The 52,809-nt window shown below is 32.2% G+C and overlaps 3 protein-coding genes across 11 annotated transcripts; all 3 read right to left on the bottom strand.

Moving 5' to 3' along the window:
- Nucleotides 1–8,667: 8,667 nt before the first annotated feature.
- On the bottom strand, nt 8,668–20,277 carry LOC129305267 (stem-specific protein TSJT1-like). 3 transcript variants are annotated; one of them, XM_054945280.1, is made up of 5 exons: nt 19,732–20,277; nt 10,723–11,048; nt 9,770–10,010; nt 9,058–9,178; nt 8,668–8,945 (listed from the first exon to the last, which is right to left on the bottom strand). In XM_054945280.1, exons 2-5 carry the CDS (start codon nt 10,920–10,922, stop codon nt 8,743–8,745), a joined length of 765 nt encoding a protein of 254 aa, XP_054801255.1. In that variant the 5' UTR covers nt 10,923–11,048; nt 19,732–20,277; the 3' UTR covers nt 8,668–8,742. The 3 variants fall into 3 exon arrangements, with proteins under 3 accessions (XP_054801255.1, XP_054801256.1, XP_054801257.1); XM_054945281.1 differs by having other exon boundaries at nt 20,034–20,277; XM_054945282.1 differs by lacking the exon at nt 19,732–20,277 and adding an exon at nt 11,336–14,004.
- Nucleotides 20,278–26,036: 5,759 nt separating this feature from the next.
- Nucleotides 26,037–31,773, bottom strand: LOC129305847 (uncharacterized). Of its 7 annotated transcripts, none has more exons than XM_054945994.1 (5): nt 31,119–31,764; nt 29,200–30,160; nt 28,568–29,092; nt 27,145–27,606; nt 26,037–26,431 (listed from the first exon to the last, which is right to left on the bottom strand). In XM_054945994.1, the coding sequence occupies exons 1-5, from the start codon at nt 31,592–31,594 to the stop codon at nt 26,117–26,119; spliced, it is 2,739 nt and encodes a 912-aa protein (XP_054801969.1). In that variant the 5' UTR covers nt 31,595–31,764; the 3' UTR covers nt 26,037–26,116. The 7 variants fall into 7 exon arrangements, with proteins under 7 accessions (XP_054801969.1, XP_054801970.1, XP_054801971.1 ...); XM_054945995.1 differs by having other exon boundaries at nt 26,037–26,428; nt 31,119–31,763; XM_054945996.1 differs by having other exon boundaries at nt 26,288–26,446; nt 31,119–31,767.
- Nucleotides 31,774–33,530: 1,757 nt separating this feature from the next.
- On the bottom strand, nt 33,531–43,017 carry LOC129307162 (allantoinase). Its single transcript, XM_054948045.1, has 15 exons — nt 42,807–43,017; nt 42,434–42,527; nt 41,371–41,491; nt 40,017–40,090; nt 39,840–39,916; nt 39,512–39,548; nt 39,359–39,444; nt 38,574–38,633; nt 38,162–38,307; nt 37,546–37,672; nt 36,849–37,004; nt 36,643–36,753; nt 35,714–35,824; nt 34,812–34,910; nt 33,531–33,926 (listed from the first exon to the last, which is right to left on the bottom strand). The coding sequence occupies exons 1-15, from the start codon at nt 42,915–42,917 to the stop codon at nt 33,798–33,800; spliced, it is 1,539 nt and encodes a 512-aa protein (XP_054804020.1). The 5' UTR covers nt 42,918–43,017; the 3' UTR covers nt 33,531–33,797.
- Between the last annotated feature and the right edge of the window lie 9,792 nt (nt 43,018–52,809).

Here is a 52,809-nt window from a genome sequence, read left to right as displayed (position 1 = left end):
ATGTTTGAATATATGTTTTAATGGTTATTACTTGCTGAATTCAAACTCTTATGGATTCTTGCTTGATATTTCTAATCATTCATTTTCATTAGTCTTGATGAGAAGGTGATTGTTAAATTTAATTGTTTAAGTGTTAGAGTAAGGTTTTAGCAAGGCAAGAATTCAATGTCATTTGTTTATCAACATTTGACAATTGTTTAAGAATTATGTGTCTCAGTCTAAGCCACATTTATTTAGTAATTAGGCCTTTATTTTGTCAATTGAGTCATATGGGGACTAAGCTCATGGAATTAAGGAGGTCTATGATGGCGAAATAGATTCAAATCTTGAAGAACTCACTCATTTACTTGTTTGAGTTAATTTTCTTCCATTTATTTTCACTTAAAATTTAGAAAACTAAAAATAGTTTCCTTTTGATATTTTTTTTATTAACCAACCTTGATTTTAAGTTGTCAAGATGATTTATGATTGAACTCATTTGCTGAACCTTTGCTCTCATGGATTTGATAACTTAAGGTGCACTCAACTACATTTTAATTTTTTTAAAAAAGCTTGATATGACTCAAGGCTTTTCAATGTTTATTAATTGATATGAAATTACATAGGATAGATGAACCTTGATTGTTGAGTAATTGTACTCATTCCTTTCTTTTAATATTTTATAAGCTCTAACATGGCTACAGATAAGGAAAAGCTTTGAAGGAGGCTTAGGAATTTTATGGTCCTACTATCTAGCCTCCCCAAACTTAAATCATTTTGAGTAATTTATAAGACATTGCCAATTAGAAATGCATTTTGAGCAATACTTGCACTATAAGGCTATTTATGAATTATTGATTGAATTTTAGGCCCTTATAATAGTGATATGTATATTTGTTTATTTCTATTAAGATCAAAATACTAGTACAAGTATATGAGTGATTCATATTATTCATTATGCATGAATATTGATTATATGAAAATGCAGAGCTCCCCTTTTTGTTTTGATATTAAGGGGTTGATGTAATGTCCGCCTTGACATTACTAGGACAATACTTACACAATCATTGTGATAACTCAAATTAAATAAATCTTTAGAGAAGTTACCAGCTCAAAAGTTTAAAGATAATTAGTTAAAATATTGAGATTCCAAGAAAACCTTTTTTAATATATTATTTGAGCTCAAACTATGGTTAAAAATTAGTTAAAGAGCAAATATGGAAGCATTGGAAACAAACTACAATAAAATCTTGCTTAAACGTCATTTTCAGTAAATATTGGTCTGTCCGTCGCGGTAAGGCCCACGCTTGCCGTGGCGGATGGCATAAAGGGACAAGTCTCTCGATAGCCCAATGCGCCGTGGTGTGCAACAACCATGTGCTGCGACGCACACTGCTGTCATGACATCTCTCTAAACTTCTGGAGCGGCCATTCGCCATCCAACATTCGATTGAGCGGTCAAGTATCCCACACGAAACTCTTTAAGCCATCTAGCTAATGGCGCCGGTTTTACCCCCAAACATCATCCATTTAAAAGATGAATACCTGAACCCAACATAGTTTATTTTCACAATAAAACACATACTATGGTATCCAACTCACAATACACAATGTCAATAGCCTCAGAGACAACTTGACCACCACCTCAATGGACCATACACCATATAACAATTCATTCACATTACATAATTAAACAATCACGCTCAAAATGACCACCAAATCCCCATTAGACAAAAACATAATAGGTTGGACAAAATTCAACATATCAATCAATTAATCATTTTGACACTCAAAATACTTAATATATATATATATATATATATATTACTTGTAAACAACTTGGCCAAGTATACGATTATGTGGTGCAAATTTTGCACGTGCACTGCAATGCATTGACTCACCCACTGCAATGCATGGTACAGAAAAGCCTCATGAAATTTTAAACTTCCTTCCGTGCCATGGCCCATTTGAACCTTGACCTAGCCCTTTTTTAAGGCTATCTAAGGATCCAAAAACTATATTAATCTCCATAAATCTCGCTAAATAACAATTTATCTAAATTGACCAAGTTATCCTTAAAAACACTGATAATTACTAATGAAGAAACTTAGAATGTTACAGTTGAGATATGATTGTTATGTTGTGCATAGCTTGTCCTAAGTTCATTAAGTATGGTCTAAGTGTAAATTGTAGCTTTGGCACACATGTTTGAGTTTTGGACATTCTTGTGTTATAAAAAGTGTGAAAAATTAAGAAAATATATTTGGGTGTCTAACTTTCTTATGTAAAATTATTTGGGAGTAAAACCTATGCCACAGCTAGGTTATGAAAAGAGTTTTTTATAAACACCTAAATCACCTCGATCAAATGTTAGATGAAGAAATAAGGCATGTTGGTAGTTGCCCTTAGGTGCTGTCATGTGTCATCAAATTCTTTACAGTGCGTTATGGCACAGAGAAGAACAAGCCATAGTGCATTCCTTTATTTTTCACTCCTTGAATGTTTTTTGACTAGTATTGAGTCTTTTAGACTACCAAATGGTATCCTATACTTATGTAATCATTTGTTCTGAAGTTTTGACTTAATGGAGTCACTTGTGACTGGTTTTATTAAAGCTCAAACTCAAGATCCTATTTTTTGAAAGAAACACTTGTTGGCTTCGAATTACTTTTAAATAATTAATCATGATTAGATAATCCTTTTAGACTGATTCCATTGATTGCTATGTTGAGTTATTTTGGAGTTTTATTAGTAAGGGTGACCTTACATAAGCTGTGGAGGAAATGTGACCTTTAAACTCAGAGCAATTGAGTGAGGAAGATTGTTATTTAGATGTGCCTTAAATCTCAAGAGACTGTGCCATATATAAGGATATTTTAGCATATGAGTTCCGGAAGTTATAAGGCCAATAGACTTAGACTAACATTATAAATAGAATTTTAAATAGGAAAGAATTTAGTAACAAACAACTAACAACTCACTTAAACATTTCATTACCCAGATTATGTTTTATTTTATACTTAGAATTTAGTTCTTATTTCAATTCCTTGTAGTTTTATAACTTAATTTCAATAATCAAACTACATTTTTCCAATTATCTTTGCATTTTTGCACTTGAGTAAATTGAGGTAGAGAACCTGGGGGTTTTTTGTTCACATTTGAGACTCCATGTCTCTAGTACACCTGGTACTAGTTCAAAAACTACGAACAATATGCTTCTCTGCAAATGTTATATTGGTGCCACATCGAAGGTAATGCCAAATAGATTGTTATTGTTTCCTTAAAAATATGGGCCATGAGATAGTATGTATAATGCCCTTAACACACTTTCCAAAGTGTAAAACAAAGGTTACTTCTACATTTTAAATTGTTTAAAAATGTGATTTGGAGGGTTTGGATATGATGGATTGGAAATCATTGAAAAAGAAAAATTAGAAAAAGAAAAGTTCTCATCAGTGTACAGGAAAAAGGGTTAAAAAAAAGGTCCATGCAAGTCTAATGAGGCAATGAAAAACGTCATATAACACAACTAAGTCCAAGGTGGAGGAGCTAGGCCACATGGAGCATGGCCCAATCAGTGAAAACGGCATGCCTGAAGGAGCCCAAGTCCATTTAGCAACAAGTCCATAAGTATTCAATAGTAGAGCCGGTAATTTGATGGACCAACCCAAACCCGCCTGAAAAATTTAGGTCTGAGCCCAAAAAAATAATAATTTTTATTATTTAGGCCTATTCGGGCAGCTCGAATAGGCTCGAGAAAATTTCAGCCAAGCTCGATCGGGTTTTGGCTTGGCTCGAATACCCAAATAAAAAAATAAATTTTTAAAAATATATATAATATAATAAATATTAATTATTTTTAAAGTTTTATATCATTTTATTCTAAAATACCATATATTTGTGTGTATTACTATAGTTATTTTAAAAAAATAAAAATAAAAATATTTTCTTATTTTTATCATTTTTAATCAAATGAAATATCTCAAAATAATAATTAAAATATATTTTAATATTTATTTTTATATTTTAAGACTCAATTTTTTTCAAAATAAAAGTTGAGCCATATGCACCATTTTCTTGGCCAAAAAATTATATTTTATATTTTTTATAAAATAAAATAATTAATTCTAAATTAAAAATAATTTTAAAAATAAAATTTGGGCATGTATGAATTCCTGACTCTACTACTAAACAAACATAATAAATAAAATAATATTTTTAAATAATTATTTAATTATCATCTATGCCAGACTTGGTTAAAAACTAAAAATAAACTAAAGTAAATACCTTTGTATATACTATATAGGGTTTAAATAATATAAAAAATTAAAAAAAAATTTTAAAAAATAGTGTTTTACTCATAATTAAATGATTTTTCATATAACATAATGATGGCTATTTTTTTCATATTCTTAAAAATAAAAAGTACAGTTTATTCAATAGTTATTAAAAAATTAAGCTAATCAGGGCAATGATTTTAAATTAGTGGTTTAACCGTAGTTGAATTGAGATTAACTTAATCATAATTAAAATAATATAATTTAATTAAAATTTATAAATATTTTTATATAACCATGATAAGGGTAATATTTAAACAAATAAGACATTAATTTATAAATAAAGAAAATATTCATGAATAAATTGCATATAATACAAAAAAATAATAATGGAACTATTTAAGTACTTAACTAAAAGTTAATAAGTTATTATTTTTTTATTCCTTTCAAGTTAAAATAATATTTCATGCTTAATAAAATTATTTAAAAATTAAAATTGATTAAAAAATAAATAAAAAATATTTTTTAAAAAAATTTTGGGTATTCGGGCTGGCCCAAATAAGCCCGAAGCTTGAAGATGTTATGGCTGGACTTGGATATATGAGCTTTTTAAAATGAGTAAAAATCTTTAAAGCCCGATTTGAATAAACCTAGCCCGAATTGAGCAAGGCTAAATTAGCCCAACCATCCAAATTATCGGCTCTATTCAATAGGACCCAAGTCCATGTATTCAATGCACCTGATATGCAAATTTTGACCTTTTCCTTTATTTTTCTATTTTGTCTAGATGTTTACTCCCACCTTCAATCTATACCATAACAATAATATCAGCAATCTTTAAAAAAAAAACTATAATCAACCTTTTATGCAAGATAATTACATCTGCTCTTTGACTAAATTCATCAACATCTTATAACTTAGGGATTTAGTTAAATACAAAATGTTAACAACATTTTCATAGCTAATTTCGCAAGCTAATTAACACATTCAATGTATCTTAGTTTGCAGAGAATGTATACTTCTTTGCAAATACTATGTTGGTGCCACATCAAAGATGATAACACCCCAACACAAGCTAATTAACACATTCAAATAGACTGTCATTAGCTTCCATAAAAATATGGTGTATGAGATTGTGTGTAAGACGCTACAACACATTTTCCAAAGTGTGAAATGTATAGGCTACTTCTACGTTTCAATTGTTTAGGAATGTGATTCACAGGACTTGGATGCCTTTCCAAAATAATAATAATAATAAAGCAAGAACCAAACAAATTGTCATTAGCTTCCTTAAAAATATGGTTCATGAGATACTACTAAAAAAAACACTTTTTATACTGTTTAAAAAGAAATTGATGTAAAAAGTAAGTAGTATATTTTCAGAAATAATTAAACTTGAGATGACACTTTTTACATTGATTCTATGTATAACTAATGTAAAAAAAAACTTACTATACTAATTAAACAAATAATCAATGTCAAAAGTTTGAAATTTTTTAAAATATATATATAAAATAAAAATGTGTTCTACATCAGGTGGCTTGCTACCTGGTGTAGAAAGTCATACATGTGTGTGTATAAAATAAAAAAATGTGTTCTACATTGGGTGGCTTGTTACCCGTGTAGAAAATTATACTTTTTTTGAAAAAATTAAAAAATATTATCCACAGTACACATCTAACTAGTGTGAAAAATGTCTTTATATTTTTTTAAAAAATATAAATTTCTACATCTGGGAGGGTCAACTTGGTGTAGAAAGTGTCTAAACAATTTTTTTTTAAATGTTTCTACACTAGGTGGGAGGTCTACCCATTGTAGAAAGTGTTGTAATTTTTTTTTAATGAAAAAGCACTTTCTACACTAGTATATAATGTTTTTAGATTTTTAAAAAAATATTGACATTTTACATAGGTTCTATTGATAACCAATATAGAAAATTCTTTCCACACTAGTTGTCATATGAATTGTTTAGAAAGTCTAATATTATTTTAAAAATACAAAAAATAAATTGACGGACTTTTTAAACGGGTTATTTTAAATGACCAATGTGGACTATTTTTCAAATTCTTAAAAAAGAGAAATTTAAAAAAATTAATGATTTCTACACCTCGTATTTAACATAACAAGTGTAAAAAGTTCAAAATAAATTTCTAAAATGATATTTTAAAAAATTAAGGGCTAAATTGTCATTTTACCTATAATAAAATATAATATGCTTATTATTTAATAATATATTATTTGACATAAATATTCATATATTATGTTTTAATAATATAATATATATTTAATTTTTATATAATAACTGCAAGTATATTTCAATTTAATTGACAAAGAAGGAAAGTTTAAGACTTAAAATATAAAAAATCATAAATTTAAGTTTTGACCTTGATATAAAAGTAACAATTATGTAACATAATAGCGGGTGGTAATGGGACAATGACATGGCATGAGGTGGTTGGACCTCTATATTGATTATGGAACTAGTATAAAAATATTTCTGCATCACAATTGCTTACAAATGTTATTTAGGGAGTTGGGCATTTTCTAAGGGTGGGAATAAGCTAGGCATCTAATAAGGACCTATAATTTAGTTTAGTTCAAGCCTAACCTAATCTACTTACTAAATAAGTTCAAGTCAGGTTCAAGCTTTAAATTTGGCTTATTTAATTAAATAGGTTAAGCTTATTTTTTCAAGATCTAGCTTACAGATCCAACAGGCCGACTTATTTACATATATATATATATATATATTATGTTTATATATATTATGTAATATATCTCACAAACATATTAGTTTCACCATTTATTTTTTATTTCTAATTATATTTTCAATAATATTAGACTTATATATTAGTTTTAATGTTATTACTTTATTGTTATATTGTATTATAGTTAGTAAGTTCTTTCAATTATTATATATTGTATTTAATAAATCATGTTATATATTATATACTATAATATTTTTTAAAGTATATTTAAAATATTTAAAACTAAAATGTGAACCTGTTTAAACTATTTTTTTTAAGTAGGCTTTTAAACAGGCTTTCAAGATAGGCCACGCTTTAGATAAGCTCAAGCTTGAATCATGAAAAAAACCTTACACAAATTTTAGGTCATGCTTAGGCCTTTGATTTAATATACAAATTCAAATTTATTTGACTAAAGTTTAGTTTGGTCTAGTTTATTTTCATCTCTAATATCTCTTATAAAAAAAATATCAAACAAACTGTTATTTGCTTCCTTAAAAATATGATCCATTTTTTTTTTTATTTTTAAAAAAACATGGCCCATGTCCCCATAAAATAATGTGTGTAACGCTCCCGACACACTTTCCAAAGCTTGAGATACATAGGTTACCAAACAGACTGTCATTTGCTTTCTTGAGAATATAGTTCATGAGATAGTGCGTGTAACGTCCCCTACACGCTTCCATTCTATTTATAAATTATTTTTATTAATTTTATTAATATTAATATAATAAAAATATAAAAAATAAAAATAATAAAATTTTAAACATAATCATCAAGTAAAAAGTAATAAATAAATAAATAATATAATATTTTTGTAATCTCTCTTTTTTACTTTTTAATAATAGTTAAAACATTTTGTTTAAAATAAAATATTACTATTAATTTAATAATTTATAAATTAAATCACTTTATTTATCTTTTTAGAATGAGTTCGATAAAGTAAATTGGAGGGAGTATAATTTAGGGGTTTGGACTTCTCTTTAAAAAAAGGCAGCACCAAGTAGACTGTTATTTTCTTTTTCAAAAACATGATCCCTGAGATGGCGTGTGTAACACTCCGGCACACTTTCTGAAGTGTGAAATGCACACGTTATTTGCTTGTCAATTGTTTAGAAACATGACTTGAAGGGTTTGGACACCTACCCCTTCCAAAATAAACGACAATACCAAACGGATTAACAATACCAAACGACATTACGATTTTCTCTAGTATTTAATACTTTTCATAATGGCTCGTCTTTTCAATTTTAATTTTTTTTAAAGATCATTAGCTTCTATAGATTATATTAGCTTCTACATAAAATAAAAGACATTTTAATTTCTTGATATTCCAAAACAGCAGAATTTTATTTTTTTTACAGATTTTCAAAGAAAAATATGTGTACTTTTTATACCATTTAATATTCATATCTTATAAAAAAAGATAAGAAACCTCCTATAAAATCCTTTGAAATGACAAAAGGAAAGTGATAAAAATAAATAAGGATGAACATCATATGACATGGAATTAAAGTTCCACCATAATATTTTCCTCCTCTCACTTTAAAGGATCCCGATTTGGATTCTGATATGATCTTATAAGGCTATCCCTCCTCCTTCTCATGAGATATTCAAACAGCCCCACAACACAAGCATGGCCATCATAACATAACAATAAGTTCTTTTGTGATTATTGGTTACAAACAGCACAAGTTTGTATTGGTTTATGCTTTGGAAACATTAATTAAACAATTAATTTATTGTCCTCCATTGACCGTTGCAGTATCAGCCCAATTGGATGCACTTCCAGTGCGAGGAATGCTGGGAATCCTTGAGAATAAATCCACCTGGAAATACACACTTGAGATGTTTCCCTTGTCATCTTCATGAGCCATGGCTCGAACCTTGTGAAGTGGGTGATCGAAACTTGTCAATCCACTTCCATTCATGAACATACACCCTGCAGTCATACATTCCAATACTCAACCACTAAACACAATGTGATGGACGAGTCACTGGTTTATAAATTGAATTTTTTAAAAGGGAAAGATTAAGAGTTTCAAACTAATTACCAGGAGGAAAAGGTGAAGAAGATTTTCCACAGCCGTGTCTTATGATGTTAGGGTCATCTGAGCAGACCAAAGATCCATCCTTTGCCATTCCCCATTCAAATTCCACATTTCCTTCTCGATCCTAGCATTGCCACCAACTTTATATGTTAAAACAGAACGCAAAAAATCTGACAGAAGGAAGATTTCTCAACTCCATAAAAAATAAGGTTGAAAGTACATTTTTAGTACTCTTTTTTTATATAATATTTTGATTTAATCTTTTAATTTTATAAAGTATTTTTTTAATCTTCCAATCTTTATACTATTTTAAATGATGATTTTTTTACTAATCATCACCATTTTAAAAAGTTAAACTTACCCTATTAACATTTGAGAATGTTTTGACTTTTAAAAGTTCAATATTGATATTCTTTTATTAATAAAATTAATAGTGTAAGTAGATGACTCAAAATACATTTTATAAAATTAAAGGTTTAAAATGAAACTTCCTATAAGGTTAAAGCATTTAAGGTATGCTTTAGTAAAAAAAAAAAAAATAAATAATAAGACACATCAAGCTTATCACAGAATTCATGCAAACTTTGAGTGAAATCCACTTTCAACTTATTCATATACCAATCCATGTTAGCTTAATCTACACACACAAAGCTTTGATTAGCTAGTTTTGGCAGACAAGGAAAAGGAAACCAGTTTTTGATATATGAGAACTCACTCTGGCTGCAAAAAGAGTGTTGGTTCTGTTATCAAAGATGATGAATGCGAATTTGCCATCAAGGTCTTTGACAACTTGATCAGGAGGATAAGGAGCTCGATCTCTCAGAACTTTGTAAGCTTCAACCACGATCATGGCTTCCGTGGCTTGCCTAGGCAGGCCATAGTAGTGCCTAAGATCAGCAACGTTCGCTAGAGTCCCTACAAATATGCAGAAGATATCGTCCATAACAAAAATGGACCTATCACATGCATACACATCAAAATAAGCAAATGAAAACACTAGGTTCAAACTGATGGATGAATATGACATACAGTAGCTCAGTTTAAAAACTCAAATAATTCATATTCTCGTTTTGGTTCGCAACATGTTTTTTTTATAAGCCTATAGCCTAGTTTAGTTTTCACCGCGCTTTCTGTGAAAAGGCCTAATGGGCAAAACCAAGTTTAGAACTTTAACCGTTTTTCTTGAACAAGGTCCATCATACAACACATACAAGAGAAGTGAGCAAACTTACAGGCACCTTGAGTGCACTGGATTTTCTTTTTCATTAGACAGAACCATAAAATTTCCCATAATTAGATAAATATTTTTCTTGCACAGATCCATTTCACAATAGTGCATACACAACATAAACAAGTGAGCAAAATTACAGACACCAGGAATGCATTGGATTTGTTCTTCATAAAACACGGCCATAAGATTCCAATGCTTAAGGGAAGATCTTTAAGCAATTGCCCTTTGCTAATCCATTTCACAGACCGTAAATACACATAATAAACACGAGTGGCAAAAGAACAGACACCTGACGTGCATTGGGCTTCTTATTGACAAACAGACCTAAAATTTCCATGCTTAAAGATTAAGAACTTCAAGCACTTTTTTGTCCAAATCTATTTCACAGAAAGTGAATAGAATAAAGATAAATGAGAAGTGAGCAAAATTACAGACACCTGGGGTGCATTGGATTTTCTTCTTGATGAGACAGAACCATGAAATTCCCATGCGGCAGGTTGTAAAGAGCAGAATCCGACCGCATCGACAGAAAAATCTCTAAGATTTCTCGTGGGGACTTAGAATTTTCCGACCCCGTGGAGGGAAGACCCAGCTCCACTGGAGGTTTTCCTGTGGCTTTTTCAAACACAGCCAACATCTTTTGGCGAGAAGTTCCTTCAACAAAAACTTGCAAAAACTTGAGGGCATGAAGGCCGTGAGCTTTTTTTCCACAAGAAATGTCAAGAAAAATTCAGAAGGCCGTAGACGAGTGGCAATGGAGAACCTGCATGTGGCAGCGAGAGGAAGGTGACAAGCGATTTGGAAGTGATACGTGTAATTGTTATGTGAAAAGAGCAGGGCGTTACATGCAAGGACGGTGCCAAAAGTTTTAAATCCTATTGTATTTATATAATGCTACATGGTACATGTCCATATACATATAACAAATCGTCAAAAAAAAAAAAAGGTTACTTCAAATTTATATCCCAGTTTTTAAATACAACTTTTTAGTTTTTCAGAATAAATTATATATTCATACAATTAAGGAAAAATTTTCAAGAAAGACCTCACCAGATTTCATTTTGTTGAGAAGGAATGGGATAGATTAAAAATTGAGGTCCTTCGGTGGCATTAATTTGAAGTTTCAAATTGACCAAAATGCCCTCACCAAATCCTCTCCCATCTCTCTGCCAGATTCCAATGCCCATCATGATATCCATCAACTTTTAGACCATCGACAACACTTCTTCCTCTCCTTATAGGACCATTCCTAGTGTTGGCCTCTTCAAAACCGCTCTTTGGCCTCTCTCTCCATATTCTATCATCATCGATTCCCACTCTCTTTGATAGATGACAAGATTCGTGTTTGCACTATCATAGTTCTATGCTATGATTTTCAAACTAACCCTCTTGCGTGTCGTTCGACATGGCTGAGAAGAGGAAGTTCATTGCTTCAAGCCTCGATGATGTAGATATAGCTATGAACTACCTTGAGTGTCAATTCCCAATTCTTGGTGCTAGTTTGATTTTGGGTTCAAACTAACTTTCTCTTTCTAATTGATATTGGGTTATGTATTTGCCTATTGTGATTATCTATTTCTTGCATGGAAATTGATATACTTGTTTACAAATCTTGATTGAAACTCTTGTTATACTTGCTTATCTATTAAGAAGCTTGAGGATTGTTATACCGACTTACAACTATATACATGTTACTTGACTCACTCCCATAGAAGTTGTGAGTGTACTATGCTTAAGATTGATGCCTTTATGCTGGTGGAATTATTGATCAATTTCAATTTCATCATTCACTTTTTTTTTTTGCCAATATTTCTTTTCTGCTATTTCCATCCTAGCTTTGTTATGGATTTTTGTCTTATGGTTTTGTGGACATTTCAACATAGTAAAGGCTTTTAAGCTTTTGATTTATCTATTAATTTGAAGACCGTTCATAAAGACTCTTTGATTTTGTCAACTATTTCTTATTTTTTATCTACCTTGTTTTCTCTTTATAGCTTATAACTATGAATGATGCTATTCAATTATTTCTTATTCAAGGATGAGATAGATTGACAAGAAAAGTTGCTTGGAAAAATTTTTCCTTAGGGGTTCTATTTTCCTTTCCCCTAAGAATGAAGGCTCTTTGAAATATATTTGCTTTTTTTAATAACAATTTAGTCCTTATTGTATGATAGAAACTTGTAATATTTTTTTTAATACATTGTTCTATTAAGTTTAATTTTCAAACTCATGTATGTGATGATAATGTGCTTTCCTTGTTGAAATACTGATGTTTCAAAGTTCATGATGTTGCTCCAATCTTTCCTTTAAAAGTGAAAGTTCTGTTTAAATGTTTTAAAGTCACCCTGATAAGACATTGGCATGTGTTCCAATGTACTTTTCTAATCAAACATTAAAATGGCAAATTACATCAAACATGCTCTTTAAAGTAAATTTTTAGTAGAAAATTTGTAATGTTTCAAACACATTTGGCATGAAAGACTTGAAGAAGATAGACGCATTGCAAATTTGAGAGAATTAAGAGGCAAGGACAAAGTGGTAAAAGAAGATGATATTGTTGGAGAAGAAGGTAGCATTGCAGGAGAAGAAGGCTAGGATGACTAGATTAGGAGAATTGTTAGGATGGGTCTTTTGGAAAATGTTCATGTTTATGAGCTTGTTTCCATTTGTAAAGCATATATAATTATGTGTATTGTAGGGTCACCCTTACTAATCTACCATTAACTTCAAAATTAAGGTAATCATGGGACTAACTTGATTGAATTACCAAATTTGTAAAATTTATATAAATGGGATTCCAAATTTTTAAAACATAACATGTTAAAAAAATCATTTCATAAAAAAAATTCAGAGGAAAACATGCATACGAAAGCATGGATATCATACAAGGTAATATAATATCAAATTGGGATCAAAAAAGCAAAAGTAGTGATTCTGCCATAATACATTGCAACATAAAATTTTATACTGTGGTATAAAATGCAAAAGCCCATAATTGTTGTCATGGCAGTTTTTTTGATCAAATTTTTGACATGCCTTAAATTTTCATCCGACGTCCGATTGAGGTGATGTGTTTACAAAAAGCTTTCTCTAAACTTTAACTAATAGCACTAGTTTTACATCAAATCATTTCTCAATCAAAAGTTGGATGCAAAAATGCAAACTTATATATTTATACTTTTAAAACATAATTAGGGTGTTCAAAATCACAACCAAGTGCCATAAGCTCACAACCACCCCTAGACCATACTCAATAAACTTAACAAGGCTTGTGCAACACATCACAATACTCCAATAACATGTACAACACATTTTCAACGCTCAACTCCTAATTTCATAAAACACAAGGGGAAGAAAATTCTTGTTCAAATCATTCATATTCACTAATAACAACTTAAAATATACTTTATATTACTTGGGCAAATATTTTAACCCTATATAAGGTTTTATAACTACAATTCACTAACTCAAGGCACAAAATACACAAATTGTACACAATAATAATGCAAGTACCTTAAAACAATCATATGATTCATAGTTGGCAAATTAACAACAATAATACACATAAACAACACAATGAGGCGTACAAGTAAGATTTACTCTACAATCCTAAGCCTTAGCACGTTTTTCCAATTTGAATCCAATGAGCTAGGCCTTAAAAATATTAAAAAATGAGAGGTGAGTATAATAACTCAATAACCAAGTTCCATGCAATCTATATAGTTGCATATCAATTAAAAATAAATGCAATTAGAAATAGAACACATATTTTTCACATATACAACAAACATAGCCATGGTCACAACAATGACAACCATATAACTGGCATTAAACACATGTCATCATGCATTTACCAATTATGCACAATATGAGGTTGCAAAACTAACAACCATACACTCCTAATATTTGTCGGACCATAATAATAATAATTATGTGGTCGAATTTAAATGTATGATCAATGCTAATCTTATACCCTCCTGTTACTTCTACTATAAAACCAGCGACTATTAAGTGGCTACATCTGTAACAAGGACTAACCCATTCTTCTACTGTGAGAAGCTATTGGGCCAGGGTTAACTCACTCAATTGTGTATTGCAATTTTCCTTAATACTAACAGCCCTAGGATATCGTACCCCTAAGCTAGCCTTCTCATAAAATGGTGGAGACTAGTTAGGTTCAAGCACCTTATAAAACAAGTAGAACGGTCCCAAATCAACTATGGAATAAAGGCTATCTCCTGATTTCAATGGTCGATACTAGGGTAAGCTTTCAATTCTAACGGTATGCTACCAATACCATGTGAGTTTACCAATCTACTCCTCTCCCTAAGCGAATTGTAGCCAATGATCATGCTATGCATAACTTACACATATTATGCAATCTAATCAACAATTCATCTTATATGAATTCACAAATCCTCACTCACATACTCATCATATTCTACATGTCAATTACCACATTTTCATTAATTTTTACAATGACATACCATTAGACATAATCATTAATCTCATATATGCATCATTTATAAGGTTTTTCATTTTTCCAAACTAATTTCACATATGTAGAACATTCATATTATTTACAACCATTCAACACAACTTTCAAAAATGCCAAACTTGAGTCAGAGAGTTCAAAATATTAATCATGTTTTCAAAACAACAATTTCAATTAATAAGTAATTAATATCTAACTATACAAAATAGATTTTGCCCGGTTACTTCAAATTTTTAAGAAGTCAAATGCTTACCCTTAATAAAAGCTCTTTAAAAGCTATACTAAAGCTTGGATGGTATACAAGATGATTAATCTACAATTAATCATACCAATCATTATTCATATCATCATAAACACTCTTCTAACTTTTATGAATCAATACTTTAGTTACCCAAAATTCTAATCTCTTATACTTAAGCATAACCATTAGGTTTATTAACTCCCATTAACTCTATTTAGCTTCCATTATCTTAAATAACCACTAATATAACACCCAACAATATAAAATCACACTTTAAAGGTCTAGAGTTCATTCAAAATAGATGACCCAAGCTTACAAGTTTGAAAAAATTTTAAATTATTTGTAGCATACTTAAACAACTCTCATTAGTCCTATTTTGACCAATGGGTTCAAACCCATAGTCTTAAATCTAAAAATCACCATCTCCCTACTTTAAATCTCACTTCCAAAACGTATAGAGGGAAGAAGAGATAAGGAAGGCATACCTAGGTGAAACCAAGCTTCAAACACCTCTAAAATGCCCAAAAGTTGATGCCTTAGTAGAGAAAATACTTAGTTAACCATCCCCTTACTGTTTTTGGTCTTACTCTCTGTTTTTTGAATTGACTTTGCATTAAAAAAAACTAGTTTATGAAGTTATGTTATAGCATAACGCACAATAGGTTAAAAATCTAATATCTCTATACAATTTAAGTCCGAGTGACCCAATTCACTTCCAAACCCAATCTAAAAGCTAAAGCTAAGGCCAATAGTAGTCTCTAACTATCCTCAAACCTAATTATACTTAACATTACATAATTACCCTATATTAGATTAATACATTATGGGAAATATTTTCTTTAGGATGTTACATGTATACACATTTAAGGGTATAGAATTCCACTTTTTGTAACTCTTATTTGTCTACATATTCAATTTCTTGCTTCAAGTGTTATTTTGCTTATAAGTAAATATTTGTTGGTGTTCAATTATTTTGCTACATGGTATTGGAAATTGTGCCCTAAGGCCAATCATTATACAATAAAAATTATTATTTAATGAATTTCTCTTTTGTTATTATATTAATTGCATGTTCACTATGATAATTGTATCCTTAAACAAATTATAGTGATTGTCTTAAATATCCCTGATCGGTCATCTATGAAGAATCATAGATGAAACAAGACTGGTGTGACTTTAATTAATTATAGAGATATAAATCAAAGTCGTAGGCACTTGAAAGGGTATAAAGTATTGGACTAACCCACTATGAGAAAACTGCGTGGTAAAAGTTATAAGTTTATCTCACATGTAACTATATTACTAAGCCCTTTGACTGAGATCATCATAGATTCTTACATGATAACAACTAAACTTTGACCTAGTCAAAAGTCACCTTTGACGAGTGATTATAAAGGCTATAATTGAGTTTAGTGATATTCATACAGAGGATTATGAGTTGTCAAGATGAAATTTATCCCTCATGTTAATTGAGATATATTACTGGGCCCCTCGATAAGTAAGACTGAAAAAATGTATAGACATAATAAAGTGAAAAAGGCTTTTTTATTATTATGTCAGTCCACTCAGAGATCGAGAAAGTAATGGCTAGGTAAAAGAGAATGATAATTTCATGTCTCACACTTGACCAAAATATCATGTGATAAAAGAGATGTGACATAGTTACATGAAAGATTACATTAGATCATCGATCCCTATATAAATTAAGTAGTTGCAATGTCTTACTAGAGGCCACTTGCTTGTAGGCTAATAGCCAACTTCATATGGGTTTACAGGGTCGCACATAAAAACAGCTCAACTCGAGCTATAATGTTTAAGTTCACTAAATCTGAAATATATGTAAATTCAATGAATGTAATATAGGATAAATGAATTACACACACACACACATTTAAATATTTATTTAATAAATATTTATATTTATATTTATATGAAATATAAAATTTAAAATCTAATTTATATATATATATATATTCGTGTGTGTGTGTATGATATATGAAATTAAATATAGTGTATATATATATATATACTTAAAATATGTGTGTGTGTGTGTGTATTCATGTATATATATAATATAATATGTATATGTGATATATATATATATATATTATTCTATTGTGTTAATTTTAAATTTAATTTTATATGATAGATTAAATTTAATAACTAACATGATATTGAAGAATATTATGTCATTTTATAATTTAAATTTATAAGATAAATTTAAATTAGATATGATATCATGGATTAAATTTATGAGATAAATTTAATTAACTTTTCATGGGTGCTTTAAGTAAAAGGTGAAAACCCTAATCTGTATACTATATATAGAGATGTGCTTTATGAAAGTAATAAGAGTTAGAAAAGTTCAGACAGTAAAACACTTTGAGGGCCATGAAACACCCTAGTAAAAAAGAAACTGATGTTCAAATACGAATGGACATTGAAAGCACTAACATGCTATTCAAGTTAGGAAACTATTCATGTGAATACCAGTAAAGGGAGCATATCTACATTATCAACTCGTGAGATCCAAATTCTTGAAGAGAATCCACTTCAAGAGCTCAAATTAAAAGGTAATTCTTCTATCCATTTAATTTAAACGAGTTCGTTCGGTGCACATGGGGATAGGGACTAAAAATTTAATCTTCTGCTGTGCCACCCTATCCAACATATGGAATGTAAAATAGATTTATCTTAAACTCAAAGTAAAGTGTAAAACATGAATCATGCATTATGTCAATGTGAAGGAACAAAGTTGCTCAACATATGAGTTTTTTTAAAATATGCATTTGCATTTTCAAAATATCCTTTAGTGTTTTCATGAAAAGTGAGCAAATTTTCATAATATTCATTTTTATTTTCAAAATATCCATTTTGTTTTTAGAATATGCATTTTTGATATCTTGAAAATATCACATTTGTCGAACCTGAAAAATGCGACGCAGACGATGCGAGAGCGGAGGTTCCGGCCTTCTAAAAGAATACCGAAGAAATGGGAGTCACCGCTAAAATTTTGAGAAAAATCTTGAAAAATCATTTAAAGAAGGATAAGAATGGTCTGCGAAAATAGAAAATATGTTCAGGAGTCGGTTGAGTGTAGGAAAGGTGCTAGGCACCCCACAACACCCGTTTATCAAAACGGTTACCTAAGTTTGTTGTGCTATATTAATATGATTTTAAAATTATTTTAATTATTCATTTTATATTCACGTGTTTGATATAAAATGATAAGAATTAAGTGAAAAATATTAATTTATTTATGAGGAAGGACTTAACTCAAAATCCAACTCTGAGGCCTACGTACCCTATGATGGGAATCAAAGTCCACGTAGTTCGAACGAAAGATTAATATCAATGGTTTTCTTTATTTATAATTTCCATAAAAAGAGAAGTTTAAACCAAAATAACTTATTAATTGCAAACAAAATAATTTTTTAATATGTGCTGTGTTTTAATTTGTAAAGATAATTTAGTTTCACTTTTTTACTCTCATTTTATATTTTGAAAATTTTTTTGTTATTATACTTTCTTTTATTTTAAAGATTTACTTCGTCAACATAGAAAAGTAATTTAAAAGAAAAAGTTTCTAATATACCTACGTAAATTTATTGTCACCCGTGGACATTCAAATTTTAATGCCTTTTAAAATTTTATATTTTCCTTACAATATGAAATTTTTCAATTATTTACACAATATTTTATTTTTCCATTTTTCTCATGCTACATATTGAAAAATTATTCAATAAAAATTCAATGTACCTATGGAGACTTATTGTCACTCATGGCAGTAGAATGAATTTGATGCATATAGTGACTTAACGTTACTCATAGCAGAAAAATGTAAGGTAAAAATAAATAAATAATTATTTATTATTTAATTGCATATCATGATTTAATTTATTATTATGTTTATTTCTTGTGAGTATGATCATTGTTATTATTAAAAGATAAAAAAAATATAAATGAATAATAAGGATTGTTTATTATTATATTTTTTCTAAAAAAATATTTTATTACATTTTAAAAAGACTTATTATTTGATTACCATTTAATCCATTTGATTCATTATCGGCCTAAAAAAATGAGTTTGAAATAAACCATTTTTTAAGATAGTAAATCCTTGAAGATGATTTTAAACCAACTCTTGTGGCAATTTATTATTACTCATAATTTATTGATTAATATCTAAATATCTATGGTGACTTGGTGCCCTCATAGAAAAGAAGAATGAATAAATTACCTTCCCACTATTCATTTTTTAAAAAAATTATGATAAATATAACCAATATTAATACACGCGGAGATTTAATATTCCTCACAACTCATTAAATATAAACTTAAATACTCATGGAGACTTAATGTCCCTCATGGCAAAAAATCTAAAATAGATAAGTAAATGATCATTAAAATATAGTTAAAAGACTAGAGAATTAACTTAAAAAAAAACAAATTATCCTCTCTATAATGTTCAAGAGAAGGAAAAGATTATGATTTTTAGTAAAATGATCAAATTATTTCATTCATCCCTGTTTGTTAACTTGTTCAATATTTTTTGAAGAGAAGCCCAGCTTATGAACCCAAAAATTTTCCATTCCATCTGTTTTTTTCTTTGTTGAGACTGACCCCCGAAATTCAAATCTTAAGAACAAATGGCAACAAGAAAATAGAGGAGTCATAGAATGAATGCAGAAGAAAAAAATGTGATCTTACTATACTTGATGATGTTTCGATGCTCTTTCTTCCCTATCTGTGCTTGATTTTGGCCTTTCCTTCCCTTAGCCTTCCAATCCTTGCCTCTTCTCTTAAATCGCTCCTCCTCCCTCAATCGTCTCCCTCTCCATCTTTGTCGGTGGTCTCTTCCTCCTTGTCGTTCTTCTTTTTACTTTTTTTTCCCTTGTCTTAAAAAAAAATCCCCCCTTCGTTCGTGCGTTCTCTTCCCCGTCCCCAAAATCCTCTCGCCTCTATCTCCTCTTTATATCGAAGACAAGAAGGGAAAATAAACAAACAAATACCTGGGTAGCGTGAATTTGCAGACTCTGACTCGATTTTGCTTCTCCTTCCTCACACGGCGTTGGATTTCCTCTGCAACACCACCCTTCTTCAACGTGCGAATCTAGTCTTTTTCTTCTTCCTCAACTTCTCCATTTTCCAAAAAGTAGAAGCAGGGAAGTAGACTTCTGAAGCTTGCATGTTTCCCCTATCTCTGGTCTTCTGCACTTCTGTTCTTCTTCTGCTTGTGTCTCTGCGTTTCTTTTCGGCGTGCCTGTGTTTGCAAAATGAACCAAAAAACCTTAATCTTTCGGTGCTTTTTTTTTCCTTTTTTTAATAACCCTTTTTTTAAAAAATGAAATATATATATATATATTAAAATTTAAAATGAGAATATTTAACATGAAGGATCCGTTATTTCAAACCTAAATTTTTCATTAAAATTCAAAAGAAAGTTTTATTTAATTAATTTTTGGGATTTTGTTAGGTTTGTTTTAACTACCATTTTTAAATTTTGATTTATTCTTTTATTTTTTTAAAAAAAGAAAGATAATCTAAAATAAAAAATATTTTCTTAATCCTAGATTTTCTTAATTGTTAAAATTTAAGACAAAATATTTTTAAAATTTTTAATTTTTTTAAATTAATTGTTTTAACCAACTAACAAAATAGAATCTTAGCTAATAGAAGATTACCTAGGCTAAAATAAAATAAAACCTTATTAATTAAAATTTTTGATATTTTGAAAATACAATCCTAAAAAGTATTAAATTTTATTTTTTGTATTTTTTATATTTTTGGCTAAATTTAAAAAATGCCCAGATAAAATACAGTGTTCACAATATTGACACAATATTCAAACCCCAAGTTTTAAGCCATATTCAAATATGCATTTTGGATATCTTAAAAATATAATTTTTCTTTTATTTATTCAAATAATCATTTTGGATATTCGAATACAAAAAGTTTTAAGCCCAGATTAAGCTTGATAGAGTTAGTTAAAAAAATCTCAAGTGGTACTTGTGGACTAAACGTAGGTTCAAGTAGTTGAAACTGAATCAAGATAAATATCTATGTAAGCTTATCTTCCTTTCTCCTAGTTGTATTTGGTGATATTGTTCTGAACTCATCTCCTTAATTTTATTATTATCAGCCTTTATAAAGTTCAACTCACCCTCATCTTGGGCAGACTTTCAAAAAAAATTAATACATATGATTGAAGACCCCTACATATGACCTTGTTTTCAATATTGATACTAAAAGACCTTATACTAAATGTATATGAAATTATTGACAGCAAAAGATCTTGTGACATATGTAACACTTGCCCCGAGTGTTATCCAAAAATCACACAATTCAAATAAACTAAGTGTGGTTAAGGAATTAATCCTAAAACCAACTTAGGAAACAAACCATTTAAATCACTAAGCAAATACACAATTGAAAAGTAAACGTTTAAAGTCTTTAAAAAAATTTATAGGTTCTACCTATAGCGCGCGGAACTAAGCTAGACGAAAGTAAAATAAAAAAAATGCTGTCATGACAGCATTAAATTGCTGTCATGACAGTCCTCCTGGCCTAACTTTCGGGAGGCACCGTTTCATCATTCGACCTTCGATCGTAGTGATTTTAAAGCTCACACATCACATTCAAAGGGTACTATAAGTATACCAAATTTCAAAAAGATCCAACAGTCGGATTGAAAATTAGACATGTTAAAAAATTGGTTATTTTTGCTATCATGACAGCTAAAAAGCTGTCATGACAGCACTTCCAGAGTACATCATTTCATCATCTAATCTCCGATTGGAGTGATTCCAAAGCCCGCATGTCACTTTTAAATAATACTATTAGCATACTAAATTTTAAAAAGATCCAACGGACGGATTGAATTTTATGCAGATTACAATATCAACACTGTAGCTGTCATGACAGTAATTTAATGCTGTCATGACAGCACCTCCAGACCAAATTCCGAAGTACGTCGTTTCTCCGTTTGATATTCGATTGACGTGATTCCAAAGCCCACACGAAGCTTGTAAAAGGTTTTACTTGTGACCCAAATTTTAGAGAAATCCAACGGTCGAATTAAGATTTGGACACCCGGATGCAAAAGTGCAGCTTTTTGGTAAAAACCATTTTCAAATTTGTCCAAATCTCATCCTAATGGTCACAAACCTGTGGGAACACTTTGGACACGTCAAATAAGACTAAAAACACCTGAAAGAACATTCAAATAATGGAAAACCCCCATACATCAAAATTTGACCACCCGGGTGCCATTTCCCAAAATGGACCCTAAACCCCCAAAATGCACAAATCATACAAGAGTGGTCACAAATCAATCTAAATACCATGTATTTATATAAATACATATGCTAAATATTTTCACTTGGCTCAGAGCTCCTTGTGGGGCCCACGCACCCACTCTCTCTATCCAAGGTGTATGTTTGCCCATAGCACATCATTTACAATGCAACCACTTTGCATTTGCTTATAAAATCACATATATATTAAAATAAAGATCTGCTTGTAATAGAAACTTAGTCTACTAAGTAAATCCATCAAAACCACACACCATAACCAAGTTTCCTAGCCACAAGTCTGCAAACAGACAAAAATTCATACACAAGCACACAATCCACACATATTCACACACACATACATAATCATATCCTACTGACACCCTAATCTTAAATACATTACAATATATTTGCTCAAAAGAAAGGGGTTGCAGTTCTTTACAAATTACAAGTAAACCCCTAGCTTTGCTCCTTTCCCCGTCCACCACTGGATCTTTCGCCTGGACCTAGAATATTGAAAAGAAAGGGGTGAGACAACCACAGTCTCAGTAACAGTGAAATCTACATTGATTATTACAAAGTAATCCATAATCAAATAAACGAATAATAAATTCGACATAATATATAATTTAGCCATTTAAAATGCATGAATGCATGACCTAAGCCGGTATGGCCTTTCATGACCAACAGAATGCCCCCTGGCACTCTTTAACTCGCAGGTAAACCTTATACCTACTTGTACCTCCACAGGTATAAAACATAATCTAAGGCATGATCTAATCCACCGAACCTCCTATGCCCCTTCGACGTGAATCATAAGCAGTTAAAGCTAACTCCCTCCCAGAGCCAGCCCAACTTACTTTCCATGTGAGGGCTACCTTGGCCAAGGTACTCAACCTCACACTTCATATGTTGGATTCTCTCCCCCACTGAGAGGTGTCGAACACTCAATACACTAACCAATTTAGTGCACTGAGCCCACAATACGTAAGACAACACTGAGTACTGACAGTATGCCATAGAATATCAAAAATCCACACCTTCTCATTGGTGAACTCCCACCGAGATCATGCCTTTTACTCTTGTCTACCTTTCCTGAGTATTGACCATTTAACACTCTAAAGTAGTATGATATTTATAAATCTCATTTCCATAAAAACATTGTTATTAAACAATTAGAAAACATATTTGCACTATAATCAAAGTAGTACCCCATAACCTCTTATGAAGCACATTTAATCTTTTAAAACATGTAATGCATGATAACTAGTAATATTTATTCAAAAATAGCTAAAACAAAGTAATAAAAAATATAAATTCCCCTGTTACCTCAACCCTTTGGTACCAAAAGGGTTCCCCTTGTACAAAATAGGGCTCGGCTTGTTCCTTACTTTTCAATAAGTTCCACCAACAATTTTCTACAACATATAAGTGATCCACATCACTTATCATGACAAATAGCATCAATGAAGACTATAACTCATACCACACAACTTGGGTCTATGAGCCATAATCCATCCCAATGGTCCATATATTTAACCAACCATTCACATAGTATCACTTAACCACCAAAACCATTTATTAGCCATCACTAGGCTAAATTTCTAATTTATATAAAATTTTTAATCAATTAAAAACCTTTATTTAGTGCCACCAACTTTCATCATTAGCCCTTATAATGAAAACCAAACCTTAATTTAAATCTTATTGGGCTCAAATAGCAAAATTATAACTAAATCAATAAGCTTAAACCATTGAAGAGCAAAAACCCAATTTCTCAGGATTTATTTTGTACCCAAAACACCTCTTTTCATCCAATTATCCACTCAAAATATTAGATCACTATATAGAAACTCAAAACATGCTCCCTAGGATCCAAAGAAATAAAAGCTTACAAGAATAAAGCCTTTGAAATCAAAATCCAAAAATCTCCTCTTCCAAAAATTGAAGAAAATCAAGAGAAAGAGAAGAGGATTGAAGTAGGGAGTTTACCTATCGTGTAGCCGAGCTCGCAACGGTCGCAAAGACTCCTAGATCCAAGCCTAACTCCCTCCCTTTCTCTTCTCTTCTTCCTCTCTCTCTCTCTCTTTCTCTCTACGTTTTGTTCTTCTTTCCTTTCTCTGCGTTTCTGCGTCTCTTTTCCCTTATAAAAGCTGATCTAAAAGTTTGGGGAAAATTACAAGAAATGGCCCAACATTTTTTATTATTGCACAAAAGCCCGGGTTAACTTTGGTAATTTTTCCCATAGTTAAAAATCAAATAAAACTAAACTTTTGCTTAGAAAAATTCAAACTCTGGACCTCTATCAAATTATTCTAAATTTTAATTTAATTATAGATATTTTATTTTATTTTATTTTTATAAATCCGAGTCTTAAAATTTCGGGATGTTACAACATATTAATAGCGAATGACCTTATATGAAATATTGACAACAAAGGACTTTATTCCACTTTTACTTTTTTTTTACCATGAAGGGCATTTATGTCATTTAGCCCTCAGCAATTAATGTCAACGAAGAACCTCATTCTCTAAAAGTTCCCGACTCCTTTTTAGCAATTAATTTGGCGATAAGGTTTTTTATAGCAATTTCTCTATAACTAAAATAGTTAACTATTATATTTAAAATAATATTTTATTAAAAACTATTTACAATATTGGACATTTAAACAACTAGTCATACACCAATGTGTAACAACAACAATAACAAATAAGCCTTATCCCATTAGATGATGTCGGCTACATGAATTATATGATGTCATTATACTTTATCATCAACTAAGCTTCTAGAAATTTTAGTAACTAAGAAGTCTCATTCCATAATTTCGATGAGGGTCCTCTTTGATCTTTTGGCTCAAGGTTATCTGTTCTACTCTCCTTGCCAATGCTTCTCATAGTCTCATAGCCTTCTCTATCCATATCCAAACTATCTTAAATGATTTTCTATTATTTTTTTCACAATAGGTGTTACTTTCACTTTTTTTTATATATGCTCATTTCATTTTTTTTTTCATGTATATCCACATATCCACCTCAACGTTCTCATCTCTACTACTTTAATTTTATACTCTTAGTCTTTTAAAACTCAACATTTACTAACATATAATATAGTTAGGTCATATAGCAGTTCGATAAAATTTTTCTTTAAATTTATTAGGTATCTTCCAAATACAAATAACTCTTTCAGCTTTTATTCTTTTACAACACCCAGCTTGTATCCTATAGGTAACATTCCCATTAATGTATCCTTTAGGTCATGTTTGCTTAACAGAATAGAATGGATTGGATTAGATTAAAAAAATTAATACAAAAATGAACTAGATCAACTATGATAAGCATAATAAAACTTATTAATATATATTGTAAATGTAAAAATCATCATGCTCTTCAAAAATTTCATGATTCATGATTTGAACTAAATTACCACTCTTTTTTATGACTATACTTACCTATTCTCTTTAATCATCTTATTTTTATTTTTATCTTTTCAATCCATTCCATTTAATTATATTCTAACAAGCAAATGGACCTCAGTCATACACCTATGTATCAGTGCACTTTTTAGTTTTTAATTCCGCCAACGACTATTGCCTCAGTGACGCGCCCCTATAGAACTGAGGTTCAGGGTTCCGATTTTGCATTGGCAAACACGCATTTTTGCATAAGTTATAAATATTTGATTGATTTTTTATTAAAAAAACATGCTTATATATTTCCTTTGGCCTTAAAAAAAGATTTACTACTATTTAAGAGCAGTTCCTCAGGCGAAATCAACCTGGTCGAGAGACAAAAATGAAGGTTGATTCACTTGATATAAGCAACTGTACAACCATAGTTCATAGGACTTGCTGGCTCATGATTAGTGACTCTGGCATGATTTGTCAGTATCTCAAGTGCACGATTTTTAACTGCACCAGTACCCATTCCGTGTATGACAAAGAGAACCGAATATGGACGGCTTCCATTAATTGCCATCTCAAGCTGTATAGAAGCTTCTTCCACCCTCATACCTCGCAAATCCACTGTGTTCTTGGATGTTTGCACCACTGGACCATAGGAAGGCTCTCCATTGCTGATGGTCTCTGTATTACTGCCCGATTCTCTGTTCTGCCGACTCTGCTATAATTGATCCGGCTCATCATTTAAAAGGGGATCAACAATATTATTAGCCATTATCTACTTTCACAAAAATAAATGCATAGTATGAATTCAGAAAGATATAAGAACAGAAAAGATGACAGAGAAGATGGAATATGAACCCCTAGGTAATCACATTCTTGAGGCCTGATTATACCAAGCCAAGCACATTAGTGCAGGCTTCTGAAGGAACAGATAATCATGGAAGAGTGAAGCAGTCAAACAACACTAAATGAGTAGGAATGAAATCGATTGATTCAGTAAAATGACACAAGATGTCCATGGAAGGGCCAAACGTGAAGTTCAAAATAAATCAGATCAACTAAAGATACTATGTTGGAAGCTTTCTATATCACCATATCAAGTGCGTCTCATGTCCCTCAGCACGCATGGAAGTTGTTCACAATGTTATTGTTACTAAAATGATATACAAGTAAAATTGTTACGATAACTTCTCAATTAACTCATGATGGATCATTTTCAATTCAAAAAAGATAAAAATGGCCCATATACCAAAATGTCAACGCGTCAGAGGATGATAGGCCTCATGCCCTCATTAGTCAACCCCATGCCAGCTACTAGCTTTTTCCATGATCGAAAGGGCTTTTTTAAATTAACGTTGGTCCAATTACTCTTCTCAAGGAACAGGTATATCAACTAAAATGTGAAATCATTTAAGTACTGATAGCTCATACCTGCCTCCCCAGACGTGCAACAGAACTAGATATAGAATTCTTTCCATTCGAATGAATAGCTCTGATGCTACTTTTCTTCACCCGGACCTTCACTTTACCATATTGTACAAGTATCGTTTCATCATCCCCTGGCTGTTCCACCACTGTGCCCAATTTCCCTCCGAGGCCCTCAACTCGAACTTGCTCTCCAAATTGTGGTGTATATGGAATCTGATCAGCTTCATTACCAGGAAAATTAACAGGAGCAGCATGAACTTTTACAATAGAGGCAATTGCAGATTCAGATTCCTTAATTAATAAATTCAATTGATCACGACCAACAGTTCTGAGTTGTTTTTCAAACTTCTTTATTATAGTTTCCATCTGAGATTTTGCATCCAGTAGCTCTTGTTGGACCTGTCGAGTTTCCTTCTCCATAAGAGCCCTCTCACGTTGCTCAAGATCTTCTGCTTCCTCTTGGATCTTCACAAACAAATTCCATAAAAGAGGAAAACAGACAGAGAAATTGGAAACAAATGAACAACTCCAAATAGAATTGTTTACAATAGAACTTTACTGGAAAACTCAAGAACTCAATCGGTGAAGAAATTTTTTCCAGCAACAAGACATTGTGAGTTATTTTGTTTCCTTTTTTGGGTATGGTAAAGTTGATGTACTTATTTACGTACTTGTAATAGTTTCTTCACATATTAGACAAAGGAAAGCCGACCCGAAACCCACAGAATAGCAGGAATATAATGAAGAAAAGCCTGCGCAAGAAAAACCCAAAGCAGGTGAAGACACCAAATACCATCTCCAAGAGCACAATTCCAAAACACCTCATTCTCCATTTTACTGCAAAACCTCAGAAAGAGGTACAAAATAAGACCTTTGAATTAGGCATGCCTATTCAGTGCTCCCCAAACAGCAAAGAAAACTCTCCAAAATTGGCATGCTACCTCAAAATGAGAGAAAAAATTGCTTTGTTTTAGGGCATCTATGACACATAACACAAGTGTTATGGACTTACAAGACGAACCCTCCTGTAATGCTCTAACAGATAATTACTGCAAATCCTATTATAACAATCCAAACGAAAGCCTTAACCTAGATTAAAGGTGCTCCATCCTTCAAAAAGTTGGAGCAGTTGAGTTCTGCAGAGAAGGATTAACAATCAGAAACTGGAAAAAAGATTTACTGCCTGCTGGATAATGTCCAAGTGTGGCCGCCAGGAGTAAAAGAGTCAAGAATTCCCAACTAAGATACCAAGCCAAATGAGATCCGTTTGTTTACCTTTTTAATTTTAACATAACATATTTTCAGTTAACAAGGATGTAAATTTCACATAAACTTGAGAAGGAACATTTCCCATGTTGATGCTCTGAAGGAAAACAAGCTAGAATGGAGAAGTACAGATAAAATTACGAAAGCACCTATAATGTACCTCACAGTAGATGTTCAAAATTTCAGCTCGAACAGATGCAACCCTTTCAGCCTGGGATTTCAATCGGTTTCTTTCCTCCTGCAGAGAGTGATACAACATTCCTCTCCGCTCTTGTTGCTGTTCTGGCTTTAACTTCTCCACCCATTTTTTGGCACCTTCAATTATATTATTATCAAAGCCAATAGATTTAGCTATACTTAATGCATTTGAATCACCACTACATCCCCATAAAATCTTATAAGTAGGTTGTAATGTTTCTAGAGAGAAGTCCATTGCTGCATTGTCAAAACAGTTATCCCTATCTTTTAGACAACTCAGATCAGCATAATGTGTAGTCACAACAGCCAAGTTCACCCGATCCTTCAGATATTGCAAGATACTAGCAGAAAGAGCTACACCTTCAGATGGATCAGTTCCACTGCCAATTTCATCGATGAGAACAAGTGACTTTTTTGAGGCCACTTCCAAAATTTTACAGATTCTTGAGATATGCCCACTAAAAGTTGAGAGATTTTGTTCTAGAGACTTCAATAGGGGGGAAACAAAAGGGGAAAAAAATTAGAAAACAAATGAAACAGCTACATGATGCCAGGGAAAAGTTCTTGTTGGAAATAAAGAAGTCCACAAATTACCTGGTGATCTCCAATATCTGCCAATATAAGATCAAACCAAGGAAGTTTGGGACAGCTCTTCGCAGGCAAATGCATTCCAGATTTTGACATGAGCGAAGTCAGGCCCAAATTTTTCATGGAAGCAGTTTTCCCTCCAGTATTAGGTCCTGAGATCACCACCACTCTGGTTCCACGACCAATTTTAAAGTCAACAGGTACAGGAAAGTCATCTATGGCTTGTGACAAATTTCTAGAAGCCACTACTGCATTTTTATTACCCAACTCGTCAGCATCTCCTGATCTCAGATCAAGATTGTCTGGAAATCTATTCAGGGAGGACTCCAAAAGTAAGGGATGTCGTATGCCATCGATGTCAACTAGTAAAGTTTCATCATCTCCATTGTAATCACCACCTTCAAAATTCCCTAAACTGAAAATTGGACATTTCCCATTCATCCATTGAGCATAGGCAGCCCTTGCAAAAGCAAGGTCAACCTCAAGAATTCTATCTAATAGATACTTTATTTTCGTTTCTGAACTTGCTATCTCAGAGGCAAGCAAGCTCAAAATTGCTCTTTCCTCAGCCTTCTCAGAATTTGAAAGCCTTACTTCCATGTTGTTCAGATCTATTGCATCTTTGGGTTCCATAAAATATGTTGCCCCAGAACTGCTAACATTCAGAACTACGCCATCTGGTTGCAGATGTCTATGAGAAGCCTTGACACCCACACACAACCTAGCTCGACGTCGTGTGACTAATGGTTTGTCAATACCCCCAGCCTTAAAAATTTGAAATGATACTTCTTTTAAGAAAGAGTCTAAAACTTCCATGTTCCTCTTTCTTTCTGATCTAATGATCTCCAGGTCTTCACTTGCTCTATCAAGAATTACAGAAAAATTGCAATCTATGCAAAACTCTATTTTATTTGCCAACTCAACTAGGAAATCACAATTCTGCAATATTTCAAGCAGGGGCAAGTACCTGATTGGAAATAATGGGATTGATTAAAATATTGATTCGGATCCCTATCTTGAAATTTCCAACAAAGAAGCATTTAAGTCAAAAGAACAAGTCAAAAAAGGGAATTATACTCCTTATATAAGAGTACCTTTGAGATAAAACTTTCTTTTAAGGCCTTATGAAGGCATAAGAATCCATTACCATATGATCTATGCTCAACATGTTGTCAAGGAAAAACAGAACCCCCATAGAAAATGCATCAAAGAAAATCCTTACAGTCCGAATTGGACTGAGAACTGCCTTGAATGCTGGGCAAAAACCATTCAGGGAAAACTTCTTAACACCCTTCTTGAAATGGGTGCAATACAGATTCGAGAACATGAAAGAGTCGTAAAAAGTTTTCTGCAGAAGATATCAAACTAGGTAATGATAGGCATGCTAAAACGTATCTAAATCATCTGAAGATGTTGGCTTCTACCTCTTGTCCTACTCATCGAGATATAGAAGTCTTATGAAGAGATATGATTGGAAGAACATGCCATCTAAACTACCAAATGAAGCTTTGCTTTTCAGAATCAACATATAAAAGTGATAAAATCTAAAACAATACAGTTTTCGTCAATTCATAGAGAATATTCAATATATTATCATTCTAAAAGGAGACATAGACTGTAACCCCGAAACCCAAACATAAAACTTGGAATATAAACATCTTTGCTAGATTTTTTTTTTTTTTTTTTGGAAAATGAAGCCAGAATATCTCTAAGCGTAAACGCCACAATTCCAAAATTCAGGGCATGGCCAAAAAATTATATTCTTTCGTCACCTCAAGTTACATGATCAATCTTCGATTCTTTATCTTCTAAGTTAATTTTGGCAATATGAATTTTAATTATATTTATTAAATTTAAATTCCAAACCAAATAATATTGTCAAAAGTAAAGGACGAAATTTTTTCTAAGAACTGAAACTAGAATACCTTTCTGGAGCATTAGCAACTGAACTCAACTCCTGCAACTTTTTGAACAACTCTCTTGCAGCACGCAGCGTGCGGCAAACCGTACAGAGCTCCCTCATCGTTAAAAGCTGACCCGAAGTTGCAACATTGACAATCTCCGTCAAGTCATCGATACCAGAAAAGTCCACAGGCTGAGAAATCAGCCTTGCCGCGGAAGTCTGATCAAGAAGTTTCTGGCTTTCCTTCTGGGTCCGACCTATGGGCACTTGTGCATTTTGCGCGACGGAGAAACCCATAGAGGTCGACGTGAACTTCGAGAGCTTCTTGCAGATGGAGCTCCATTCCAGGGTCTTGAGAGTGTCGGATTGGAGGGTGTGAGACAGTGTGACTTGTTCAGGGATTGAGTTGGACTCGGTCGAGTTGGAGAACGCGAAGCAGGGTTTGGCAAAGAGGTTTGGGGGTTTCTTCACGGAAATGAAGAGCTTGCTGAGTTCCATTGGATGATTTGCAGATAGACAGACAAAGGGGAGGCGAAAATTGACTCGAACCGCCAGGGTCGAGTTCCTCCGAGTCTAACTCGCTCGGTTATTGGGATCTATGACCGAGGTTTCGAGATAGGATGAGCGTTCGTCTTCTTGGCCATTCGAATCGGATGAATAAACGACGACGTTTCTACGTCTGCGCGCGCCCATCAGCTTCAGTTTAGTTCGTTACGAAAGCATGCAAGAAACGGCCATTTTGATTATATTAGATGATATTTTTGCAAAATTTCTTTAGATAATGTCTTTTCTTTCTATTATGTGGATAATATGACCTACATTTTTTTCTCAATCATCAATTTAATTTTTAAAATGTGATTTAATATAACGTAATTGTTATAATTTACTAAATTAAGAAATTAGGGAGGATGAATTATATTGAATCAAGAAAGTACAAAGATTGAGATGTTTCAAGTTAAGAAAAAATAGAATTTTTTTGGGACTAAAAGAAAGTATAGAAACTGAGTTATTTTGAATCAATAATTAAAAAATAATTCATAAACCAAAAGGTATATTTTTTTTCTTTACTATATTTGAGTTTTAGTATATAACGAACATAAATATTATTTTCAAAACCAATATTTATCAATAGGAATTAAGTATAGTGAAAGAAATTAGTTTCTAACAAATAATAACATGGCAGATTAAAGTTAGAATTCCTATTAAAAGATATGTTTACAATTGGTATCCAATAGAAGGAGGCATGTGCAAAACAAGAAAAAGAAACCAATATTTAAGAAATTACACACACACACACCACATCTACGGATCCAAACACAAATACAAAAGGAGCAAAGGCAAAAAATACATACTAAGTGGTCAGTTAAGAGCATTCAATAGTTTAAAGTGAGAAAAATGGTAAAAATATACATAACGTTATCAAAATTGATGCAAAAGTGATCAAACCATTAACTTGCCCTAATATTCATTAATTTTTGATGTTAAATGTTGACTGTGTTTGCCATGTGTTAATGTTTGTTGACGTACACGAAAAAAAAGGGCAAAAATACATATAAAATCATATGTCAGGAGTATTAAATAGTTTAAAGTGAGAAAATGATAAAAATATCCATAATGTTATTTTAATAAGTACAATAGTGACAAATCCGTCAAAATTCATACCATATGATTTCTTGCTATCGCCACATATCTTACCTTCTTCCTTCCTTCCTCTCTACTCATTTTGTTTGTCTGTAAAACCCAAGATTCAATACAATGAGATAAAAACATTAGTACAACCTTAAACAATTTTGTTCACAATGAGATTCGAAATCATCAATTGGCTTCCAACACTGCTACAAATAAACAAGCGATTTAATTTATTGTTCAGTCAAAACAATATTTTCCCACATGATATTCATCAATGATCGATCAACTTCTATAGAATTTCACTTAAAAATATTTTTTGTTCACGTTAGCAAAAAATGGTTAACTTCTACTTAAGTACTAGTTAAACGATTACTATTTAAAAAATTTGATAGATTAATCACCATTACACTTATTAAAAAAACATTATGAATATTCTTGTTTTTTTTCTCACTAAACTACTGGATGCTCTTGCCTAATGACTTCATAGGCATTTTTGTCTATTTTTAAATTCGCATTAGCAAACATTGGCACATAACAAACACAGTCAATATCATAGCCAGTATTTAACACCAAAAACTCCTGATCAGGGCAAGTTAACAGTTCAATCACTTTTGTATCAATTTGATAATATTATAAATATTTTTATCCTTTTTTCACTTTAGGCTATTAGATGTTTTTAACCAATCACTTGGTGAGTGTTTTTTGTCCCTTCACCCATAAAAAATACTACAAGAAATTATATATGTGTGTGTGCCCCCTGCATGTCAACATAATTACACAAAATACAAAAATGCTGCAAGAATACCAGATCGAGACCTTCTTGCTGACATAGGACAGTACAAACCTTGGGTAATAGTTTTACATATTGTTATCAACTTCTCTAATAAAGTCAAAGTACTATTTTTACATACACACGTCATACTTTTATTGCAGATGCTGAACATCTAGATAATTTTACACAACTTTGACATTCTCAATATTTCTCATCATGCATGAAGGCAAGGCAAGCCAAATCTGCCAGAACTGTATCCACAGAACCAGAGACTCTTTGATGAGTTTGTTAGAAGAGTTTTCACTTAGCAAGGATCGGAACGCCACAGGCTGCAGGAGCATGCTTCCCATTCTTGAAGACAAGGTTTCCTCTCACAAAAGTCGCCAACACTTGTCCTGATAGCTTTTTTCCCATATAGGCAGAGATGCTCTGCGTGTAAAATTATGAACAATATTTATTAATAAAACCAACTGCAATGTAGAGTTAGGCTAATCTCTGGGATCAGATCAGATCGGACTGGTTAAGGAATTTACAACAATGAATTTGACTGATATTAAAGGTCAATAATAAAATTATTCATAGGCTTTTACTTAGGAACTTGATCTTTTGACTCAATTTAGTCGTTCCCATTAAATTAGAACTCCTCCCTTCGATTCTATTTATAAATCACTTTCAACATATTTCACTGGAACCCGAAAAAAGCTTAATACCTATTAACTTTATCTAAACATTTAATAAGTTTCCAACCTTACCCCTATTAAATATATACACTTTATTAATGTACTTTCGTTTATCAACATTTAATGAAAGTGAAAGAAAAAACTTGTAATAAAAAATTAATGACACAAGATATAAACAAGACCAAAAAAATCCCCCCGTCTACTTTATAAATAGGACGGGAGAGAGTACTATAATCAAGTTAATCAAGAGTTTAGTCTTCATGAGATTTCAATGTAAGATATGCTGAGGCTTTGCTTTGCCTATACACTTAAAAGCCTAATGAGTTTTCGTGTAAGGAGAAATCTTAGGGATTGTAAATATATATTACATATATTTAAAAAAATATTCATGTGCCAGGGCTTAACAGGTTCGTTTCTCTTAGTTGAGATGGCCCTTGACTCTTCTTTGTAACTAGATGAGAGTCAAAGACAAGGCTTCCCCAACTTCACTTGTCGAATTACATATATGCAATTTCTATACTACAGGAAAATGGACAAATGTTATATCAAGAAAGCCACCATAATAAAATAATTACAACTGAAACATGAAAAAAAGAATGAGTTTAACAACAGGAAAAGAAGAATTGAAACTTACAGGATGTTTAATGAAAACAGGATACTTGTCATCCAGGGCAAACTCTGTCTCTGGTTGCCACACTACAATATCAGCATGGTTTCCAACTTCAATGGCTCCCTATAACAAAACTGGAAAGTTAGTCCGACTTGAACCTGCAACAAATTTCTAGGGAGCACACAGTGGTTGACCGAACAATTCAGATATAAATCTTTAAAAGCTTTACCATGAAGCTTTTTGGGGTAAATTAAAAAGAAAAAATATCAGCCAACATGATGGAAACCCAATGGGGAAGAAAAAATCTGGAACGAACAAGGCATGGCCAGAAATGGCTCGGAAGGGAGTGGGACACAAGTGACTTTTAGGTCACTGTATTGGCAATTCTGTTACCAAGAAAGGTTTAAAAAGAAAGGGGTCAGAGTGAATGGTTATGGAAGAATTTTGAAGTTTTCTGCATTAGTTTCTGTTTCTGGGTAAAAGCAATCCTGCCACTGGTGGATTTGACGCTGCTGGTATCATTATTCCATAAATCCTGTTACTTCTCATCGAATACTCATTTGTTCTCCATCAAATTTCTTTCCTTTTTAATTTGTAGGGAATTATTTTCATTTCATGATAGTATCTTCTAGTAACAGTTAATGAACCTTCTCCTGGGCTGCTATCTTAGTCAGTCATAGTGAAGCTTTGACGTAAAAAGCACAATGCTTTTCTTCTTTTAGATTTAGAACTTATCGCTTCAAGGAAATACTGCAGCAATTATCTTCAATAGGCAAAAACACTAAATAATTAGGGATGAATATCCTTTGTTAAGAAAGATCAAAATCACATTTTATAGAGCATGCTGAATCAGAGACAAAAGAAACACTATCTTCATTTATAGTATATAAAACCTGCGGCAAAGGAAGAAACTGCAACCATATCACCTTTGATTCTAATCCAGCAAATTCTGCAGGTCTCTTGCTCCACCATAATGATAGTTGTTCCAGAGTTGCTCCGTGTTTTTGTCCATATGACCATGTTATTGGAAGAACCAACTACAATTTTCCCAGTAGAGCCCCAGTTAACCTTTAGTGTTCAAATCAATAATAGGAGTTATATTTCTAAGAAAATAACTCAAATTCAGCTGATCCAAGGAAACTAGCCTGTGGGCTTCTGATAAAAATTTAGCATGATTCCTCAGTGCAGCCCAAAGGAGCTTTATGTTGGCCCAAAATCTATGGTTTAATTGTTTTTTTTTTTAATTTGGCAAAAAGAATTATTTTGTTATAGATAAAGGACAATGTTACAAGGAAGAAGGATCAGATCTATTCTCAGAGGAAGACAAAAAAGAAAAGAAAAGAAAAGAAAGCTGCTTATAACTACAAGGCATTTAAACACCTTGCCCCTCTCCAACCAAAAACAGAAAAAGATATGCTGTGGCATGGTATAAAAAACTGAATCATACAGCTGGATTACTAAACTAGTAATTAATGAATAAAAACAAAAAACAAAACCAAGTGTAATTAAAAATAAATAAAAAATGTAGGTAAAAATTCAAGGATGTGAGTATAAGAACAAGCCTTATCCCATTATATGGGGAATTTGAGGATGTGAATACAATTCTCATAAATTTATACATAATTTCCATTCATTGGAATAATATTACAACATTCCAGTACCATAAACATCCGCTTTTCTAATTTTCATTAATTTCAAATTCATGCAAAAACCACAAATAAAAAATCAAAAGGTTGATGACTCAAGGTATGCCACATTGTTTACTGAAGCCCAGATATCCTTTAGATTTCATTTAAAGGGCATAGCTACATAGGGATGAACATTTACTTATCGATAAACAGACCAAGTGACCAACCTGCAAAGACGATATGCCACCCCAAGCCTTCAAGAAGTTACCCTCATCAAGAAGCTTGAGTTCTGGCAGTGTTGGTGAATGATCAGAAGTCAAAAAGTTGATGTCTCCTTTCTATGATGAAGAATAAAACAAATTAGACTAACAAGATCACAGATAACTAATGTACAAATGTAAGATATTGAACTGCATTGTGGAGATAAAATTACCAGCAAAGCCTCCCATAATTTTTCTCTATTGGATGCATCACGAATCGGTGGGGAACACTTAAAACGAGTATCTCCATCATTTATCTCTTCAGATGAGAAAGCTAAGTAATGTGGGCAAGTCTCAACACTAATGCTGTCACCTCTATGTTTTGCTTCCTGTAGAATATCAATGCATAAAAATAGCGCTCTCCCACTGTGAGAAGTTTGACAAGATCTTGTAACAAGGAAAAGGAGAACGAACAAAATTAGATCGGAAAAGATCATTTCATATCAGTGAACAGGGATTTTGTAGGATTCATTTACAGAACAGCAATTATGATGAAAAAATATACCATCTATGTCTGGGATTTATCAAAATTACAGCTGTTAATGGGATTTTATCTTTTAATTACTAGAAAGTAGCTCACGCTCAAGTGTGTAGTTTAACTAAGAATCCTATAATTTTATTACAATTTTCATTTACTTCAAAAGAATGTTATTTCATTTTACAAACCAACAATTTTTATTAGTTCATTGACAGTCAACAAACAATAAAATTCTACAGGGATATTTTTGGAACTTCCCGAAGGGAAAAAGTAAAGAACTGCATTTATGTTCTATTTATTAATATGAAGCTTTCCTATCATTTCTAAAAAGGTTCTGAGTGATACATTATAGATTTAGAACAGGTAGATCCACATGAAAAAACATATATTACCTTTATCATATCTAAGGAAGCACTTGAATCAGACAAGTGAACAATGTGAACATGCGCTCCTTCTAGAGGACCACCAGTTCTAGTATCCTCTGTAACCCCTACAAGTTCTCTAATAGCTGCCTGCTCCCTGGTTTGAAAGTGGAGATGAAGATTTTTTTTTATTTATCAGAAAATTTAATAGGCAGTGAGCCAACAGAAAATATTCGATTGTATGCTCATCCAAAAGTTTTGCTGGACTTAAACTTCCTTTTTTTTTTTTTTTTTTTGGGCGGGGGGGAGGGGGATTCCACAGATATTTTAGTAATAGTAATAGTTGTCATTCAAAGATAGAACATTGAACATTGAATCCTGAGCAAAGGTCATAGGCATCCTTTTTACAATGTAAAATCTCACAGAAAGGGGCTCAGGACCAATCGGAGCCAAGGCCTTGATCACAAAGTTATAAAAAATAAGAACTACTATTAATCATGAAAAATTAAGAATAGGCTTCCCCGTTTATTTGAGAAAGTAACAATTTATTGTCCACAGTAAAACAAATTTTTTACAGTGGAAAATATTTTTACTCTAATTACAAAGCTCATTTCTTCAGAATGCAAGGCCATAACAAATGTCTTACCATGAAGGGGGTCTAGTCTTGAGATAGGTTGAGTAAACACGTGGATCATCGTTATCTTTGAGTTCCAAATTATGTCCTGAATTCAGCTGAACCTCAGCATGCACAAGTAAACGTCTTCTATATTTGGCCAACACAGGAAGTCCCTCCTACCAATCAAATTATCATAACAATTGTATTATACAATCCAACAAAGGAAAAGGAACTTCATACTATTAGTCTTAGCTAGGAGAATTATTGATGACATAAAAGCGTGTGCCTGTGCAAGCAGATCACTGCATATCAAGCAAAGCACAATCCAAAACCATAATAATTGGTGAGCAAACAGGAACAGAGAATGCAAACAAATGTGAAGAATTACAATGAATTAATATAAACCATACTATTATCTTTATAATTTTGGCAATGTACATACCTTGATGTGATCGATAGTTGTCATAGGAAAGTCATCAATTCCTGAAGGGCACATGAAAGACTGCAAAGTGCAAACACAAAATGAAAAATGGGTCACATCAAAGTATGGTAGCCTAACTTTGAGCTCTGTCAAGAAGGGTAGATAAAAATCAAAAAGAATACTTTTGGAAGTTGTTGAGCGAGACTTTTTAATTAATAATATTTTGAAAAGCTTGATAAATGATAGAGCATAATGATATCATATAATCTATGTAGCCGACCCCACCTAATGGGATAAAGCTTGTTGTTGTTGTTGTTGTTGTTGTATCAAAGTATGGTAGCCATCAGCATACATATTTAAAAAGGGGAAGGAAAACAGCAGCGCTAATGCTGGGAAGGGAAGGCAAGTCACTTGACAATAGTTTTAAAATTTGAAGCAATAATGGTATGTGCCAAAATGAAGGAGCAGCATGAGACAGCTTCCAACATGAAACATAAACTAATCCCAAAAATTTATGTGGGTTTGAGGGAAGGCAAATGGTCATTGAGAAGACTGATAGGCACAGTAGTTCAAGAAACCCCATGATGATGACAAAGAACCATTTCAAAGATATATATCAAGAGGCAGACTCTGGACATGTCCAGATTCCAAAGATTCTCAGTATTATAGTGAGCACTGAATTAATGCAAGAGAAAGTGCCTAATTTAAAATTTGACTTGTCCAAAGAAGTAGAATTAAACATTATGAACATTTCCTTGGCCTCTGAACAGATTTACATTAATAATGAATAGGTTTTTTAACATTACCTTGACACCAAGGACCCCAGCACTTAAGAGACCTTCCAAAATACTCGTATTAAGTGCATTTTCAGGAATTAGACCTCCCCAGAAACCTGTCAATGCCAAACTTTTTCAGAAACTCCATTGATTGTATGCCAAAGTATAGTTTGTTGATCATACCAGCATCAACATACAGTTTCTTCTTAGCAGCCTCAAGCTGTAACCAAGAAATGGAACACAATGTTAAGGAAAGAGAAGGCACAAAAATTTAACAGTCACTCACTAGGGATTTAAATTCAATACCACAAAAGACAGCTTTACCAGATATTAGAACATTAGACGCCTCAAAGAAGTAAATTAATGTATCTGGAAGGAACTGTGCCTCCTTCTCTCTATGATATAAATGGATTCATCATAAAATAAGTGATAAAATGTTTTCCTGCCATGATTATTCTTATTAATTATTTTTTAAAAAATAAGCGACAAACAATTGCTCAGTCAAAGATACCTTAAGTTTCAATGTTTCCCTAGACACTGTTGTTGGGTGATTATTTAGAGGCATGTCAACCACTGTTGTTACACCACCTTTAGAAACAGAGCGAGAGCACAGGTCAAAGTTATACATATTAATGGCAAAAAGGGAAGCATTGCAAAAAGCCTTAATAGGTGAAGAACATCTGCACACCAGCAGCAGCAGCTCTTGTCCCAGTATAAAATCCTTCCCATTCAGTTCTTCCTGGCTCATCAAGATGTACATGCCTGAAAAAGTAAAATTTAAAAAATGAAAGAGAAGGAGAAAAGAAGAAATAGCAAGGCCCCATGAGAAAGTGTTCTGAAATCACAAAAAGGTAGAAGTAACAAGCACCAAAAGCTTTCACTGATTTTGAGGAAAGAATCTATTTAACTTATTTAGGTACCCCTAAATCTCTTAATACATTTGTTTCCTTCACTAGTAAAAACAAGTTAACCCAAAAGTTAGCTGTTTGATATTCGTGTTGCGCACTACCAGTACTTTGCACAGAATCCAAGAAAATCCACCTCCTTAACAGTAGACAGGCAGTAGGAACAATCTGGATTAGGAGTAAAACTATAAACATTTCCAGCATCAACAGATTATGCTGTCAGATACTGTTTTCTATTTCCTTTATTTCAACTAGTTTGTGGTTTTGATCCCCAAAAAAAAAAATTGAAAAAACTTGTGGTTGTTGCTGAATAACTTGTGTACTCTTTATTTAGAAGATAATTAGATAAATAAACCATGGATATAATAACATTTTATACTTCTTCCTCCACCTCTGTTGTTCATGATGCTGAAGTTATTGCAAAGAAAAATAATAATAAAAAATAAAGTAAATAAGAAAAAAGAAACTCAATCCAGAGGAGAGTGTATCCCCTGTTAAGCTCCTACTTATCATACTCTTAGTGAGCATTGACCTCATACGTAATTCTAAAAACACCTATGAATGTAGTCATTCCATCATTCGAGTTGCTCTCACATGATTTTTAATCATGTAGTGCATTGTTTTACCACAATAGGAATCTTTAAGATAAATTCCAATACTAAGGAAACTAAATCCTAAATATTACATAAGCTACAAGCAGAGTAACAGAGGATAATTCAGGAAGAATCTCATGTTCAATCTGATTATATTTCACAAACTCCACTTCTAATGAATGCTGTAAACATTACTGAAAATTTGAAACAGAACCATACAGCTTGGGAACTGCGCTTTCCATTGAATTCTAAGTTATGTAAGCTCTTCTAGCATGTGCCCAATGAATGAAAAAAATGCTATACGAAAGAACACTTGAAAAGTTAAACTCAATTTTTGGTCCCCCCCCCCCCGGGGCCAAAAAAAAGCTATACATGTGAAATAAGAAATTTTTATGTTAACATTCAACCCAGCTTTCAACAGTTTTCTCAGAACTACTGTCATCATAAATCAATACGTATTCATTATTAAATAAATTACACTGTTTATCGACTAGAACTGAATAAAAGATAAATAACACATGAGGAGATGGCATGCATATCTTACACATCAATTAAGCCAGGCATGATCACCGCATCTCCATAGTCAATTACTTGTTGCTGCATATGCTTCCCATGCTTACTATCTCCTTCAACAATGGACATGATCTTCCCCTCATTTATCTCCACTGTTTCATTGAACGATTTTTCATGGAAAATCAATCAGCATAGGTGAAAAATCATAATCCCGTGAAAGCTTCAGAACTACAACAACAATAGTTGATCAAGAGTAATTTATCAAAAAAGAAAAGAAAGAAAGAAAAACGCTAGTCAACAGTAACCACAGTCCTCCCTGAAATGGTTGTGATTAAAAAGGATTTATACAAAACATCTGAGAAAATTTACAAATTGTACAAGAATCTAGGCCAGATTATCCGTCAACTTTATGTTATATGCTTCGATCTCTCCTTGCATTGCTATATTTGTTTAGGCATATGAAGATCATTATTTATTATTCTACATTCCGAGGGAATATTGGATTTATTCATCCAAGTTCAAAGTGTTTTTCCTCTTCTTGTATTTTAAGGTTTTGGTAGAACAAAAAGTGGAAAATGTTGAAGTTCTGTGACTTTCTGCTTGGATTTGATCAGAGCAGAATGCTAGAATTTTAAGCCAGAGGTTCTTAACTGTGCATCTTCCAAGAGATAGCATAATTTTCCTTGCTTCTATATATGAAGAGTTCTGCTCATGAATCCTTTCAGAGAGTTCATTTATTAAATGCATAGAAGCACAGCACAGAAGGTTCGAACAAATTTCTCTTACTTTCCCTCCCATCTTTTCTTTTGGAAGACTACTTGTCTTCATATTCTTTATTCATCTTTGGTTCTTAAAAAAGCATCTTCAAAAAATAATACAGAATCATGATTTATAAGTTCATTGGCAAAATCATGTTAATGACAACGTAGTAAATTCTGATTAGTGATTAGATATACGTATTCTTTTCATATATTTCTCCACATTCTAGTATTATGGAAAACATAAATATATATTTTAAAACTTTAAGGAATCAGCTAAAAATAAAAATATAAAAACCAAAAGAAGATTCAGATGATTAAGGGTGAACCAATAACCTGAACCAGAAATAACCCCTTGCGGGGTCACAATACGTTTGCTGGATATCCAGTAATGGCAAACGGGAAGAAAGCTACACTCTTCACGGGGTGGCTGTTACAAGAACAACAACATCATTCAACCCCAGAATAACAAAATCGATATTCTAACTCTAACATGGAGAAACCCAACACTTAATTCCACGCTTTCTGACCATTTTAGTAACAAATGATGACGTAGAACTCAAAAGTTACAACTTGTCAAAATAGCTAAAAATGGAAACCAAAAGTTCGCTCAATACTTAAAACAGTCTAACTTTTGGTCAAAAGTAAGTCATCGCATGCTGCAATGAGACTATGAGAGTGTATACGAATTGTGTAAGAGAGAGTGGACCTTTTTCATATGAAACAAGTTGGCCGTGTAGGAATCCTCTAAGAAAAAGAAGACTACGAAGGAGACGATAAGTGCTAATAGAGGCAAAAGCTTCCAGAGAAGATAGTCCATTTCTATCGATGACGATGAAGCAGAAAAGCAGTGAATCAGTGACCGCTTTGCTGTTTAATAATATGGTTTGGGCAGAAAGCAGCGAAGCAGAGATAAAAAAGATTCGACTCCATGGCTCGTAATCGCATTACTTGTGTAATAATTTAATTTAATTGCTCGATTATAAATAAAATAAACCTTACACTCTAATTATTAAAATATTAATGATAATGATAATGATGTTTTTCTTTTTTGGTCAACATTAATGATTATATATTTTATTTAAGGCTTAACCCGCCTTCACCTCATGTTCTTTAAAAAAAAAAAAAATTGGTTGATTGTGTTAGGATTTTTAAATGGAAGCATTATTTGAAAAATCAGACCAGACCAGCCAGGTCAACCCATGAATCGGTGACCCGACCTCTCCATTGTTCCAGTTTTCATTCTAACCTAGTCAGTAACTGAGATAGTATGTTATTGCAGATTTATTTAGGATTTCTCTCAAATAGTTTTATCATTGACTAAGTTGACCCGAAAAGATCAGCCATTCATTTGGAACGATAAGTGTGAAGTTGCATTTTAGAAGCTAAAGGAGAAGTTAATACGGCACCAGTGTTGATTATTCCTAATCCATGATTGCCGTATAAGGTGTATACAAATGTATTTCTAAAGGGTCTGAGATGTGTGTTAATGCATATGAGTAGGTAGTGGCTTATACTTCTAGGCAGCTGAGGCCGCATGAAGAGAATTATTCGACCCATGACTTAGAGCTTGCAGCAGTCATGCTTGCACTAAAGATTTGGTAGCACTATTTATATAGAGCAATGTTCAGTGTTTTTAGCGATCACAAGAGCTTGAAATATTTAGTGGATTAGAAGGAACTTAATATAAGGCAAAGAAAGTAGATGGAGTTCCTAAAGGATTATAGTTTTGAATTTAAATACCATTCAGGAAAAGCAAATATGGTTGTAAATGCTTTAAGTCAAAAATCATTGCATGTTGCTTGTCTAATAATGCAAGATTACAAATTGCTGAAATCCTACTTGGATATTCAGCATGACTTACTAGAATTAACTTTGTATAGTTTACATTCCATAGAAATTACTAATGAGTTTTGGAGAGAGTTAAGGATGGCACAGCTTAAGGATGAGTGTCTATTGGGAATTCGGGAAGATATGGAACAAAGGCGAACCACAAACTTTGGTTTCAATAATGATGGATTCATTGTCTATTGGGACTGAGTTTGCATACCAAATGAGGGTGATTTGACAGACAAAATTTTGAATGAGTCGCATAAGAGTAGATATAAATTCACCCCGGAGCAATTAAGATGTACTAAGATATAAAGCGGTATTGGTGGTGACCTGGAATGAAAAGAGATGTGACAAATTTTATGTCTCGATGTTTAATTTGTCAAAAGGTTAAAATCGAGCATTAGAGACCAGCAAAAACTTTTCAACCACTAGAGATACTGAAGTAGAAGTGTGATAGATTTCATTTCGAGATTATCAAGAATCCAATCCAGTCATGATTCTATCGGGGTGATTGTAGATAGGTTAGCAAAGTCAGCCCATTTCTTGATAGTGCGATTAAGTAATTCATTAGAGAAGTTGGCAGAGATCTACATTCGAGAAGTTATGAGGTTACATGGGGTGCCAAAGGACATTGTCTCTAATTGTGATCTGAGGTTCACCTCGAACTTTTGGAAAGCATTGTAGAGAGCAATGGGTACTAAATTAAGATTCAGTACAGCGTATTATCTACAGACTGATAGACAAATAGAAAGCACCATACAGACTCTAGAGGACATGTTAAGAGCTTGTGCCTTGGAACTGAGAGGCAGCTGGGATATTCATCTTCCTTTGACTGAGTTTGCCTACAATAATAGTTTCCACTCTAATATAGGGATGGCTCCTTATGAGGCACTATATGGAAAGAAATGTCGATCTCCTCTTTGTTGGGTTGATCTGAGTGAGAGAAGCATTATGGGTCCGAATATTTTAGATCAAAAGATGCAAAAGATTTAAATAACAAGGCAGAAACTTCTAATGGCTCAGAGTAGGTAGAAGAGTTATACAGATAGACGTCAAAGGCCATTGGAGTTTATGGTCGATGACTATGTTTTTTTAGGAGTTTCGCCTGTGACAGGAATCAGGAGGTCAATCCAAGAAAAGAAATTGTCTCCTCGATTCATGGGTCTATTCAAGATCCTCAGGAAAGTTGGGCCAGTTGCTTACCAAATTGCTTTGCCACCGCAATTATTTGGGATTCATGATGTTTTTCATGTTTCTCAATTGAAGAAATATCAACTTGATCCATCTCATGTGGTTGAACCCGAAGAGGTTAAGCTGGAAGAGAATATGACTTATCGAGCAGAGCTAGAATGAATAGTAGATGTTAAAGATAAGCAATTACGGAACAAAATTATTCGGCTGGTTAAGGTGGTGTGGAAAGGAATAGCTCCTGGTGATGCTACTCGGGAGACAGAGGATAATATGAAGCAGCAGTATCCTTATCTGTTTCCGTAGGTATATGTGGTGGTTGTTGAACTTTAAGGGCAAAATTCCTTTAAAGGAAGGGAGAACTATAACATTTAAAAAGTTTTAAATATGGAATAAATTGACTAATCAAGGGATAAATTAGTTAAAAAGATTATTAATTAATTTAATTATACTTTTAAGTTTCTAATTGATTTTTTGGGTCATATTTGACTCTAAATTGAGTTAGGATGAAAGTTGGATCAAATCGGGTGACATCAAGGGGAGCAAAAATGACATATTTCTTGCTGCTCGTGAGCCGCGGCTTGTGCGTTGTGCACTACGGTGCATGGCATAACACAAACAACATAAAATGAAGATCAATAAAAAAGGCAGTTTTGTGGGGAAAAGACCTAGGACACGAAGCAAAAGGCTTTGGGCACTGTTAAGGCATCATTTTGAAAGGATTTTGAAGCTAAATTAGACATTCAAACTTTTGAATAAGTTTTCTATCCATCTCCTTTATCTTTTCATCTCATGTTCCATAGAATTTGGAAGTGGGAGAATTTTCTTTGAATGGATTAAGCTATGGGTCTATGTTTTAAAAATTTAAATTGATTCTAAAAGATTGATCTAAGTTTTTTAACCTTGGATAATTGGTAATATGAAGTTACTTTGTTGTTTAGTGAGAGTTAGATCAAGTCATAATTTGATCATGGAGTTTTGAAGTGTGATAAGTTGATATATTAAGTATTATGTTGTGATAGAGTGAGAGGAAGGCTTGAGGAGATTGTGTGAGCAAGTTGTAATCTTGACAAGACTTTTTGTTGAGAATATGAGTGAGAAGTGAGAGAATTAGGATGTTATTGATAGCTACTAGTACTTGTATTAATTGAAAATTAACATATAGTACTTGTTGATATAGATTGTGGTGTGAGAAAACTTGCCTTGACATAAGAAGAGATTTAGTACCATGAGTAAACCTTTTAGTAACAAAAGGGTTGAGGTAACTAGATAATTTGCATTATTTATTACCTTGTATAAGTTATTCTCAAGTTGTTCTTGTATGATTTGTTATGTATATATGTATAAATTTTGTAAAAGTTTACTATTTTAAAAAATAAGTGAAGTATTGATTTACAAAATGTCTTATTTTTTAAATAAATGGTAAGATTCATTATGTTAGTTTAGAAAGTAATTTATGCATAGTCAAGTGGAGATATGTAGTGAAATGTGGCATATTAAAGGGTGAGAGGTCACCCCAGTGGAGTTAGTAGAGATTAAGTCTATATAGCACTATTGGCACCTCAGGATGTCAGGTGTAGCTCATATTTCTCCTTAGTGCTCAAAAAAGGGTATGGTGTTGGAGACTTACTCTCCTTACTCTACAATTAATTGATATTGTAGATTATCTTAGTTATTAAAATTTTTATCTTACCCCATGGTTATCATTTTACAGGTTCTATCATTGAGTCTGAGCAAGGGAAGGAATCATGCAAAGGTTAGCATATTTGCTACATTACCATGGTAAAGGTTGATTTTATTTTAAGTTGTGTATATAAACTTATATGGATGATAGCATAAGTTGCCAACTAGGAATGCATATCATTTTGATTGGTTGCACTTGTATTATACTATGATATTTTATATTTTAACCCAACATTGTATATGATGTGAATATGTAGTGATTTTTATGGTGATGGGCTAAAATATTAATACAAGTGCAAGGAATGTTGTATACATGTGGTGATAATGTATATGTAGTGTATTATGTGGCAATAGAGACTAAATGGTGTATGTGGTATTGATTTTGTGTTTTAGCCATGTTAGGTAAAATGGGCATTAAGTGGCCAAATTTTATATTTGGTATTTTTTTTAGGTGTTTAAATGCTTAATTAGGTGTATTTTGGTCTATTGGACTTGGTTCGAGCCTCAAAATGAGTTAATGATATAAGTTTTGAGTTTTTGGTACTTGGATGCTTAAAAATTGCTTTGAAAACTAACTTTTGCATCCAAGTATCTAAAATTCTTATACTGTGTCAGATCATAACAAAACTTGCATCATTAGTTAGCTTATTGAATAAACTTTGCGTGGATGCTTGAATCACTTCAATCAGACATCAAACATGAAAATGGCATTCGTTTGAAGTTTGTTCTAAAAAGCTGTCATGATAGCATTTTTATTGTCATGACAGGACACATGAGCTGCAGTACATTGCACGCAAGCCATGACGTATGGTATAGTGGCTAAATTGGCCTCTCTGTGCCACATGCAATAACGCGTGGGCCATGAGCCATAGCGCATGTATCAAAATATTCAAAAATGACATTTTTCGCCCTGTTTTCAAGTGTTTTACTTCTCAAAACTTTTTCATACTTCCAATACCTTTATAAATCATTAAGTTTGAGCTCAAACTATAAGTTTGAAGGATTTTTATGAGATCCTAAATATTCCAAAATTATTTCTAAAAGATTATTAGTTTTAACCCTTAATTGAATAATGTGAGCTTAAGAGCAATCTTTGCTTCTAATTATGATTGTTTGTTGTATTTGTGTGTTGAATTTTAGTAATATCAAAGTCGACATTACATTTTTCCCTTCAAAAACTCCAAAAATTTCTATTTTTCCCTTCAAAATCCCCAAAATATGACGTTTTGGGGGTTTTTTAAAAAAAAAATTGAAAAAGCAAAAGAGCAAAGAGGCTTTGCTAGTTTTGTTTTTGAATTCTGAAATAAATCGATCGAACCCTACCCTCACCATATCTAAAGACGCATCCTTAGCCTTAGATCAAATTGAACCCCACCCATCGATCATCGACCATCATCGCTACTTGTTCTACCATTATCGCTCTCCTAGGCTCCTAGCTTTCCTAGTTCGAATTCTATCTCTCTCGCTGTGTAGTAGAAGTGTAGAACTCACCATGATCATGATACATAACTCGTGTCGCTCTCAGCTGTCCTCTCTATCACCATGAAGCAAAACTCGTCATAACGTTGCTATCTTCTATCCCTCTCAATGAATCTCCTCATTGTTTAGTTATTAGTTTTCTGATTGCCATGCCTCTTCCTTCTCTGCATTTTTAATTCAAAATAAGTGGTTTCTACATTATTTGCTGTTGTTAATTTGTCTATTGTTGCTTAGCATTTCTAATTGTTTTTGTCTATTGTTATTTTTTATTATTATTAGACTATTGAGTGGTTATATTTCTATAATTATTATTGTATTGGTATCTTGTATTAGAGATTAATTTTAGATTTGGTTGAATATTTTTAATAATTAATGTCTTTTTATTTAAATTATATTATTTTAATCATATCCAGTTTGACCCCCGGTTTAACCATTAATTTGTAATCTAGTGCCTTGACTAGTTTAGTTTTAAGTACTTTAGATGGAAGTAAAGAGGGAGAGAGTTGTTCCATTCTTCCATCCCTTTTTTTAGTTATTTATCCTGATACTATCAATTTTAAATGATAATTGTTGTATGTCAATTATTATTATTTAAAAAAATTAAACTTAATATATCAATAATGTTTTTTAAATGTTTAAAAGTTTAATGATGAAAAGACATTTATAAAACTAAGGGTTAAAATACAAATCTATTTTTAAAATTTTCATGCACGTGTATTATGTATTCTTAAGTTTTTTTTTAATATGATGTTGCCTCAACATTTTTTTAATTTAGTACAATTTTGCCTTAGCATTTGGCTTGACTACATTAATCGTTAGTTTAACTATTAGTTCAATTTAGCAATCCATGTGGCATATTTAAAAAAAATTAAAAAAATAGATCTGCCTCTCATCATTAGTTTCCTAGCTTTTTCTTTCCTCTTCTCTTCTCTTACCAAACCAATCCTCTTTTCCCTCTGTCATCTTAGAGTAAAGATTCATATCTATTGAGCACAAATTGATAGAAAATGAAAATCCTGTTTAGAGAAAACCATTGAGCACATTTTCAAAACCAATAGGCACATAACAGTAAACTTAGATCTGCATCATCTTGAAAGCACATATCAATAGAAATCAAAAACCATATCCAAAAAAGTCCACAAACCAATATAAACAATATATAATTAGTAGGAAGAAATAATGAATTCCACATTATAGCTGAAATGACAATGAAGCCAAATGAAATTAGTATTAAATAAAAACAAACAAACAAATTGTTTCTGTTTCAAATTTTAAATCGTATATATCATTTTACAGAATCAATTAGATATATATCTCACTGAATAAGATTCTTCAATATTTTCAAAGGAGATTCTTAATATTATTGAATTTTTATCATTTATTATAAAATATCAATCATCAAATCAAAGCAACATCTCAAATTAGCAAACATATTTTTCATGTAACCATGACTATTTTATTGAAAACATCACATTCTAACTCTAACACCCTCACAGTAGTCATGATACCACGAGATCCCACAAGATTTATTGATCCTTACATTATACTCCAAATGTCAATGGTATATGGTAAACCACCATAAGTACTTTTACTAAATGCCTCATTTGAAAAAAGAAAATAATAGAGGAATGAGCTTACCACTGACTCAAAAGGCATAAATAGCAATGTGTACAGAAGGAAAGCAAAGATGCATAAGAGTTTTTCACAAATGGATTTCAATAAGATAAAAAAAATCAGCATGTTTGAATATTTATAAAATATATTTTTTGTGCTAAGGAAGGGGAAACAAAATTCATTTGTAATTATTCTCAATGAACTAAACAAACATAGAACAATCATCAACACCCAATCTTTTACATCAAAACATTACATCACATCATTCAATCATGTTAGACAATTATATCATTCAATCACAACAATCATTCAAGACAATCATGATATTGAACATTTAATCACAATAATTTTTCAATCAATACTCATCTCCAACCTTGGTGGAGAATAACTGTCCCACCTACAATATAGTATATATATTTATCCTCAATGCATAACAGTAGGGAATAACTATCTCACCTACGACATAGTATATGTATTTATCTTCGATGTATAGCAATGAGGAATAACCGTCCTACTTATAACATAGCAATGTATTTATTTTTTATGTGTAATAGTAAGGAATGACCATCCTACCGTTGTAATATATAATATACTACATGCCATACAATTCATAGTGAGAAATAACCATCTCGCTTAATAGCATACACACGCAACTTGGTCAAATAAAATAAATGAGAAAAGGGAATCGAGTGAAATTGAGTAAAAAGAATAATGGAAAACATGAATAGTGGAAAAATCTTTTTGTCAAAATAATTAAATTTAATTTTGAAAACATAATATTAATAATTGAAATATGCTAAAAGGACAGAAATGTAAGAAAATATAATAATGTGGTGGTAGGAGCCATATCAATACTAAAAGTAAACATTATCTTCTCTATTGCACAATCACCGCTCAATATCAAATCCAAGAAATCATAATTTTTAACAAACAAAATAAAATTCAAAATAATATTAGGCGAACAAATTTTTGGATTTGCTTCCCACACAAGGCAAATTAAAAACTAAGACAATGAATAGTTGAGGCTAAAAGAGATAGCAAAGGTAAAAATGAATTGTGCCACCTTACTATTTATACACTTTCCTATTAGGATCAATCGCATCGATCTCTTTTTGTTACCATTTTATGACCTAGCAGCTCTAGCCAAAGAAATTTCACCGATATTACCTCTTCAATAATGACATGTGATGGCTTGAATAACGTGAAGATTTTAAGAGATAATGAAAGAGAGGGTGTAAGAAACATGCACGGGAGGATAGGAAGAGTGTACCTTGGCTAAATATGGTGAAGGAAAAGAACATAATAGCCAAAGGAATGGAGGCTAATTTTATTGTGAAAGTCATGGTTTAGTTGTGGTAGCCAAGGGAAAAATAAACCAATACTAAGAAAAGAAAAAGAATAGAATCTAGGGTTTTCCATTTGTTAAATCTATGATATAGAGTTAGATAATTATTTTTTTAGATTTTGTTTTCAATTATTTTTATAAAAAATTCAAATTCAATAATATTAAGAATCTCTTTTAAAAATTATTGAAGAATGTTATTTATTGAGGTATACTTCTAATTGAAGAACGCATATTATGTGAGAAATATGTATAGCATGATCATTAGAAAGAGTTCGCCTAGGGAGAGGAGCAGTTAGTTAAAATTCATGTGGTATTGGTTGGTAGTGATTGTTAGAATTGAGAACTTGCCTTGGCACCAATAGTTGGAATCGGCAGGTAGTCCGTGTCCCATGGTTGATGTGGAACTGTCCCACTTATTTTATGAGGAACTCGAACATAACTAGTCTCTACCGATTCATGAGGACGCTAGATTAAGGGTATGATACCCCATGGTTATTAGTATTGGGGGAAACTAGATTACATAAGTAAATGAATTAACCTTGACCCAGTAGCTCCTTACAAGTAGAAGGCTGAGTTAGTTCGTGAAGGATATAACTATGTGAAAGCCACCAATTTTATGTCAGAGGTAACAGGAGGGTATAAGATTGGCATATGATCATACATATAAATCTGGCCATATGGTTGTTAGTATTGTGGTCCGGTATGAGTTTGGGGTACATGGTTGGTATTATTATGACCCTATGTTGTATTTTGCAAAATAACATAATTATGTGTGTTTTTGGCTTGGTCACATAGTTGTTAGTTTTTTGCATCGTGATCAAGTTTCCTATGTGTTATATGTGTGTTTGCCTATTTGTATCTGTTTATAATTAATATACAATTGTATAGGTTAGGTGAAACTTAGTTACTAAATGGTTATACTCACCCCTCAATTCTCAATATTTTCAAGGCCTAGCTCATTGAATCTGATTCGAGGAAAACACATGGAGGCTTAGGATTGCAGAGAAATCCTTACTGCATGAATCTCTTTGTTATTTTTATGTGTAAATATTAATACAATTGCCAGCTAGGATCATACGTCATTATTTCATACCACTTGCATTAACTTGTGTATAACTTTGTATTTTATACCCTAAATTAGTGAGTTTTGATTGTAAACCCATGGATAGAGCCAAAATACTTGTGCAAGTAGGAACATGTATATTTTGAAAGAATTGAAATGAAAATAATGATTTGGTATATGATTTTTTGTCCCTTGTGTTTTGCGAAAATTAAGGTTGAGTGGTGATTTTTAAGAAATATGTGTTTTTGGTTGTGTGTGGTGTGTTGCATGAGTCTACTAGAGTTCATTGAGTATGTTTAGATGATTGGTGTAGGCTTTTAGCACTTACAGTTAAGTTGGGATACCAAGGTTGTCATGTTTATGCCGTGGCGCATGTCACATTTTCTTCACAAAATGCTGTTTTGAGTTTTAAAACTCATTGTTATGGGTTCCATTTGTTTTCCAAACTTTCGCACTGTTTTCAAACTCTGATTTGAGCATAACGAGTGTTGTTTGAGATTGAAATTA

Source organism: Prosopis cineraria, unplaced genomic scaffold, assembly GCF_029017545.1.
Source record: "Prosopis cineraria cultivar Desert tree isolate PC_DT_omini unplaced genomic scaffold, ASM2901754v1 PC3, whole genome shotgun sequence".
Taxonomy (NCBI): Eukaryota; Viridiplantae; Streptophyta; class Magnoliopsida; order Fabales; family Fabaceae; genus Prosopis; species Prosopis cineraria.
This window is presented reverse-complemented; position numbering and strand designations above follow the sequence as displayed.

Bases quoted from the DNA above. Each gene is read 5' to 3' on its own strand.
- LOC129305847 (XM_054945994.1), bottom strand. From the start codon at position 31,594: ATGGAACTCAGCAAGCTCTTCATTTCCGTGAAGAAACCCCCAAACCTC. The intron at 30,161-31,118 runs GTATTCTAGTTT...ATTTCCAATCAG, and splicing joins GTTGCTAATGCTCCAGAAAG to GTACTTGCCCCTGCTTGAAA. The intron at 26,432-27,144 runs GTATGAGCTATC...GATCAATTATAG, and splicing joins TTGCACGTCTGGGGAGGCAG to CAGAGTCGGCAGAACAGAGA.
- LOC129307162 (XM_054948045.1), bottom strand. From the start codon at position 42,917: ATGGACTATCTTCTCTGGAAGCTTTTGCCTCTATTAGCACTTATCGTC. The intron at 40,091-41,370 runs GTAAGATATGCA...TTACTTTTTCAG, and splicing joins ATGCCTGGCTTAATTGATGT to GCATGTACATCTTGATGAGC. The intron at 39,445-39,511 runs GTATGATCAACA...TGGCATTGACAG, and splicing joins GAAACTGTATGTTGATGCTG to GTTTCTGGGGAGGTCTAATT.
- LOC129305267 (XM_054945280.1), bottom strand. From the start codon at position 10,922: ATGTTGGCTGTGTTTGAAAAAGCCACAGGAAAACCTCCAGTGGAGCTG. The intron at 10,011-10,722 runs GTGTCTGTAATT...TGCATGTGATAG, and splicing joins GAAAATCCAATGCACCCCAG to GTCCATTTTTGTTATGGACG. The intron at 8,946-9,057 runs GTAATTAGTTTG...GTATGACTGCAG, and splicing joins TTCTTCACCTTTTCCTCCTG to GGTGTATGTTCATGAATGGA.